This window comes from Oryctolagus cuniculus, chromosome 12 (genome assembly GCF_964237555.1).
Source record: "Oryctolagus cuniculus chromosome 12, mOryCun1.1, whole genome shotgun sequence".
Taxonomy (NCBI): domain Eukaryota; kingdom Metazoa; phylum Chordata; class Mammalia; order Lagomorpha; family Leporidae; genus Oryctolagus; species Oryctolagus cuniculus.
In genome coordinates this window covers 116,378,834-116,450,922 of record NC_091443.1, presented here as the reverse complement: position 1 = coordinate 116,450,922, position 72,089 = coordinate 116,378,834, and the positions used below count along the sequence as shown (strand labels likewise).

Sequence of the window (72,089 nt, the reverse complement as noted above, 5' to 3'; positions counted from 1 at the left end):
GCCATCTGGGGAGTAAACCAACAGTTGGAAGACCTCTCCCTCTCTCTCTCTCCCTCACCTCTCCATGTAACTCTAACTTTCAAATAAATAAATCTTTAAAAAAATAAAAATAAAAAAAAAGCTGTATCAACTCTGACAAAAGAATTACTTGTGATTTAAAAAAAAGTTACATGTCAATAGTTATCTTGCATATAAGTGATCTCAGCTCTTCAATTAAAAGACACAGACTGGCTGAATGGATTAAAAACAAAATCCATCTATTTACTGCCTACAAGAAACACATGTTACTAAAGATGCATGCAAATTGAAAGGATGAAAAAAGATATTCCATGTTAACAGAAACCAAAAAATAACTGGTGTAGCCATCTTAATATCAGACAAAATAGATTTTAACACCAAAACTACTAAAAGAGAAAAAGACAATATATAATGATTAAAGAATCAATTCAACAGGAAGATGTGACTATTCTAAATGTATATGCATGTAGTTACAGGGCACTTGGGTATCTAAAAGAAATGTTAATGGTGATAGATACATGACCTTTTCATAAACTTCATATGAAAAGTAAAGAGTAACTCACTCTGTTGCTGGTTAAGAACATTCTGGTCTCTGAAGGGAGGAGAGTACTTCCACTTTGACTATGGCCTTGTCTAAGTAAGGTCAGAGTGCTTCCATAGCCTTGGCAGCGCATAACAAGAGTCTTGGGTGATCACTAATGTCATAAACATTGTATTGTGACCCAGCATAAGGTTTTTCTACATACAGTAATCCATGTGCATTTCAACAGCAAGTATGTTTTCTTGTTCAACTATACTGTGAGGTTCTCTCAATAGGTTCCTATCTTCTATAGCCCGCCTGATATTTTGCAAGCTTTTTTGGAAATTTCTATCAATTACTAAGATACTTCACCAGTCTACTTCTCCCTTTGATTTTGTCATTTTTTCAATTAATGTTGCTCTTTTGTTACATACTTGCATATCTACAATTATAAAGTTATTCAGGTTGATTACCTTCTTTATTACCCTTAAATGTCCCTACTTATCTGTAGTAACATTTTTTTAGTGCTTATTCTGTCCTTACTACAATAGCCAGCTCTTTTGTTATTTTACATATAGCCATTTTCATGATTTAACTTTCAATGTATCTCCAGACCACAATATACTGTTAGAGATTGTTTTTCATAAGTTAATCCTATAATCTGTGAGTTTTTAATTTTTTGTTTAAATTTATAAATAATATGCTATCACAATGTAATGTTTGATAAATAAAGGCTTTGTGGAACTATCAGGCCAAGTACCATAATAATTACTTCATAAAATTGCTATTTCTGTATGGTAACACATTTAAAATCCAGCCATAACAATGTAACTAGGATCTCCATAATCTAAAACACACACCAGAATTTATTGACCAATGTGTTCTAACCCTCAACACTCTGATATACACTATTCTATTCTATGATTTTAACTACCTTGGAGTCAATAGATATGTGAACTCTGTAATATTTGTTTCCTTTACATTCACCATATTGTCACTTTGACAGAAACACCTTGTTTCAATGCTACATGGTTTACTTTTCCGTACGTTTTCTGTCCATTCATCCATGGAGGGGCACATTGGTAGTATTTCTATCTTGGCAATTTTGAAAAATGCATAAAGAACATGGGAGTTGAGACATATTTTCAGTTTGGTCAAACATATAACCAGAAGGTGGTTTACTAAATGTTATGGTAGCTTTTGTAAATTTTGCTTTTTCATCTTTTACTTATTAGACAGACACAGACACAAACATCTATATCCCACATACACTGACATACACTGATTCAATCCCAAAATGCCTTCGATAGCAAGAGGTAGACCCAGTTGAAGGTACAAACCAGGAACTCAATCCAGGTATCTCAATTGTGTGGTGGGAATCCAATCCAAGCCATCAGACATACCTCACAGGAAACTGGGATCAGGAACCATAGATAGGCACAGAATCTAGGCTTTCCTAGAGATCTGCATAACTTATCTTTAAATTCAAAAGGAATCAGTTGACTTTTCCAAACATCTGTTGTTAAAGAGACTACTCATTCTTCATTATCTGTGCTTGACACCTTATCAGTTGCCCATAAGTTAAAGACTTGCTCTCTATTCTGTTATATTGACTAATGTATCTGCTTCAGTTCCAGTGATATGCCATTTTGACTACCATAAGTTTTGATTACCATAACTGCCTCTCCTACTGTGTGTAACTCTGCCTTACAAGTCAATAAATCTTTTTTAAAAATGCTTAAAAGGGCACAGGGATGGTGGGGAGAACATGGAGTAAATAAGGCTGCTCCAAATTATCTGGAGAAGCAGCTGTGCAGTTAAACTTGTCTAGGGAGGGAAGATGTCCTAAATTCTGCTTCCTATTATCATGCTTTGTACTAAAATTTACATGTATTCAACACTGTAAGGTGGAGAAAGTACTGACTCAAAAATCTGGGGGACAGGCCAGGGATGTGGTTCAGTGGGTTAATGCCTTGGCCTGAAGTGCCAGCATCCCATATGGACACAGGTTCTAGTTCCACCTGCTTCTCTTCCAATCTAATTCTCTGCTATGGCCTGGGATAGCAGTAAAAGATGGCCCAAGTCCTTGGGCCCCTGCAGCCATATGGTATACTCAGAAGAATCTCCCAGCTCTGGATTGGCACAGCTCTGACCATTGCAGCCATTTGGGGAGTGAAACAGTAGATGGAGGACCTCTCTGTCTCTACCTCTCTCTGTAGCTGTCTTTCAAATAAATAAATCTTAAAAAATATTCTTCTACTCAACAGCGTGCATATTGGTTATCATATACTGCCACTACTGAGACAATAGGAAGGTTACTAGCAAACTTCTGGCTAATCGAGGAAGTACCAAGCCATTTTTCATAACCTAAATTTGCAATAAAACAAAAACACCTTGAGGCCAGCCTTGTGGCATAACATGCTAAGATGACCTTCAATGATGACAACCCAAATGTGTGCTGGTTTGAATCTCAACTGCTACACTTCTGATCCAGCTCCCTCCTAGTGCATCTGGGAAGGCAGAAGATGGCCCAAGTCGTTGGGCTCCTGCATCCACGTGGGAGCCCCAGAAGGTCCAGGCTCCTAGCTTCAGCCAGAATGCTAGAGCCATTAGGGGCATGAACAGCAGATGGATGATCTATCTCCTCCCTCTGTAGCCCTTTCAAATAAAAAAATCTTTTTATAAAAGGGTTTGCCATAAGAATCTGGCACTGTCACAGAGCAGGTTAAGCTATCACTGACAATGCCAACATGCAGTGATGATGATTATATTGGCCAGTGCACAGTAGAGTGGAGGGAGGAATAGAAGTGGGCTGGGAAGTGAGTTAGATGGAAAAGCAGAACCCATGAAGTCACAGATGGGTAGGAATCTACATACATGAGGTAGCACACGGAGTACTTTATCTACTGCTGGTTAAATACATGATTTTCCATTCTTTGTGAGCAAGCCCAGAAGAACTGCTTCAAACTGATTTACCTGTGTAGAATGTTGAGGTGGGTGTGGAGTCTTTTGGAGAAATGTGACCATATATGATTAGTACAAGACTCTAAGGCTGAGATGGGGCACAAGACAGGTAACTAGCACAAGGCAGGGGAGATAACATGATGAAGGCAACTTTCCCAGCTTCTCAGGACATCATTCGATGGCCTGCCATGGAAGCCAATTCAGATTTATCTACCTTATCAGTTCCAATCAAAGGGTTCACACCCTGGGACTGCCTCATGCAGGCAAACTATTCATTATGATGAAAAGCGGCAGTTACCCTGCAGATGCTGTGCTAAGCCTCCATGATCACTCTGAGCAATTAAAAATTTTGTGCATTGGAGGGGAATTGAACCCAGACTCCTGAATGGGAGGTGAGAACTTGATTGCTAAATCAGTAGTGCCCTTGTGGCGTGGTATGTCAAATCAGATATACTGTGGAAAGGGCTCTGGAAAGATAATTTTAAAGTAGGATCATACAGGTCTCTTTACTGGACATAGCAAATGAATAGAAACGACATGCAGTGTCACAGCTTGCTTAGGAAACATGTTATGCAATGCTGTTCACTTATGGTACTCAAATAAAGCCATCTGACTTCAAAGAGCAAAATTTTGAAACAGATGTTTTAGAACTAGAAAATGGCCCTCAATTTTAAAATCATAGAACAAGTAAAAAGGGGAACTCAGACACTATTTGTAAGAATATAAACACAGCTACTGTGGATTACCAGAAAGAATAGAAGTTGGGATAAATAAATAGAAGTTGAGAGTGGTTCATTATACTATGAAATGTTGGTTAGTGAAAGGGGGTGAAAGGTACATTGCAAGTCACTGGAGTACTTACCATTTTATTTTATAAATTTGATATTAAAAATTTACTTCCAGAGGCCAGCATTATAGTGCAGTGGGTTAAAGCTCTGGCCTGAAGTGCTGGCATCCCTTATAGGCACTGGTTCTAGGCCCAGCTGCTCCTCTTCTGATCCAGCTCTCTGTTATGACCTGGGATAGCAGTTGAAAATGGTCCAAGTCCTTGGGACCCTGCACTCATGTGGGAGACCCAGAAGAAACTCCTGGCTACATAACAGCCCAGCTCCAGCTGTTGCAGACATCTGGGGAGTGAACCAGCAGATGGAAGATCTGTCTCTACCTCTTTCTGTAACTGTCTTTCAAATAAATAAAATAAACCTTTAAAAAGAAATTTATTTCCTTATTAATGGTGATGTATTCTTGCCTTCCCACTTTCTGGTATGTACTAGATTCTTCCTAAGAACAACAACCAGTTATTTCCTTAGCAAGTATCAAAGTATGCAGAGCTTGGGGCTGGCACTGTGGTACAGCAAGTTCAGCAGATGCCTGCAGTGCTACGATCTCCTATGAGGCCTGTTTGAGTTCCAGCTGCTGCACTTCTGATCCAGCTCTGTTAATCCTCATGGGATGGCAGCAAATGGCTCAATTACTTGGATCCCTGAATACATGTGCATGACTGGGATGAAAATCCTGGTTTTGCCCTGGTCCAGCCATGGTCTGTGTGACTATTTTGGGAGTAAACCAGCAGATGGTTCATCTCTCTTCTCTGTCTGTCATTCTATCTATAAGTGGGACTTTCAAATAAATCTTTAAAAGAAAAAAAAAAAGATGTACAACCAGTATGATTCTGGGTGTTCCAAGTTGCTCCAGAAGAGCTGGGTGATGATTGAACTTTTCCTCTTGAGTCACTGAAAAAAGCGAAGGATTTAATAGCCTTGAATTTCAAAGATTTCTTACCTGAATCATACCCTGGATGGTCACTAAAGGAGGCAATGTAAGGTTTATTGGTCAACTGAACCACTTGGGGAAGTACACTATTCTTGGGGTGATGCAGTGCCTGCATATGAACTCGGCACCTGAATAGATGGAGAGTGGTGAAACTGTCAGGGAACTCTCTGGTATGTTGATTTTTAGCATATGTGGTTCTGATACAAAAATGAGGCATCCACTTCTGAATTAGGAGTTAGAAGAGCAAGTTTGAAGTTTGGATAGCAACGAGGGAGCAAATGTAGATGTGGTTGAGGTAGATATAATTGAAAGTGTGCTATTGGGGCTGGTGCTGAGGCGCAGTGGGTTAACGCCCTAGCCTGAAGCACTGGCATCCCATATGGGCACTGGTTCAAGACCCAGCTACTCCACTTCTGCTCCAGTTCTCTTCTATAGCCTGGGATAGCAGTATAAGATGGCCCAAGTCCTTGGGCACCTGTACCCATGTGGGATACCCAAAAGAAGCTCCGGGCTCCTGGCTTTGGATTGGTGCAGATCTGGCCAATGTAACCAATTGGAGAATGAACCATCAGATGAAGGACCTCTCTCTCTCTGCCTCTCCTCCATGTATAACTCTGATTTTCAAATAAATCAATCTTTGGGGGAAAAAAAGTGTGCTACTGGACACGGTGTCTGTCTTCATGTTGAGTAGAGAGCACAAACAGCCTAAGCTCTAAATGATAGTTATTTCCCTTGGGCTCAAGTTAAACCACTCAGCCTTGACCAAGCTTAATTCTCAGTAAGAGCATAACTCACTGGAATCACTTATCTTTCAAAAGGTCATAATGGGGGCTGGCACTGCGTTGTAGTAGGTGAAGTATCCACCTTCATTACCTGTAACCCATAAGGGTGCCAGTTCAAGTCACAGCAGCTCCACTTCCAATGTAGCTTCCTGCTGATGGCCTGGGAAATCAGAAGATGGGCCAAGTGATTGGTCCCCTGGCATCCATGTTGGAGACATGGATGGAACTCCAGGTCCCAATTTCAGCCTGACTCAGCCCTGGCCCTGGCTGTTATAGTTATTTGGGGAGTGAAATGGAAGGTGAAAAGACCTCCTTCTCTGTGTCTCCTTCTAGTTTTAACTGCCTTTTAAATAAATATTTTTAAAAAGCATAGCAGTTGTATTTAAGCATAAAATATACACATGGTAGTATCTGATAAATAGTAGAGATGTAAAATCAATGTTTTAGTTGAGTGAGCTGCAATTTACACTAGTGTATTCTCTTCACAGCAGGGCTCAGAGATGATTGAATCTGACATGCATACAAGACCCCATCCCTAGAAGGGGCACCTCAGTGTCTTTTCTAAAACTCCCTGCTCACAGGTTGTATGTGGATGACTCCCACTGTGGGAGGATTACAGTCCTAACTTGATGCAGTCTCCACAGCTATCAAATCCTTGCATATTTAGGCTTTTATCACTTCTTGGCCTTTTAGCTAAGATCAAGTATAATACTTGGGCATCTTTTTGAGCAAGTACAGCTTTTGAAAACACAGAAGAGACATTAAAATGAAGTTATGCCGGCGCCACAGCTCACTAGGCTAATCCTCCGCCTTGCGGCGCCGGCACACCAGGTTCTAGTCCCAGTCAGGGCGCCGGATTCTGTCCCAGTTGCCCCTCTTCCAGGCCAGCTCTCTGCTGTGGCCAGGGAGTGCAGTGGAGGATGGCCCAAGGCCTTGGGCCCTGCACCCCATGGGAGACCAGGATAAGTACCTGGCTCCTGCCATCGGATCAGCGAGGTGCGCCGGCCACAGCGCGCCAGCCGTGGTGGCCATTGGAGGGTGAACTAATGGCAAAGGAAGACCTTTCTCTCTGTCTCTCTCTCACTGTCCACTCTGCCTGTCAAAAAAATAAATTAAAAAAAATGAAGTTATAATATCAACAAAAAAGCACCATTCAATGAAAATAAGTTACACAGGATAAGAGGACTTAATTATCTGTAAATACTCTCAGAACATCCTCCAGAATCACTCCATGAAGTGAGTGAACCCTTACTGGGTAACACAAAGATTCTTGATAATAAGTCTTGACATATACCTGAGTATGCCCATAGCTTCAGTGAAATACAGAAGCTACTTACAAGAATAGCCATCGCAATGTGCTAAATGTACCATGATCTATTGAAATATAGGTACATAGTAGGCCTTGTCCAGGAAGTCAAACACAAAATGTGTGCCCTGTACTGTATAGTTGAAAGGCAGAATTAAATAGAGAGGGTGAGACAGAGACATCTTCCATATGCAGTTTCACTCCCCAAATGGCTGTAATAATTAGGGCTGGATCAGGACTAAGCCAAGTGTAGATATAGGAAACCGAGGACTTGAAACATAATCTGCTGCTTTTCCAGAGGCATTAGCAAGGAAATGGATCGTAAGTAGATATGCCAGAACATTGGCCCAAGTGGTCTCCAGTTTTAAAGACTTTGCCAGGCGGCACTGTGCCATAGTGGGTAAACTGTTCCACTTCCATTCCAGCTCTCTGCTATGGCCTGGGAAAGCAGTCAAAGTTGTCCCAAGTCCATGGGCCCTTATATCCATGTGGGAGACCTGGAAGAAGATTTTGGCTCCTGGCTTTGAACGAGCACAGCTCCAGTTGTTGCAGCAAATTGGGGAGTGAACCACTTGTTCAATTCACATTTTTAATATAGACTATATTTTTTACAGTGCTGCCAATATATACAAGGAATATTTTGTCTTGAGATGTAAAATCCCAAATGAATTTGACAGTAAATAGCAGAGAACTGGCTCACTACCTAATACTAAAAGGCAAAATTACAGAGAGAAGGAAATACAGAGAGAATCTTCCATACACTGGTTCACCACTCAAATGGCCACAATAGCAGGGGTTGGGATAGATCAAAGCCTCCACATGTGTGAAGGGGAACAAGGACATGGGAGATCCTTTGCTGCTTTTCCAGGTGCACTAGAAGGGAACTGGATTGCAAGTGCATTGGTTAGCAATTAATCCTCTTCACCAATGTGGAACTGGACTGGCCCAGTAACAAGGGAAGGTCCATCATGGCAGTGAGGAAAAACAACAAAATCAAGCTACAAGATGATCTATCAGTGGTGCTTTCAAAAAGCTGAGAAGGGCGCTGTGAACAGAGCTACTGATGTTGATCTAAACTAACACTAATAAAGCCACAAGAGTAAGGATGGGTTCTTACTGCATGTTTAGCTGATATCAGCTAACATGTTAGATGGGGCCAATTTGTCTCTAAAGAAAGCTACCACTTCAAATGAGAAATATTAACTAGATATGATGCTTGGTATTATGCTTTGTACTAGAACCTATCTACTTCTGAACTTCATCACACAAGATCACCCACTGGGTTTGTGAAAAAGGAGGCACCTATAACACGTGGCAGGAGGAAGAAATATGCTCTTGTGAATATGCCTCCTCCTATGCTGCCAGTTCTGGTCAGTATGGAGGGTCACTTCTGCCAACATGGGGAGATGCCAAGCCATACTCTTCCATAACCTAAATGTACTCTAAAGACAAACTCTTGAGGTCATCCTTGTGGCATACCAGGCTGAGATGCCACATTCAGTGCTGTTGTTTGGGGAGTGAATCAGCAGATGGATGATCACTGTCTTGCCTCCCTTCTCCATAGCCTTTCAAATAAATAATTTTTTTACAAAAAAGTTTTGGCTTAGGGGGCTGGCACTGGAGCACAACAGGTTAACCTACGACCTACATTGCCAACATGATATCTGTGCTGGATAATGTCCCAGCTGCTCCATTTCCCATCCAGCTCTTTGCTATGGAATGGGAAAGCAGTGGAGTATGCCTCATGTCCTTGAGTCCCTGCAGCTCTGTGCAAAGACCTGGAAGAAGTTCCAGGCTCCTGGCTTCAGATAGGCCCAGCTCTGGTGGTTGTGGCCATTTGGAAAGAGAACCACCAGAGGGAAGACCCCCCCCCCCCAACTTTCTCTGTAACTCTGCCTTTCAAAAAAATAAATCAATTTTTAAAAAAAATTTCCCAAAAGAACATGAATAGCCAACCAGTAAGAGGAAGGTCACAAGCACCACTGACCACTCAGGAACTTGAACACAGCTGAATACGTACCTGTCAGTCCCAATTTCAAACTGTAATAACACTTACCTTTAACTTCTTGGGGAGCCCTGGAGTTAAGAAATAGATGTCCTGCTCCTTTCTCTGGGATATGAAATAAATACTTCTTTCCTACACCACCCCATTGATTGGTTACTGTGTGCCAGGCAAGCATGTACAGGTTAGGGGATTCCATAGCAACCCAAGTCCTTAGGCCTCTGCAGCAAAGTGGGAGACCCAAAAGAAGCTGCTGGCTCCTGGCCAGATCAACTCTGGCAATTGCAGCCACTTGGGAAATCAAATACCATTTCAGAAATCGAATACCATGTTTCACTGTGTTCCCAGGCCATAGCAGAGAGCTGGATCAGAGGTGAAGCAGCCCAGACTCAAACCGGAGCCCATATTGGATACTGGCACTACATGCAGTAGCCCAACTAAGCCACAGTGCCAGCCCTAGCAATTTTTCAACTATTTCTGGTTAAGGTCTGGGGTGCTCCTTTTCTGATCCAGTCTGCTGCTACTGCACCAGAGAAATCAGTGGAAGATGGCCCAAGTACTTGGATCCCTGATGCTCATGTAAGAGACCTGGATGGAGTTCCATTCTCCTGGCTTTGGCCTAGTCCAGGCCAGCTGTTTGACATTTGGGGAGCTCTCTAACCCTACTTGTTCTAAAGTAAAATACTGTTGCATGAGGAAAAAGTAAAGATATGGAACAAATAACTGAAAAGAATTGCATCTGTTTCTCCTACATGGAGGCAGGGGATCAAGCACATTTGTCAACTTCCATGGCCTTCACAGTTGCAATAGCAAAAAGCTAGATCCGAAGCTGCTTAACTGGAATGCAAACCAGTACTCTGGTATTGAATGCCATCTTTTATTCCTACTGAATTTCTCCAAAATTCCAAGTTCAATTGAGTTGTCCTACTTCAGTAAGTTTATTTACATAAATTTATTAAGAATCCACTCTCAAAAATTCTTGAGAGCATTGGCATATCTTCTGAAGTCAGGAGTTTGCAATCTTGCAGTGAATAACATTGCCATTAATTAGTAGACATTAAACCTTCAAGGACTTGGGTACTGCATGTAAAAAAATTCTAAGCCTACAGATGCTGAATGGTAGAATGTCCTGAAATTTTCCCAGGAAAACAAAATAAGAAAATCTTGTGATATATGGTGACCAGATGCTCTGCCTGTCTTGTGGAGAGGCATCCCACTATGAAATTTTCCCATGTACCTATCTCCTACCATTTACATAGCTAATGTTTCCTCAGCCATTGCCATGTCCAGTAAACTCTCTAAAAAACACTCCATTTTTTTCAATTCACCCAAAACTCAACTCTTCATATTTCTAGTTTCCTTCCCCCATACTACACACTTGTCAGGCCCTCACGAAACACCTTCACAGATGGAAAACTCACTACCCTCCATTTGCACATGATGTATTACAGAGTGGCTGCTAATTTAGGATATTCCCCTAAAATCCTTTCTAAAATGCCAGTTGGGATTAAAAATGCCTTTAACATTCAGAAATAATTTGTTTTACCCATGTGAAATTGTCCTGAACATTGGACTGTTGCAGAAAAAAACCTTAAGTTGATTGTTGGCAGTGGAGAACATTTTAACAATTTATTACACGTTGTACTAATGCCATCTGACCCATCTTATTCTGGTAAACAGAAAGTGATTGGCCAACCAAAAAGACAGGACCACAATAGCTAACAAATATCTTCCTATGTGGGGCTATTGGGGGGCAGGACTAATTGGGTGCGCAATCCCATAAGATCAAGCTATCTAGGCAGAATTAAGGAACTTGTGTGCATGGGCAGTTCCAAAGGAAGCCAACTATGACCCTCAGGATGCTCAGTGAGTAATATGAACATTGCAAGAAGAATCTGTGAGTTACACAAAGAAAATCTACCTACTTCTACCCAGCAGAAGGAGCTTTGCACGTAGCACAGCATGACTTATATTAATGCTGTACTGAATGTAAACAATATCCAACATACATTTCCCCTTAAATATGACATCACACAATGACATGTGCTGTGCTTTTACAACATGAATGCATTTTTTACTTGTAAATGTAATATCCATTCACAAAATGATTTAATATTAAAAATAACAAAGATGGAACTCATAACACAAATATGAAAAGGAACATGCTATTTATACTGCTCCCTAAACTGGAAGAAATTCAAATGTCCAAAGGTGAAAAGATATATTCATCCAACACAAAATTACTTCAGATTATATTAGAACAGATTACAAACAGCAGAGATAAAAAAAACCTCACTATATAAGATTTCCAATAACACTAAACTTTTATAAAGATTTATTTATTTACTTACTTACTTACTTGAGAAATAGTTACCAACAGAGGGGGAGAGAGAGAGCTCTTCCATCTGCTGGCTCACTCCCCAGTGGCTACAAGGCCAGAGCTGAGACCTTCCGAAACCAGAAGCCAGGAGCTTCTTCTGGGTTTCCTTCATGGGTACAGGGGCCCAAGGACTTGATCCACCTTCTACTACTTTTCCAGGACAACAACAGGAAGCTGGATTGTTAGTGGAGCAACAGGGACTCAAACCAGCACCCATATGGGATGCAGGCATTGCAGGAGGATGCTTAAAATACTATGCCACAGTGCCGGCCCCAACACTAATTATAATGTGTCCAAGTGAATCCCTATCATAGCCTGATATTCACAGAAGTGTTAAATATAAAGAGTACGGGCTGATGGATGGGAGACATCTCTCTCTCTCTCACTCTCTGCCTTTGCTCTTGGTAACTTTCAAGTTACAGACAAGTAAATAGATAAATCTATTAATAATTTCAAGAGAAGGCTTTAATCTATACAGAGAGTAAAAATATGACTGCAAAGTGCCTGTATTTTTGAGAGCAGAATAACTAAAGGAACATTATTATGACAATACTCTTACCACTGCTGGTCACAAGCTCTCCCAACTCTCTGGTGACATCATTGGGTGAGCTACCAGGGAGGTCAATTCAGACATTATCCACCTCAACTTAGCATCAGTTCAAGTCACAGGAGTTGCATTTTGAGACAGCCTCATGCAGGACAGCCACATAAATCATGACATTACCGCTGAGTTGGAACAGCAACCATGAAATTGCTGTGCTAAGCCTTCATGATTGGCTGGGGGCAATTAAAAATATTGGAGGGGAATTGAAGCCAAGCCTCCTGAAAGGGAGGTTAGAATTCTATTGTTAAATCAGTAGTGGGGCTGCTGTTGAGGCATCTGCAGTGCCTGCATCCCGGCTGCTCCTCTTCCAGTCCAGCTCTGCTATGGCCTGGGGAGCAGTAGAGGATGTCCCTAGTGCTTGGGCCCCTGCACTCATGTGGGAGATCGAGAGGAATCTCCTGGCTCCTGGCAAGGATTGGCTTAGCTCCAGCCATTGAGGCACAGCTCTGGCTTTGCAGGCATCTGGTGAGTGAATCAGCAGATGAAGAGCCTCTCTCCCTCTCTTTCTCTCTGCCTCTCTATAACTCTACCTTTAAAATAAACAAACAAACACTTCTGCCCTTGAGGTTTGGTATGTCAATTAAGCATAATGTGGAAAAGGCTCAGGAAGCCCTTTGGATCTCTTTACTGGACATAGCAAATGAATAGAAAAGACATGCAGTGTAATGACTTGCTTAGGGAACATATTATCCAACACTATTCACTTACAGCATTCAAACAAAATTAACTGATTCCAGTGAGTAAAATTCTAAAACAACTGTTGTAAAACCAGAAAATGTTCCTCTATATAAACATATCAGAGAACATGAATGAGGGGAACTCATCCACTACTTGTGGAAATACAAATTAATGCAGCCACTGTGGAAAACATTATGGATATTTCCTAGAAAAATAGACAGCAATATATCCAAAAAATGTGAAGGTATTGTATCACAGATACCTAATTAAACAGGTTTATAGTAACATTGTTCCAAATAGCCAAAATATGGAATCAACAAAGGATGAGTTGGTAAAGACAATGTGGCACTTATACACAAAGGAATACTTTTCAGCTATAAGAATAAGAACCTATGGACCCAAGGCTGTAGGGTGGTGGGGTAAAGCCACTGCTCGCAATGCTGGCATTCCATATGACCCCCTGTTAAGTTATTACCTGAACCACACTATGGAGGTCACTAAAGGAGGAAAGGTCAAGGTACTTCAATTAGAATGTGGGAAGATGTTAGAATGTTGCTCCTCTGTAAAAATTACAGCTCATTGCCTCTTTAGTCCTTTGTCAAACACTTTGACATTCACACTTTACTTTTTTAATGCTTTGATCACAATTAACCTGAACAATAAAGCATAATATAAAGCTAATCTCCTTTGGTGCCAAGGAAAGTCAGAGACAATAAAAAACTAACTTTCAAGCTTTCCTGTTTTTTCTCACTCTATCTCTTTCCTTCCTTTCACCCACACCACACCCTTCCACCTTCTTGCAACATCAGCATTTACTCTCCACCCTGAAGATCAATCAAAGATCTTCTTGATGTCTTCAAATCAACTAGAGATACACTAGGCTGATGCTATGGTACAGTGGGTTAATGCTTTGCCTGAAATGCCAGCATCCCAGTTCTAGTCCAGCTGCTCTGCTCCCAATCCAGCTCTCTGCTGTGGCCTGGGAAGGCAGCAGAAGATGGCCCAAGCACTTGGGAACCTGCACCTAAATGGGAGACCCACAAGAAGCTCCTGGCTTCAGATTTGCCCAGCTCAAGCTATTGTGACCATTTGGGGAGTGAACCAGTGGATGGAAGACCTTTCTCTCTGTCTCCCTGTCTCTGTCTGTAACTCAGTCTCTCAAATAAATAAAATCTTCAAAAAAAAAAAAAAAACTGCAGATACAACAATACCTGTATGGGAAGAGTCACTAAGCATGCAGTGTAGAAAGTTATTAGTTCAGCTTTTTACCGGCTTCTGTTAAGAGTTGATGGATGGAAAACTGTCATTGTAAACTAGTAGTGAATAGGTGGTGCACCCAATGAGTTAAGCACTGTACATCAGTTGTGCTTGAAAGAAGTTGCTGATAAGGAAGTTTGAGAGACAGCATTTGTGGCTCTAATATAAAAATGAAGCACCCACTTCTGAATTAGGAATTTATTTAGAAGTGCAAATTTGAACTTGGGAAAGCTATCCAGGAGCAAATGCAGATGAGGCTGAGTTAGTGTGTGCTACAGGATATGGCATAATTGAAAACATGCTTCAGGATATGGGGTAGATCTTGTTGATGTAGATGGCCCAAGTGAATGAGTCCTTTCACCCATGTAGGAGACCTGAAATTAGCTCCTGGCCCTGGCTCCTGGCTTCGAATCAGCTCAGCTCTGGCCATGGTGACCATTTGGAGAGTGAACCAGTAGATGGAAGACCTTTCTCTCTGCTTCCACATCTCTCTGTACTCTGTCTTTCAAATAAATAAATCTTAAAAACTGTCTCTTTATGGATCAGCTCTGTGGTGCAGCAGGTTACAAGGCTGGTTGCAATGCAGCCATCCCATATGGGTCACAGTTTGAGTCCTTGCTGATGGCCTGAGAAAACCGTAGAAGATGGCCCAAGTGCTTGGCCCCCTGCACCCAAGTGGGAAACTCAGAAGAAGCTCCTATCCCTGGTCTTAAAATTGGCTCAGCTCTGGTCATTGTGGCCATTTGGAGAGTGAACCAGCAGGTCGATCTCTCTCTCTCTTTCTCTATGTCTGTTTCTATCTCTCCTTATAAATTTGTCTTTCAAATAAGTAAAATATTAAGAAAATCCTTCAAATAAATATTTTAAATATTTTAAAAACCATACCAGTTGTGTTTAAGTTGTGTTTAAGTCTCTGGTTGATACATAGTGGGGATACAAAATTAATGTTCTAGTTGAATGAGTTGCACCTTACTCTAATGTATTTTCTTATCAACCAGGGTGACACTTGATTGAATCTGACATACATCCAAGGTCCTTTCCTCAGACTGACCATCTCCATGTCTTTCCCAAGACTCCCTGCTCACAGGCTGAATGTAGATGTTTCCCACTGCGGGGGGATTACAGTACTATCTTGTTGCAGTCTCCACACATAACAAATTCCTTTCAGTACTTAAGCATCTTCTTGAAGAAGTACACCCCCTTGAAAGGCACAGTAGGGAGGGGGCATTAAAATGAAAAGCTACAGCTACAGTTACAATCATGGACAGAGATCAGCTTGAAATTATTTTTCCCTAGCAGACTCTTGAGTCTTGGGAAAAGAAAGATTTTGGGGCCTCTACTGTGGAACAGCGGGGTTAACACCCTGGCCTGAAGTGCCAGCATCCTATATGGGCACTGTTTCGAGGTCGAGATGCTCTACTTTCAATCCAGCTCTCTGCTATGGCCTGGGAAGGCAGTAGAAGATGGCCCAAGTTCTTGGGCCCCTGTACCTGCATGGGAGACCTGAAAGAAGTTCCTAGCTTCTGGCTTCAGATCTGCACAGCTGCAGCCATTGCGGCCAGTTGGGGAGTGAACCATAGGATGGAAGACCTCTCTCTCTCTTCTCTGCCCCACTTCTCTTTGTGTAACTTTGACTTCCAAATAAATAAATACATAAATCTTAAAGAAAAAGAAATATTTTGTCTTGAGATATAAAATTATAATGTATTTCCCTGCAAACAATGGAGAACTGGCTCACAACCTGATACTTTCTTGAGCTAAAGGCTTTCTGCTCTCTCCCCCCCTCTCCTTTCAAATATAAATAAATAAGTAAAGCTAGCACCAATAATATGTATTCATTTTTTTGTTCTGGAGGCTGAAAGTCTGAGGTCAGAGTGTCAGCAAGGCCACATTTTCTCTAATGATGGGGAAGAATACCTCCTTGCATCTTCCTTGCTTTTGGTAGCTGCCCGCAGTCCTTGGCATTCATTGGCTAGAAGCTGTATGTCCCAAATCTCTACCTCTGTTGTCATGATGTTTTCCTTTCTGTGTGTCTTCAGGTGACCTTCTTATGAAAATACCACACCTTGAATTTAGGGCCCATCTTGATCTGGGATGATCTTAGTTTAGCTAGTTAGACCTGCAAAGATTCTATTTCCAAATAAAATCACATTCTGAGATTTGAAGTTGACATGAATTTGAGTGAAATAATATTCAACCCAATACAGTCTAATATGCTTCTTTTTCACTTCATTTAAGGAAACTTTTAAAACTACTTTTGCTGTTTACAAAGAAAATAGAGTATCTCATTAAATTTTGAGCTTCCAGTTATTGGATATAGTTAAACAAAAGCTCAAAACCTTTTAAGAGTAGACTTGAGTAGATACACATGAATTGCTGAACTTGACATTAACTGAGAATTAGAAATTAGGTCATAGGTCCCTCTTCAGCTTTCCATTAGCCTACTAAATCATGTTTCACCACCTAGATATTCACCTGTGACCTTATAAAATATAATGAATCCCCTGGGTATTGGCAGTATATTTGGCCTGGGTCAGAGGACTATGCAACTTATTGCTGAAAACAGTTGCTCCACCAGCCCAATGATTTCTTTCTCTTGTCTGGAAATGTAGGGGCTGCATAAGGGGTCTGGGTAACGTTAAACCATATAAGGACTCTTTGCCAAATGGGAAGTGGCTTGGGAGTTTCCCTCACCCAAGGACAGCAGGCTACTATAGTTCTCTGGTATCACATTCCCATACAAGATCTTCTGAGCATTGTCCAGGTCCTGTTGCTCCTCCTGGCTGAAGCCCACAGTCAAAACCTGTAACAGCACATGTCTCCAAAAGACATCAGCTCTGAGTCAAAAAAAAAAGAGAGCTACTTTCATTTCTGCGTCTACTATGCTTCCCACATGAGAAGCTAGTTTTTGTGTGCTATATGTCAACAGAAAAGTGAGAATAAAAACACATTACCTGTATATTAACTTTGTAATTACAAAATTTACTATACTCTAGTTACTCATATTATAAGGGCCTGAAAGCCCAGCAAGAACAAGATGAGTAAAATTCTGATTCTGTAAGGAAATCACAATGTAATCTGTAGGCATGTATATACATATCTAATTGAAAAGTGTTAGCTCAAGTGAGACAGATGTTCAAAGTAGATCAGGGTAACAAGGTTTTTAAAAATAAATTTGGGAGCCGGTGCCGCGGTTCACTAGGCTAATCCTTGACCTTGTGGCGCCGGCACACCGGGTTCTAGTCCCGGTCAGGGCGCAGGATTCTGTCCCGGTTGCCCCTTTTCCAGGCCAGCTCTCTGCTGTGGCCAGGGAGTGCAGTGGAGGATGGCCCAAATGCTTGGGCCCTGCACCCCAGGGAGACCAGGATAAGCACCTGGCTCCTGTCTATGGAACAGCGCGGTGCGCCAGCCGCAGCACGGTGGCCGTGGCAGCCATTGGAGGGTGAACCAACGCAAAAGGAAGACCTTTCTCTCTGTCTCTCTCACTGTCCACTCTGCCTGTCAATTAATTAATTAATTAATTAAAAATAAATTTGGGGAGGATGACATTGTAGCATTTTAAGTAAGGTCACTACCTATGATGCCAGCATATAATATGGACACCTATAACCTAATCCCAATTTAATTCCTCCTGAATATTCTCTTTTTAATGGTAGATTTAAAGGATTTTTTTTTTATCATTCCTTTGGATAATGCTGACTGTGAAAAATTTACCTAAATAATACCTGGGGTTTTGGTGGCAGGACCTCAGATTTGCCTTTTCATCTTCAATGTCAAAATAGATCACTTACTCTTTTGGGTTGTTTATTTATTTATTTATTTATTTATTTTGACAGGCAGAGTGGATACTGAAGAGAGAGACAAAGAGAAAGGTCTTCCTTTGCCATTGGTTCACCCATGGGGTGCAGGGCCCAAGCACTTGGGCCATCCTCCACTGCACTCCCTGGCCACAGCAGAGAGCTGGCCTGGAAGAGGGGCAACCGGGACAGAATCCGGAGCCCCAACCGGGACCAGAACCCGGTGTGCCGGTGCCGCAAGGCGGAGGATTAGCCTATTGAGCCACGGCACTGGCCTCTTTTGGGTCTTAACCTAATTGATATCTATCTTCCCTTTTCAAAACAGGAAGAGAAAAATTAGATAGGAAGATGAGCAGTCGGAACAAAAACAGGAACCCATATCAGAGGTAGGCACCACATCACCAGCCCCCAGATTTGCATTTAAGACAAACTCTGGAAGGAGAATGGAGAGAAAGAAAGGAAGAATTGGATAAGAAATCAGAAAGAAATATCATCACTAACCATTAAACATAGAGTATTAAGAATAGAGAACACAAGAGATAGGAAGCACAAACACAATTCAGCACCAATGGGTTGTGTGGAGGGTTAAAATGAGTTCAAGTCCATGATGTGTGCATGAAAGACTGCATGGACATGGCACAAGAAATTGAAATTGGGGAAAAAAATCAACAAGAATATGATGGAAAGAAGTGAGACTGAACTTGGACACATTGTGTTTGAATTTTCTGTTGTTAATTGTGTTGGGATCAGCAACTGGCAACTAGAAATACAATGTAGAGCTCAGTAGAGACCAAAGCAGCAGAATTTCAGTGAATAGAGTGAATGAAATATCCTAAAGAAAAAGATCAAAGAATGCAGAAAAGGAGAGAGAAGGGGATCTGAAGAAACCTTGTACCTACTGGAATAGGAAGGGAAGAACATAATAAGAAAAGGACAGGAGAGAAGGAATATTGATGTTTATACCGGGGATAATAAAAATCTCAATGTTAAAAAAAATCTCTGCCTCTTGGGTCCAGTAGTGTGGTGCATCAGGTGAATGCTCAGGCCTGAAGCACCAGCATCACATATGGGTGCCAGTTCTAGACCCAGCTGCTCCACTTCTGATCCAGCTCTCTGCTATGGCCTGGAAAAGCAGTAGAAGATGGCCCAAGTCCTTGGGCCCCTGCACCTGCATGGGAGATCTGGAAGAAGCTCCTGGCTCTTGCTTAGGATGGGCCCAGCTCGGGCAGTTGTGCCCAATTGGGGAGTGAACCAATGGATGGAAGACCTCTTTCTCTCTGCCTCTCCTCTCTCTGTGTTACTCTTTCAAATAAATAAATAAATCTTAAAAAAAAATCTGCCTCTCCAGTGTAACACTCACTTTCAAATAAATAATAAATAAATCTTTTTTAAAAAAGGAAATTATGGCATATGTACTCCACATAATATTAACAGAGATTAAAAAATAAAATCCTGTTATTTGCAACAAAATCCATGAAACTGGAAAACATCACACTTAACCATATGTTCTCCCTGATCTGTGATAACTAGTAGAGCACCTAAAGGTAATTATAGAATTGAAATTGACAATTTGAGAAGAAATAACTTTGAACAGCCTTTCTCAACTATTGAACAGTTTTTTCATATTATTTGTTTAACTCTTTAATTAATATAGTTAATCATGTGTATAAAGTTAATTGCAAATAGATCTTAGTAAAAAATAAGAATGGGAATAGGAGAGGGAGGAAGAAGAGGTGTGAGAGTGTGGTGGGAGGGTGAGCATGGTGGGAAGAATCACTATGTTCTTAACATCATAATTATGAAATGCATGAAGTTTGCATTCCTTAAATATAAAGTTGCTGAGAAAAAAGATATAAGCTTAAGGAGCATTCCAGAAAAATTTTAATTTTGATTATTTCGGTAAAGGATATTAGGCAGTAATATTTAAAATGAAAGAATGAATTATGTGTTTTTAATCTTATTTATTTTTAATGATTAACTAACTTCTTTTGAAAGACATAGTTTTGAGAGACTGAAGACAGAAATAGATCTGCCATCAGTTGCCCCGCTCCCTAAATGGGTGTAACAGCTAGAGCTGAACCAGACTGAAATCAGGAGCCAGAAGCTTCGTCTGGTCTCACACATAGGTGAAACCCAGTGCAGGTGCCCAAGCACTTGGACTATGTCGCTCCCCGTCTTCGTGGAGGAGCAACACAGGACCCTGCGCTGTTCTTTCGTCTGCTCGGCCCTCCCCGGGTTTGCTGCTGGTTCTTCCCGGGTTGGGTACTATCCCTTCCACCTCTGTGGAAGGGCAGTTCCCCCTGGCCACATTCCCCACTTCCGCAGGGGAGCGGCACTCCGCCGGCCGGCTCTCTCGGGGGCTGCACAGGTGTTCCTTCAGCTAGATGTTCCCCATAGATGTTCCCTATAGATGTTCCTGGTGAATGCCGTCTCTCTCCTCCTTTATAGTCCTCCTCCGCCAATCCTAACTCGGCTGCCCACACGCCGAGCACGCCGCTCTCCTCCAATCAGGAGCAGCTCCTGCAGCTTGTCAAGTTGGTGAGAGGCAGCTGGGTAGAAGCTGTTTACTCCTCTCCCAGCGCCATATTGTGGGAGAGCAGATGCATAGAATAAGTCTTAATTCCAGTAACAGTCTAGTCCGAGTTGCTCCCCACAGATCCCCCTTTCTTTTTATTTTTTGGCGTTGATACGCGCCTGTCTTCGGTGTCCCGCGGCACACACTCTGCTCTACTTGATAGAGTTGCCACAGGCTCTTACAAGTCCTATCAATCAGGCAAACCAAATCCGGGTCCTCTCTTGGCCATGTTGTGAGGAGGTTTTTAGGCGCTGATGCGTGCCTGTGTTCGGTGCCCTGCAGCGCATGCTCTGCTCTGCCTGCAGGGGCTTACAAGCCCTATCAGGCAAACTGAATCCAAGCCTTCTCATTGCCTTTTTGTGGGGAGGCCTTACTGATGTTAATTCGTGCCTGTCTTCGGTGACCTGCGGCGCATAAGCTGCTAGCCGCCGCAGGTGCTCATCGTGCTCATCGCCTCACTTAATCAGGCAGACCGAATCCAAGCTCTCACATTGCAGTGTTGTAGGGAGGCCTTTCTATTTCTCTATTTCTCTATCTCCGGGCATTCCTATTTCTCCCATTTTACTTCTATCTTCCAGCATTCCTATTTCTCTCATCTTACTTCTAAACTTCTGTTTCTCTTATCCCCGCAGCTTCCCGCTGCCCGCCCCGAGGCTGCTTCTCGGCGGCTTCCCGGCTGAGCCACTTCAGCCCGCGCCTCTCTCATCTGCGCAGCTTCCCGGCTTTGCGCGGCTTGGCTTCGCGCGCTCTGCGGTCTCCACGCCCTTCGCGTCTGCACCACGGCCTCACGCCAGCCCCGTTCCCTATCTATTCACGCCCCGTGCTCTCTCTGCACGCGGCGGCTTCCGCGAGTAACACAGCGTAGCTTACGTGTCCGCCACTAGCATTCAATCTAAGTTCCCCGGGCTAGCCTGGCGAATTCAACCCAGCATACGTCTCCGCCCCACGGTTTGGCTTCCTGTCCTTTGCTCCCCGGGCTAATCAGACGGATCCCAATCTGGCTTACGTTTCAGCTTCTGGTTTCAACCTTTCGCCCCCTATTCCCGGGCTAACTTGAGAATCCCAAAATGGCTTCCGTTTCCGCCTTGGCCTGCCCCCCGCGGCTTCAATTTCCCTAACATTTTCTCTACCCGGTATGTTTCCCCAAGCTTTCCTCCAACAATACTCCTCCCTCATTTCTCCTGGCCTCTCCCCACAGTCCGCATCCGAGTCTGTTTGTTCTAGCTTTCACTTTCGCTTTCGACCTTAGAGATTTCTCCCAGCTTCCCCTCGTAGTCCGTATCTGAGTCTACGCCTAGGCTTTCAATAGCTTCTTCCGGCACCCTTTTCGTCCGGCTTTTCCCTAGGCTGTTTGCTAGTCTCTCTCTCCGATATTTTCCCAGTTCTTCCCGTTTCTTCCCTCCTAAGTTTGCTATCCATTCTAGGTTTCCTATCCGAGCTAGGTTTCCTATCCGAGTCACGGCACCATTATGTCGCTCCCCCTCTTCATGGAGGAACGACACTAAACCCTGCCTAGGCTTCATATCCGAGTCACGGCACCATTATGTCGCTCCCCGTCTTCGTGGAGGAGCAACACAGGACCCTGCGCTGTTCTTTCGTCTGCTCGGCCCTCCCTGGGTTTGCTGCTGGTTCTTCCCGGGTTGGGTACTATCCCTTCCACCTCCGTGGAAGGGCAGTTCCCCCTGGCCACATTCCCCACTTCCACAGGGGAGCGGCACACCGCCGGCCGGCTCTCTCGGGGGCTGCACAGGTGTTCCTTCAGCTAGATGTTCCCCATAGATATTCCCTATAGATGTTCCTGGTGAATGCCGTCTCTCTCCTCCTTTATAGTCCTCCTCCGCCAATCCTAACTCGGCTGCCCACACGCTGAGCACGCCGCTCTCCTCCAATCAGGAGCAGCTCCTGCAGCTTGTCAAGTTGGTGAGAGGCAGCTGGGTAGAAGCTGTTTACTCCTCTCCCAGCGCCATATTGTGGGAGAGCAGATGCATAGAATAAGTCTTAATTCCAGTAACAGTCTAGTCCGAGTTGCTCCCCACAGACTAACTTCTTTTTTTTTTTTTTTTTTTTTTTTTGACAGGCAGAGTGGACAGTGAGAGAGAGAGACAGAGAGAAAGGTCTTCCTTTTGCCGTTGGTTCACCCTCCAAGGGCCGCCAATGGTGTGCTGCAGCTGGCGCACTGCGCTGATCCAATGGCAGGAGCCAGGTGCTTCTCCTGGTCTCCTATGGGGTGCAGGGCCCAAGCACTTGGGCCATCCTCCACTGCACTCCCTGGCCACAACAGAGAGCTGGCCTGGAAGAGGGGCAACCGGGACAGAATCTGGTGCCCCAACTGGGACTAGAACCCGGTGTGCCGGTGCCACAAGGTGGAGGATTAACCTAGTGAGCCATGGCGCCGGTGGACTAACTTCTGCTGCTTGCACAGGTATGCTAAACAGGGAGCTGGATTGGAAATGGAGCAACCAGGAAACAAACCAAAATCCTTAAGGGATGCTGGCATCCTAGGCAGCTGTTTAACCCACTATACCACAATGTCACAATGTCAGCCCCAGGTTTTCATTTTAGATTTGAGCAGCTTGAGGTGCCATTTGGATGGCTATAAGGAAACACTCAACAGGGAGTAAATATAGTGGTCTACATGCTGTGCAAGAAGCCCAAGCTGGAGATACAGATGTGTCAGATGATATAGGGTCAACCTGTCAAGGTGAATTGCAGAATGCAATCAATAGGACACCAGTAAAAAGAGAAGAAACTTTCAGTGATGTCATGATACAAACAGGTTAACTTCCAGGAGAAGGCGTGCAGCAGTTTCTATCATGGCAAGGGAAAAGAGTCATTTAGCCTAATGCCCTGGTCCCACAGCAGCATTTCCAGCTGTGCTTTCAGGGCTGGCTCCTAATTTTAGATTTTGCAAATCTAGACACTAGAAGTCAGTGTTGACAACTCTAGAATGTAGGCTTCTCAACTCAAGTGAGAGGCCAGGACTACATTCCTGGTTCTCACCTATGACCCTGTCTCAGCCCTGCCTGCTGTGGGTGTTTGGAGTGTAAATCAGTTGACTGAAAGTCACGGTCTCTCTCTCAGTGCCAGTGTTGTGGCATAGTATGCTATATGTCCACTTATGGTGCCACCATCACATACGGGCACCAGTTTGTGTTCTGCATGTTTTTCTTCTTCTTCTCCTTCTTAGTAGAGTTACAGAGAGGGAGAAACAGAGAAGTCTTCCACCCACTGGTTCACTCTCAAAATGGTCACAAAGAACTGGAGCTGGGGCACCAGCTGTAGCGGCCATTTCGGGGGTGAAGCAACGGAAGGAAAACTTTTCTCTCTGTCTCTCACTGTCTAACTCTCCCTGTCAAAAAAATAAAATAAAATAAAATAAACTACAATGTGAAAGAAGCTGAGGAATAAATAACTTACTGGCAATAAATTCATTTTTGTTTGTCTCAGGTACATGTAGATGTCTCCAGGATCTTATCTGAAAGAGAAGAGAAATTATTCAGAGAGAGTGGTGAGACAAATAGTCTAGATTCTTCCTAAAGTCTACTGTGCTAGCAATATCATGAAGGAAATGCATATAGACAAATGGGCATATAAGCTGGGCAACAAAAATAAACTACCCTCCCTATGGGGGAATATAGGCTTTACACATGGGAAGAGCAGAAAAGACCCTGAAAGAGCACACACAACTCTACCAATCAGTCAGGTTAATATTTTTGTTGGGCTAATTAAAATATTAATTTGTTACCAATTCTGTAAAAAACATCAATGCCAGGGCCATCACTGTGGAGTAGTGGGTAAAGCTTCCTGCTGCAGTGTGGGCATCTCATATGGGCACCAATTCCAGTACACCTGCTCCACTTCTGATCTAGCTCTCTTCTATGGACTGGGAAAGCAATGGATGAAAACCCAAGTCCTGGGGCCAGCACCGTGGCACACTGGGTTAATCCTCTGCCTGTGGGACCGGCATCCCACATGGGCACTGGTTCTAGTCCCGGTTGCTTCTCTTCCAGTACAGCTCTCTGCTATGGCCTGGGAGGGCAGTGGATGGCCCAGGTACTTGGGTCCCTGCACCCATGTGGGAGACCAGAAAGGGTCACCTGGCTCCTGTCTTCAGATTGGCAGAGTTCCAGCTATGGTGGCCATTTGCGGGGTGAATCAATGGAAGGAAGACCTTTCTCTTTGTCTTTGTCTCTCTCTCTCATGGTCTATAACTCTACCTGTCAAATAAAAAAAAAAAAAAAAAGAAGAGAAGACCCAAATCCTTGGGTCCCTTGCACCAACATGGGAGACTTGGAAAAATCTCCAGGCTCCTGGCTTCAGATTGGCCCAGCCTCAGCCAATGAGGCCATTTGGGGAGTGATCAGCAGATGGAAAACCATCTCTCTTTCTGTCTCTGTCTCTCTGTAACAGCCTCTCAAATACATAAATAAATCATAAAAAAATCAATGTCACTGCCTAACTAATTTATAGTATTCATCAGGATTGTCCAATTAATTAGCAGTACACCAAAAAGAAACCTGCTTTCATTAGTATCTATATTACACAGAAAATTACTCAGGCCATACTAACTGTTTCCCTTACAACATCTCTTGCTTTTATGTAACTAAACTTTCATTAAAGTATGCAGCTTAAAAATTAGTTTTTGGCCACAATCTTATGTATAGGAAAAATTGACATAATATATCCATAACAGCTTTCTTTAACTGTTCTATGACAAGCCTCTCTGTATACAAACCTTGATATAATTCTTCTCCACAGGGACCCCTGACATTTTCCAGTTCACTTTTGTTCTAGCCCATGAGACAACAGTATATATGATACCAACATAATTTGAAAAGTATTTTACCTTTGGGAGTTTCCTTTCTTGTGCAGTAATCATATGGAAAATCCTGAGACTTTCCTGTTGGACACATAGGGCCTAGGTCACAGGCTGCACAAACCAGACATTGGAAGAGTAGGCATCATGATACACTAGGTTAAGCTACTTCTCTGGACATACCACATATATATCAGAGTGCTTGGTGTGTGTCCTGGCTATTCCACACCTCCAAACCAACTTACTGTAAGTATTTTTTTAAAGTTATTTTTTGAAAGTTTTAGTTATTGATTTGAAATGCATAGTTACAGAGACACAGAGACAGAGAGAGGTCTTCCATCTGCTGGTTCACTCCCCAGGTGGCTGCAATGGCTAGAGCTACACTGATCCAAAACCAGGAGCCAGGAGCTTCTTCCAGGTCTCCCACACAGGTGCAAGGGCCAAAGGACTTGGACCATCTTCTACTTTCTCAGGCCATAACAGAGAGCTGGATTGCAATTGGGCAGCCAGAACTCAAAATGATGCCCATATGGATTGCTGGCACTGCAGGTGGTGACTTTACCCACACCACAGCACTGGCCCCAAGTGTTCTTTTGAGTCAACAGATCATGGCTCAAAAACTTGGATTTCTGCCATCTGCATGGAAACCAACATGGAGTCCCTACCTCCTGGCTTTCATAGATAGAACCCTGGCTGTTGTGGGCTTTTGCAGAGTGATCAGGCAGCCTTGGTTGGCAATGTTCAGATTTTTAAATATTTCACTTTTCTAGATTTTTGAGTCAGTATTCTGAGTCCTATTGCTTCTTTATTACCAAGAATTCCAAGACCTAACTCAGTATGGGTGCTATGTATAGCATAATGTGAGAGTTAAGATGAGATGAGAGAACTCCCAACATTGTATCTAGGTAGCATACCTTAGAAATAGTGGCAGTCTGTAAAAGTTGCAAATCTACCTACCAGAGTGGTGGGACAGTTAAGGGATTTTAATAATTTCCCAAAATTTAATAAAAGGAAAAATGGTAACATGGTAAGGGCTGGCTTCCCATGATTCCTAACCATCTTCATCTTTCTGCACTACACACCCTCACCCATCACCCTCATCCATCCATGATCCATGCCCACCCTGCAATGGCTTGCCTGGGCCGCAGCTCGGTGCCCAGCCACGCCTGTGGGAGGGAGCTCCAATAGGAGAATAGCAGCTGTAGGCACCTGATCGCAGCTGGGGGAGGGGACATGGATAGCAGAGCACCACCACTCCAGTGGGCCCTGTGGGTGCTTGCCTGGGCCAAGGGTAGAGACTAAGCCCCGACCTCCCTGTCCCCAGTTTGGGGCCAACCAGAGTACACCTGTGAAATGCATGTCAGTAGAGAAGAATTGTGGTTACCAGCGAGTGAGGGGGAGAAATGGTGGATTAAGGACAAAGGGGATACATTGGTCATGGGGTACAAAGTTTCCAGTGGACAGGAGAAACAAGTCTACAGCTATACTGCAAAGCATGGAACTACAATGCTGTATTTCAAGTTAAGAGAGGCTTTTGAAAGTACTCACCATACAGTGTAGGAAGTGATGAATGAATTATTCTGATTAGACAATTCCAGAATTAACACTCATCGGATGATCACATTGTACCCCACAGATATCTACAGCTATTTCTCAGTTGAATAGTTTAAAAAGGCAAAGATTACCAGGCTACACTAAAAAAGCTAGGAACAATACAATGTGTATTAATATAAAGAGAAATGTTTAATGATTTCACAGTAAGACAAAAATGAATCTTAAAGATTTGTTAAATTGAAAGGCAGAGTTAGAGAGAAGAGATATAGATCTTCCATCTACTGGTTCACTCTCCAGATGGCTGCAACACAGAGCTGTGCCAATTCAAAGCCAGGAGGCAGGGGCTTATTCTGGGTGTCACATGTGGGTGCAGGTGTCCAAGTACTTGGGTCATCTTCTGTTGCATTTCCAGGTACATTAGCCAGGAGCTGGATGGGAAATGGTGCAGCTGGGACTTGAACCTGGGCCTGTATGGGATGCCAGTGCTGTAAGCTGCAGTTTATCTTTGTTTAACACAGCAGTGGCCCCCAAAAAAAAAAAAAAAAAAAAAAAAAGGGATACAAAGAGTTCAAAAGCTGAATGATGAAAACAATACATATAGAAGGGGCTGGGGCCATGGCTTAGAGGGTAAAGCCATCCACCTGCAGTGTTGGAATTCCACAAGGGCACCACTTCAAGTCCCACCTCCAGTGCCGGCATCCCATATGGGCACCGGTTTGAATCCCGATCGCTCCACTTCCAATCTAGCTCTGTTGTGCCCTGGAAAAGCAATAGAAGATGGCCCAAGTCTTTGGGCCCCTGCACCTATGTGGGGGACCTGGAAGAAGCTCCTGGCTCTGGATCGGCAGAGCTCTAGCTGTTGCAGCCAACTGGGGAGTGAACCATTGGATAGAAGACCTCTCTCTCTCTCTCTCTGCCTCTCTTTCTCTCTGTGTGTAACTGACTTTTAAATAGAAAAATAAATTCTTAAAAAAACAAATGTGTAACTGTTCATATAGATAGGCTCAAAGGGATCACATAAATAAGATCAAGTGTATACTAATAACAATAGAATTAAAAAGGAGAGAATGATCCAACATGGGAAGCAGGCCACACAGCAGACTTATAGAATGACAAATGCCCTAAACAGCACATTGACATCAGAATCAGCTTTAAGTCCTTTGGATCTAGCTAAAAATCCCATGAGAGCATTTTAGGCATGGAAAGCCAAGAACTGTAGCAAAAAAAAAAAAAAATCTACATAAATGATCTCTGTGAGTGAGACCCCAGTGGAAAGAAGAGGACATCAAAGGAGGTACCTTTTTCAGAAGGCTAGAGAGAACTTTACACTTTTTTTTATGGCCCTGTCTACATACTAACAGAGTTTGTGGACTCAAAAGGCTTCCATAGCCTTGGCAGCTCATGACAAGAGTCTCAGGTGATCATTGACACCATAAATAAGTGTCAATTGTTAAATCAACAATAGGAGTCACTGTGTACTTACTCCCTATGTAGGACCTCTGTCCTTAAAGAGTTGTGCTATGAGAATTAACAGTAAAACTCATCTTCAAAAGTACTTTAGACATTGTGTGTCTCTGCAAACTGTTGAAATCTTTACTTAGTATAGAGTTGGCCTTCTGTATATAAATATAATTAAAAATGAATCTTTATGAAGAATGGGATAGCAGAGGGAGTAGAAGGTTGGGACAGGAGTGAGGATGGGAGGGTGGGAAGGGGGGAAGAACTGCTATATTCCTAAAGCTGTACCTATGAAATGTGTATTCATTAAATGAAAGCTTTCTAAAAGAAAAAGAGCCAAGAATGAGCCAAGTATCTGGAGCCCTGCTATCCATGGTACAAACCTGGCTTGAGTTCTAAGTGCTAGGCCTTAGGCTAGTGGCGTCCAGGTATTGCGGTAGCTGGAGAAAGCCAGTTGATAGGAGATCCCTGTGCTTCTCTCTCCCTTTTGCTCTGTTTCTTAGTTCCTCAAATAAAAAAAATAAAATATTTACAACTCTGGAAACCAAAACCAGAAGGATATTAGAGAATTCTTCAAACTTGTAATAAATAAGAATCATATTCCCAAATGGACAGTGAGTTATTGAAGAAACCACATGGGAAATTCAGAAATAAGATGATTAGAATCAAAGTACACCACAAATTAATGGAAAAATGCAAAGCAAGGCTTGGGAGGAAATAGCTGTAAAGATCTATATTTCATAATAAGATATGAAATCAATTATCTACAATTCTACCTGAAGAAACTAAAAAAAAAAAAAAAAAAAAAAGGCAGAGAAAACTGGAGCCAAAAAAGGCAGAAGAAACAAAGAGTGGAGTAGGGTGGAGAAAGGAATGTGTGGTGCTCCCCACTTTGTGTAGGAAAGACACAGTGCTGTGATTCTGGCACATAGCAAGGGATGCATGCTTCTCCCACCAAGAGCCTACAGCCTCTGCACCGTGATATGAAGCTACCCAGATGTAAATAATCAAGCCCTCTTATTATCCTAGGCTTCCAAGGTAAACATTTTAACATTTTTTATTAACATTTTTAACATTTATTTATTTATTTTAAAGGCAGAGTTACAGAAAGAGAAAACAAAAGAGACCTTCAATCTGTTGGTTCACTTCCCCAGTGGCCACCACTACAGGGATGGGCCAGGCTGAAGCCACAGATAGAAGCTTCATCCTTGTCTCCTACAGGGCTACAGAGACCCAAGGACTTGGGCCATCCTCTCCTGCTTTCCCAGGTGCATTAGCTAGGAGATGGATCAGAATTGGGCCACGAGGAATCAGACCAGTGCCCATTTCAGTTGCTGCTGTCACTGGCAGCAGCTTAACCTGCTATGCCACAATGTCATAAAGATAAGCATTTCTAACTCAGGCCACAATAAAGGAGGAGAAAATAGCTTACAGGAGATGACTAGAAATTTGAAAGGAGTCAATCAAATGGAAATTTAAAAAAGCTGCAGTTCAGAAGATGATTGAAAATGTTATTAGAGGTTGCCCTCATTGTGGCATAAAATGTTAAATAAACCTCCCCCTTCAGTGCTGGCATCACATATGGCCACTGATTCAAATCAAGTCCTGGCTGCTCCACTTCTGATCCAACTCTCTGGGGTGGTCTGGAAAAGCAGTAGAAGATGGCTGAAGCCCTTGGGCCTCTGCACCCATGTGGGAGACCCTGAAGAAGCTGCTGGCTACTGGCTTCGGATTGGCCCAGCTCAGGCCATTATGGCCATTTGGGGAGTGAACCAGTGGATGGAAAACCTCTCTACCCATGCCTCTCTGTAATACTGCTTTTCAAATAAATAAATAAATCATTTTAAAAAATAGAACAATGTTTTAACTAAGACATAAAAAACCCACAAATTTCACCAGTTCATTGACTCTCCTATGATTACTTTTTCTCTTTTGATCTCCATTAGCAGTTTCACAATTCTGTTTTATTTTTCAGAATTCTAGAAATTCATGGTTACCCCATTGATCTTCCATAAGAACCCCATATTTATAATTAATTTTAATGGTCTTATAAATATAAATCTTCCTGGAGAAGAACTAGAACAGTGAATGACAAAGACAAAATCATCACAATTGAAATTTTTAAAGTAATTTAGCAAAGGAGATGCCCACAGGATTTGAAAAAGCACAGCAGTATCTTACAAACCAGTTCATCATTTCAGTCATTGATAGCACTGGAGCAATTTCAAAATTCTTCTAAAGTACCCAAGGAACCCTCCTCCCCTTTTTTAATAACAGCAGCTTGTAATATTTCACCATTGGACTTCTCAATGTTACATAACCCCTGGAAAACTTACATCAATAACATTTCTATATCAATGTAACAACCTAAAATTTATGATATTGCAACTAGATAATACTTTTCATGTAAAGTGAGCCTAATTAGCCATCATCTCTGCAAGTTGAAAACTACATCTTTTGTTGATTTCCAGGGATCCACAAAGAAATCAAGGGCAAAGCAGTTAATTTAGAACTTTGATTTTGAAAAAAATGTCAAAGATATCAAAAATTTAAAAATACTTGGTTAACATAGGATCTCTGATCATTATGAGACAATAATCATTCACTTATATAGAGTCAAATTATGTTTAAATATATTTTACATATTAAGTATATTTAATATTTGATTACTAGAAATATACACTTAAAAGATATTAAAAATCAACTCTTAACATTCAGTTTTCTAAACCCAAAGATAGAAAATACATGAGATTATCTTGACAAAACACAAAATTTCTTTCCCTCATGTAATTAGTTACCAAAAGATAAAGAAAATCCTTTTGTACTGTGCTTCTTCTAGTGGGAAGTTCCCCCAGATAACTTAGAAGTTAAACCTAATGGAAGGGTACCCAAACTTAGACACTGAAATAGTATGTGTGGAGGCTGTAAGCATTCAACCTTATAAAAGAATGAGAACACTTAGAAACAAGTACACCTGAGGCCGGTGCTTTGGCACTGCAGGTAAAGCCACTGCCTGCAGTACTGGCATCCCATAGGGGGTCAGTTTAAGTCCTGACTGCTCTACTTCTGATCCAGCTCTCTGCTATGGCCTGGAAAAGCAGTAGATGGCCCAAGTAGTTGGCCTCTCTGCACTAGTGTTGGAGACCCAAAGGAAGATGTTCCTGGCTCCTGGATTCAGATTGGCATAACTCCAGCCATTGCAGCCTTTTGGGGAGTGAACCAGCAGATGGAAGACCTCTCTCTAACTCTCTCTCTGCCTCTCTGTAACTCTGCCTTTCAAATAAATACATAAATCTTTAACAAAAAAGACAATAACATATCTTAGAAACAAAAGCATAAAAATCCATAGAACAGTTTAAATACATCTAGAAAAGTCAAGTATAGTGGCCAGTGTTGTGGCATGTTGTGTAAAGCCAGCCCCTGTGACACAGGCATCCCATCCTACATGGGCACTTGTCCAGTCCTGATTATTCCATTTCAGATCCAGATCCCTGCTAATGTGCCAAGGAAAATAATGAAAAATGGCCAAGTCCTTGGGCCCCTGCCACCCATGTGTGAAACCCAGAAGAAGCTCCTGGCTCCTGGCCATTGTGGCTCAGGTCCAGCCATTGTGGTCATCTGGGGAATGAACCAGTAGACCAAAGATCTCTGTCTCTTCTCTCTCTTTGTGAACTCTGGCTTACAAATGAAAAAATCTTTAAAAAAAAATTAGGTACTCTTAGTATCCTAGTCTTCTAAGATAAGCATTTCTCTTTAAGACTAATTAATTTCAAAGGTAGAGTTACAGAGAGAGAACAGAGAGAGAGAGAAAGATCTTCCATCTGCTAGTTCATTAGCCAAATGGCCACTACAACCAGAACTGGGCCAGGCAGAAGCCACTGCCAGGAGACTCATCCAGGTCTCCCACATGGGTTCAGGGTCCCAAGGACTTGGGCCATCCTCTCCTGTTTTCCCAGGTGCATTAGCTAGGAGATGAATCAGAAGTGGGCCACGAGGAATCAAACCAGTGCCCATATGGGTTGCTGCCATCACAGGCAGCATCTTAACCCGCTGTACCACAATGTCAGCTGTAAAGACAAGCATTTCTCATGACAGGCCATAACTAAACAATAAAGGAGGAGAAAATAGCTTATAAGAGATGGCTAGTTGTTGGAAAGGAGTCAATCAAATGGAAATTTTAAAAAATTGCAGTTGAGGAGAGGGTTGAAATGTTATTAGAGGGGCCAGGCACTATAGCGTAGTAGTCTAATCCTAGAAAAGCAGTTGGTGGCTCACTTGGTTAACCCTCCACTTTGAGTGCTGGCAACCCATATGGGTGCTGGGTATAGTCCCAGTTGCTCCTCTTCCAGTCCAGCTCTCTTCTGTGGCCCAGGAAGGCAGTGGAGGATGGCCCAAGTGTGTGGACCCCTGCACCCACGTGGGAGACCTGGGAGACAGGGAGGAAACACCTGGCTCCTGGCTTTGGATCCACACAGCACTGGCTGTAGCAGCCATTTGGGGGTGAAGCAATGGAAGGAAGACCTTTCTGTCTCTCACTGTCTAACTCTGTCAAATAAATAAGAAAAATAAAAAACAAGAAGTTGCAGTTGATTAGATGGTTGAAAATGTTATTTAGAGGGCATTGTAGGCTAATCCTAAGCAGTGCAAGGTGTGCTTGAGCATGGGGGATCTGCAAGAAGCTCCTGCCTCCTGTTCTGGATTGGCTCAGCTCCAGCCATTGTGGGTATTTGAAGAGTGAACTAGTAGATGGAAGACATTTCACTCTCTCTCCCTCTCTCTACCTCTCTCAAAATTTTTAAAAGTTATTAGACTGGGGCAGGCACTGTGGCATAGAAGGTCAAGCCTCCACCTCAGTGCCAGCATCTTATATGGGTACCAGCTCAGTTGAATCCCAGCTGCTCCACTTCCAATCCAGCTCTTTACTAATGCACCTGGGCAAAGCAGAGAAATGTGGTACTTGAGCCCCTGAACCTGTATGGGAGACCCAGAAGAAGCTCCTGGCTCCTGCCTACTGGCTCCTGCCTGACCCAAACCCCAGTCATTTGGGTAGTGTCATTGGATGGAAGATCTCTTTCTTTCCCTCTTTCTCTCTTTGTATCTCTTCCTTTCAAATACATAAATGTGTTGTAGAAAGTTATTAGACTTTAAAATCAAATATGAAAAACCTCTTGCACAAATCATTAATATTTATATTTTTGTAAAAAAATTTACTAACTTAATGTAGGGTATAAACCCTAGTTTTATTTATTTGAAAGAATTCCAAAAAAATAAAGACAATGAGAAAGTGATCATCTGGATCACTTCCCAACTGACTGCAACAGCCAGAGCTGGGACAGATTGAAGAAGCCAGAAGCCAGGGAAGTCCATGTGGTTCTCCCACATGTGTGGCAGGGGTCCCAGCACTTGAGCCATCTTCTGCTATCCCAGGCACATTCGCAGGGTGCTGGATTAGAAGTGCAGCAGTCTGGACTCAAAGAAGCACTCTTATGGGATGCAGGTATGATAGACTGCACTTCACCTATGATGCTGGCTGTACCTTGAACATTTTTAATGTCAGGGCTGGAATAGTGATGTTGTGGGGAAGGCCACCACCTGTGATGCTGGCATCCATATGGTCACATGTCACAGCTGCTCTACTTCAGATCAAGCTCCCTGCTAATGGCCAGGGAAGAGCAGAGGAAAATGCACAAGTGTTTAGATCCCTGCCACAGATGTAGGAGACCTGAATGGTGCTCCAGGCTCCTGCCTTCAGTCTGGCCCAGTGCTTGCTTGCTGCAGACGTCTGGGATTGAACCAGTAGATGGAAGATGTCTGTCTCTTTCTACCTCTCTAACTCAGCCTTTCAAATACATAAATAAAACTTTAAAGAATTCTAAATTTTGGTATGTTGATTTAGAATTATTTTTATTGGGGCCAGCACTGTGGCATAGTAGGTTAAACCTCCACCTGCAGTGCTGGCATTTTGTAAGAGCACTGGTTCAAAATGCCCTAGAAAAGCAGTGGAGGATGGCACAAATCCTTTGGCCTCTGCACCCATGTGGGAGACTTGGATGAGGGTCCTAGCTCTTGGCTTCAGATTAGCAAAATCCAGCCATTGCAGCCCTCTGGGGAGTGAATCTGTGGATGGAGGACCTCTCTCTCTCTCTCTCTCTCTCTCTCTGTTATTCTGCTTTGCAAATACTTAAATAAATAAATCTTAAAAAAATATTTCTTATCCTTGATAACTTGATTTTTTTTACTTTGAACTTTTATTTGGCAAAGCAGCACTGCATAAACTGTGCAGTAACAAAGACAGTTTACACAGAATGTTAAATTCATATACATTATTAGCAAATTAAACAAACAAAAAAACCCTAAGCTACAAATCCCCTATCACTTTTAGAGAGAAAGAATGAACTCTGTCAGTTATGTCCAATCTTAACAGCAGTGTCTACAGCACATCACCTGCCATTTTAAGTTTCAGTACTTACAGATGCCTACTTGGAAGGTAACAAAGCAGTTGACTGTATCTACAACATGCTATTCTGTGACACCACCTCAAAAGCTTTAAAAAGAAAGCTCATCTCTACTTTCTTAGTAGCATCTAACAGATATCCAAATACCAAGAATCTTAACTTGTGAATGGTGGTGTTATCTGATACACAGAAGAAATTTGATATATTAACATCAGAACAAAATTAAGTGTCCATGAAAAGGAAAGCCACTCCTCAAAATCAGTCATAAACTAAAATTTTCGATTTTGCAGAAGCCCTATTTTCCTATTTTAAACTGTGGGCATGTGAAAGAAGTAACACACACATTCCTATTCTGCAGCCTTCCTCTGCCAGTCAGGCTCTCTGCCTCTTTGAGGAATAAGAAACCCCTACCAAACCACACATTTTCATGCTGAAAATAACAGTGTGATGAAGTCCAAGTGAGCTGTGATGCTGTTGGTTTCCAAACAGCATCAAAAAGCTTTAGGGCCTGAGATGAACAATCCACTGAAATATCATGGGCTGGTCAAGCTGATGGTCTTAGAGTTCATTCCCTGCACATGTGGAAGAAAAGAGCAGAAAATAAAATCACTCCCACCTAGACCATTGTTTTTATCTGTTAAAGGCACATATACCACCCCTACCAAAGGCTTCATTTTGACACTGCCATCTTGCAGGTAACTTATTGTTTAGTGATAACTTAGCAAGGAATTTTGAACAGCTGTGTATTAACAACTTATGAAAACATTTACCAAAAGACCCAATCCCTTCTATATATTTTAAGCCAAGAGTACATGTATTTAGAAAAATCTATCTTTTACACTTAGCAATTCATTTTTTATTTTTTATGAGCATTTATCATTTATTGGAGAAAAAAAAAGTCATCCTACTGCAGAGTAGTTCTTGGTCTCTCTAGCTGCTACACGGCTTTATCTCTCTGTAGCCACTGTAAGTCAGAGATGCTCTTATCCCTGGCAGGAAAACCTGAGGTTCATTACCTCATGTCAAATTGGATAGGGTCCCCAAATCAGTAATCCATCCCATGATCACCTTGAGGAGATGATCTGGGTTGTGCATGGCACAAGCATCATGAGCCATCAGGGGTGGGATTCCCTTTGTACCCAGTCATCCTCCTCACCTTGCACAGCTTGTAGTTCAGTTTGTATACCACCTCCTGCTCATGTCTGCCACCACATGCCTTCTGCTGTGATGTAGTGATCAGCAAAATGGCCCCTTGGTGTCAAGGATGAGGCAGAAATGCTCACCTGTCTTCTTGATGCTAGCCAATGTTTGCTCCATCTCACATGTATCCATGAATGCAGCAAGGTATGCAACATCAGTTTTTGAACCTGGTTGCTGATTCTGATCAAGCACTGCATACAGTTCTTTACCTCCTCTCCAGTCACTGCATACTTGAGTCCATTTCTCAGGCAGATGATGAGAGGGAGACACCCTTAGGTTGCAAGGACATGATGATGCACAAGGTGCCACAGCAAAGTGCAGAGAAAGCAAAGACCACCAATTCATTTTGAGCACTTATACTTAGATTGCCTGAAAAACTAAAATATTAGATAAGTATGGTTATTCTTAGGTTATGATCTTGCCAAAGAACAACTTTAAAATTGAACTTCATAGAAAGCAAAGAACATTGCATCACTTTCATATATTGTTTGTGCTTAGCTGAAAATTATATTTTGATTTTAACACAAATAAGCACAACAAACTTTTAAACATACTACAGGTACATGTATATAAGGCATAGCATATGTTATGAGACAGAAAAATATAGAAATCGCTGCAACAGTTTTTAAATCTTTTAACTCCATTACCTGACAAATAATCAGGCCCTTATGGCTCACCACGTGGGTTGCCAATTCAACAGAAATGAATGTTGGCAAGAGGAAAAAGCTTATTTCTAGAAGCTGGCATCTTGGGGAAAGATATTTATCTTTTTTTTTTTAAAGATTTTATTCATTTGGGGCCCGGCGCCGGCACCCCATATGGGCACCGGGTTCTAGTCCCAGTTGCTCCTCTTCCAGTCCAACTCTCTGCTGTGGCCCAGGAGGGCAGTGGAGGATGGCCTAAGTGCTTGGGCCCTGCACCAGCATGGGAGACCAGGAGGAGGCACCTGGCTCCTGGCTTCAGATCAGCACAGTGCCAGCTGCAGCAGCCATTTGAGGGGTGAACCAATGGAAGAAAGACCTTTCTCTCTGTCTCTCTCTGTCTATAACTCTACTTGTCAAATAAATAACTAAGTAATATTTTATTCATTCATTTGAGAAACAGAGCCATGGAGAGAGGGAGAGCCAGAGAAAGGTCTTCTACCTGCTGGCCCACCCCCAAAATAGCCAAAATGGCCAGAGCTGGGCTGATTCAAAGCCAGGAGCCAGGAACCTCCCCAGCTGGGTGTTGGGCCCAAGCACCTGGAGCATCCTGCACTGCAGAAAGCCGAATCAGGAGAGAAGCCAACATGCACATGAAATGGTGCCCACAAGGGAAGACAGCACTACAGGTGAAGGCCTAGCTCTCTATGCCACAGCATGGCTCCAAGAGAAAGCTCTTGATGTAAAATGTTCTCTTTCTCCCAAAGAGTTTTTAAAGGACAAGGGTAGCTTCAGGGGGAAGTTAGAAATAATGAGTCACTTTAACCGCTGATATGTAGATGTTCAAGCTTTTTTCTGATGGAGACCTCTTAACCAGGGGAGTCAGCATCAGTTGGTTGGAGGATCCTTGTCAGTGGGGTCAAAAGTCCACCATTATGAGGCCAGCACCATGGCACTGTAGGTTAATCCTCTGCCTGTGGTGCTGGCATACCATATGGGTGCTGGTTCTAGGCCTGGCTGCTCCTCTTCCAATCCAACCCTCTGCTGTGGCCTGGGAGAGCAGTAGAGGATGGCTCAAGTCCTTAGGCCCCTGCACCTGCACGGGAGACCTGACTCCAGATCAGCACAGCTCTGGTAGTTGAATTACTCTGGTAGCTCCAGAGTAATTCAGGTAATTCAGAATATCAGTAAATGGTTTTTGCTATACAAAATGTGAAAAGGAAAAGGGAAGGAAGATGGTTTTATTATGGTTACAACTCCTTTTTAAAACTCCCAAAGAAAAATAAATAAAAGTTCTAATCAATTAAATATAATTACTTCTTGCTTTTAGTAACCTAAGTTAACCCTATTGTTCCACAGCTGAAGCCTGAAAAACTTACTTGAGCATTTAACTTGGAAAGCAACTCTAGTCCCAGTGATGGTACTGGACACTAACATACACAAAGATAATTATATCTTCATTTCAGGTTCAGTTGGCACTCTGCTCAAAAAACACCTTTTATCGTATTAATTCTTGTTCCTCACAGTCAATTTCATCAGAGGCATCTGTGGAAATTTACAACAGGTTGTTAAGAGATCAGGGAGCCAGGAAAGTGAGGGTTTAGTTCAGGTAGGAGAGAGGGGAAAGTCTGGAAACTAGGGCAGTGTCCATACCACTCAGAGAGCAGGCCAAAGCCACATGCAGCAAGCACCTCGAGCTGCTATCCACCACTTATCACCAGCAGCAATGCAGAAGCAGAGAGCGTTCGTTATTTAAGAGAGAGAAGTAAACATGGGTTCATACTGAGCACCAGGAACTAGCCGCATGGAGGAGCATCTAGGCCTGGAAGCCTAGGACGCAGAGCTACAGAAAGCCCCCTCCTGGCAAGAGGTCAAGGGAGAGAAGGGCCGGACACATCATGTCCTAGGAGTTTAACCCACTTCCAAAGGGGAGTGGTTAATTAACCTGATTGGCTGGTTGGCACCCAGGTGTGGCCAGGTAGGGGCATGACATCACACAGGGGCGAGGTGAAGGCGTGGCCTTCCAGCTCACAAACCTAATCAATTTTAACCTGCATGCCTGCCGACTTCAACTCTGACTTTCAAATGAAATAAATATTTTAAAAATCCACTTAACAGCCATCTTCTCTTAAATTTAACACATACACAGGCCATGCAGTATTACAATAGAACACCACTTTCTTCTTAGTAATAGGATTGTAACTGTAGCTGCTTAATCAGCCACAACACAACTCAAGGTGCTTTTGGATGGAAATTAAATTGAACCACTCGTATTTCACCCAATGAGTACTCTTCCAAACCATATCCAAATCTTCCTCACAGAGGGGCTGAGGCAAAAATCTTAGAATCTTGTCTCCCACATGAAGCAGGCAGGCATACAGGTTAAAATAGATTAGGTTTGTGAGCTAGAAGACCACGCCTTTGCCACGCCCTTGGTGGCCACATGCCCCTACCTGATGCCTTTGCCATGCCCCCGTGTGGCCTCATTCCCCTACCTGCCCACACCTGGGTGCCCACAAGCCAATCGGGTTAATTAACCACTCCCCTTTGGAAGTGGGTTAAAAGCCCAGCCATGATGTAGCCCTGCCTGCTCTTCTTCTCTGGCCTCTTGCCAGGACAGGGCTTGCTGTAGCCCTGCACCTCCAGAGCACAAGGCCTTCAGGCCATGTGTTCTAGGCTTCCAGGCCTAATGCTCACTCATGTGGCTGGTTCCTGGTGCTTGGTATGAACCCCTATTCACCTCTCTCCCCTAAATAAAGCTCTCACTCTCCTATGCATCTTTCTCACTAAATAAAAGCTTAAAACGTACCATGCTGCCTCGTTTATCTGTACCCGTATTTAGAATTCTTCTCTAAATATTAGGCAAGAACCCTCTTGGGCTTATTAATATCGAGGATTTAGTAATAAGCCCATGGTGAAATCATATGTCACCCCAAATTCCGGTAGCACATGTGGCACCCCAGATAGCATTTCTAGGGAACTTTAAGGGGCCACAATTTAGTATGGATTTTATGGGGTATTCTCCGATTTCACACAAACCAGTGTTAGAGTTGGATTGCTCTTGCCACCCCAAAAACGCTCCAAGAGACCTTCTCTCATGCAGTTAACAAAGGGTAAGGTTTATTGATGATCCGACATGTCGGGGCCCCCGTCCCAGTACAGGCGAGCGGCCCCAGATAGTCTTGGGTTGGGGTTTTTATACACGTTTAAACAAAGAAAATCAATCATTGCATAGATCAGACAGAGGTATAGAGTAAACAATTGATACAAGTTAAGTGATTTTACAACCAGTTGATTTATGAATACAGGGAGTACAGGATATGGAGTAAGGGCCTGATTAGACCTCAGAGAACCATATGGCCTATACAGAGAGTATCAAAAAGCCTCTTATTGCCAAAAGGGAGGGCCACACAACAAACACAACAAAGTTGCAGGAACTGCCTTGATGATACCTAGGAATGCAGCTGAATGGCGATAAGGGACACATGGTGGGGTCAGGGGTCCAGGAGGCAAAGAGATATATGGTGACTTCTTCTATCTTACTTAGGTGAAACTAAGGTTACGCTCACATTGGGGTAATTTACTGACTAATTAACTTTATAGAGAATGGCTATGCAGAGCAAGTCTAACGAGGTCAGGAAAGTTCACCAGAGGAGGTGGGGGGGGGGAGCGGCTTTTAACTTTTTAACCCTTCACCAGTGCCACAAAAAATGACCTAAGCCAGGTCCAAATTCCATGAACCCAAAGATCAGAGACAGAAATTTCAGTCTCAGAGCTGTTGACTCTGTACACAAATGGAAGCCATTATGCTAATAGGTAGCTAATGCGCAGAAGGAAGAGAAAAGAAAGTCCCGGAGAGAAAGTGCTCTCAGCAGCTGCTGGATGTCCCGAGTCCCAGCCAGCAGGTTAGCTCACAAGCAGCTCTGGGGAGGGAGTACAAGTGGCCATTGCCCTCCTTACCAGTGTGAGAGGGTCAGGCCACTGGAAGAATACACCCAGCTTCTGGATCGCTCACCAATGTGGTTATTGAGTGAACAATCCAGCTCTTGATGCTCGCCGCTTCAATTCACCAAAGATGAGGCCTGGCCAGAGGAAAAGGTTTATTGCAAGAAGGCAGCAACAGCCTTGGGGAAAGAAAAAGAAGTTTCTCTCAATCCAAACACCCAGTACAGAGGATTTTTAAAGAGACAGGGTAATTGGAGGGTGAGGATTCAAATAAAACAATGAGTCTATTCAATTGACAATTATGCAGATTTTCAGGCTTTGTTCTGAGGCACAGCCCACTACCCAGTCAGAGGAGGCCAGGGTGTCACCCCAGGGGCTTTCTGCCTCAGTTGTTGGGGGGGGTGTTCTTTGTCACTTGGGGCAAAAGCCTGACATTCCTAATCATCTCCTTTTTTCAGATGGCTTCTGAAATTCTTATGCAAATATTATTCACTAGATTACAGCAACAGAGGGTGCCTTCATTAAGGTAAACATTTGAAAAGGAAAAATGCATTTATTGTGGTTACAGGATTACCATTCTGTTGGAGGAGGGTATTTGAGGGCTTATAAAGAGGTTTTAAGGAAGGGTGTGCTGGTGTAAGGACTAGATGACCTAATGGGGAGTCCTTTTAACAGTGGGCAAAGACACTTGCTTCTCCCCAGAACCTGTGTATTAGCAAGACAGAAGTGGACTGCCCACTCCTCTGAGTTTCTAGTTTTATCATGAGAATAGAAGGGAAGTTAACAATCCCACCCTTCTAACCTGGTTTTACCACGAGAATTTGCCTATTGGATAGTTCCCAAGGTTTTTTGTTTTAACAAGAGCAGGCTAGACAAGATTATGATTCTGTCCCTCTGATAGATTGTTAGCTGTTATTATTCTGCTCATCCAAACTGCAGTTAAAAAACTCCACTCCATTTTTCAGGTTTCCCTCTCTTGGAGACCCCCTAGTGGCTGCTGTGGCAAGAGGTTTCTCATGTAAATAAATCTGGCTTTGCTCACTGCCTGTCCACATGGAAATTCCTTGTGAGACATGCACCCTAGGCACCTTCCTTCATCACCATTTTCCTCCATTACTTTGGTGTGGTGAAGTCATGGAAGAGTTGACGGTCTCTGGTTTCAGATATCATGGCTTGTTGCTAGATCGATGACAAGGCTTAAGTTCTCTGATTCCTCCTGGTGGTCCTCAAACCTTCCAGCACCTGTGTCCTTCAGCTCTACCTCAGCCTAATGGTAGAACAGAGACCTGGGGCTCCCCTGCTCTCTTAAAAACCTACTGTAAATTTCCACAGATGCCCCTATGAAGTTGACTGTGAGGAGAAGACTTAATAATCACTGGGATTTCTAAGGGTTGGGTGTCTGGGTGTCTACTTCTCACTGTTTCTACACACACGCACACACACACACACACCAGTCATGGACAAAATATTTCCCAGGTGCAAAATTAGGTAATGTTATCAGACTCAGTAACCTCCTTTGCACCAAGCAAACAGGTTTCTCCTGGTGTGCCTTTATTGGAGGGGCAGGGTTTTGTAGTGTAAAGTACTGGGTTGCTTTCCTAGGCCTGCTTCTAAGGCTGCTGCATTCCTTCTGCAGAGCACATGTTTTGTTTCCCATGACTGCTTTCACACACATAGGCTAATTTCTATCTTCCTGTCTAAAAATATTATTAAGAGCATGAAAATATTTTTTTTAATTTATTTGATAGATAGAGTTAGTGAGAAAGACAGAGAAAAAGGTCTTCCTTCTGTTGGTTCACCCCCCAAATGGCCGCTATGGCTGGAGCTATGCCGATCCAAAGCCAGGAGCCAGGTGCTTCCTCCTGGTCTCCCATGTGGGTGCAGGGGCGCAAGCACCTGGACCATCCTCCATTGCCTTCCTGGTCCACAGCAGAGATCTGGACTGGAAGAGGAGCAACCTGGACTAGAACCCAGCACCCATATGGGATGCCGGCAGGTGGAGGATTAGCCAAATGAGCCATGACACCTGCCCCATGAAAACCTTGAATAGAAAAATACCCTTAGAAACAAAAGCTGAAGGAATTGTCTGATTACATGAAAAAAATTAAACACATTAAGAAAAGACAGAAGAATCAAGTATCCTATGACCTTAGGCTTCTAAGATAAACAGTTTTAATGTTAGGTCACAAGAGTCAGAACCAAGGAGGAAGAAATAACTTGCAGGAGATGCCTAGAAATTTGACAAAGAAAATCACCAATTAAGTAGAAACTACTAAAAGGAGAAACAGCATTAAAAATAGATTTCAAAATGAAACAGCAAGATTATTACAAATATGTATGTTACCGGAGGGAAGGCCATGGAAGCTGTGGGGTTCTTGTCTTCACACAAGAAAGAATTCAGGTGTGAGACAGAGGGCAGAGTGCTAAGGCTTTATTGGGGATAGGGCATCCGTCAGTACAGAAGGGACAGAAAGAGCGCCCAGTTGCTCGGACTGGGGAGAGTGAGGTTACATGGTTGAGTGGAAAGAATACACCTGGGCAGGCCAGGTGGGTGGCTCAGCAGAGAGGCAGAGGGCAGAGCTCGCAGTCTGCTTAGACTCCCTAGGTTTTTAAGGGAGTCTGTTTACCCTCCTCCCCCTCTCCTCCAGGACAAAGGATGGAGAGTCCAGGTGGAAGGGTTTGTTGGGTGAAAATTAGCAAATTCCTCCCCAGATTTGCTGGCAAAGTAAGGAGGCTTCCCTTAGGGCATCTGAGGAGGTTTTATTGCCCCATGTAATCAAGTAACCCATTTGGTCCTGAGCAGAGAGAATTCCCCTGGGAGCTTTCCTAGGGGAGGGGGGGAAGGGCTGGTACCCCCAGGGAGGTTATCAGGGTCTGGGGTCTGAGCAGGACTTTGAAGTGCAAGTTGCTGGGCTTCCAGAGTTTCCACAGTAGGTGCTGGTCTTCAGGCCTGCCTCACAAACACATAGGCTAAATTCCTGACTTCCTAACATTTATATGCTTTGAATAACCTTATTGCTTTCGCATAGTGAAAAATCCATAGTTCTGTTTCTTTGAACTTTCATAAATGCTACCAAAGGCAATCTAGATGAGCCCTTGCAAGAGACTTCCTCCCTAGAGACCCCATTTCAAATCCTAAAGGCTCTTCTACAAGCACCTGCCTTGAGTCTTCCTAACCCACTTAAACTGTTCTTCACTCTACCCTTCTCCAGCCTGTTAGGGTCGAAATGCGTCCACCACCCGAGGAACAACTCCAAGAGACACTCTCATGCAAACAGCAGGGGGTTTATTGAACCAGCATGCTGGGGCTCCCTGAACACGCATGAACAGAGAAGCCCTGAGAAGTCAAGGGCCAGGGTTTTTATAGGGTTTTTAGAGACATTTTACATCACAGCAAATCATCTCATTCGGCGGGAAATTCAAAGGACATCTCCTAGATTTGATTGGCACATCCAGTGGCGGGAACGGACCCACTAAGGTGGTTGGATGGCTCTTGGGGTTGATGCCCTTTGAATTGAAGCATAGGGTCTGGGCCGTTGGAGTGTACGTGCCAAACTGCAGGGTCTCACACAAGGTCACACAAGATCACGGGAAGGTTTGTGGCTTATCTAGGAACTCAGGGACAGGGAACTGGTCAGGTGAGACAAGATACAGGAAAGGGGTAGGCAGGGGCTCTGCACAGCTGGGTGGGTGAGGCAAAGGCCACATAGTTTTGGTCCCTTATCTTTACAGCTGCACCTAATTTCAGCTTTGGGGGAAAAAAGTTTAGGGCTGTAATTTTAAACTTAATTTTTCACATCCCACTGTTACTTTTCATCCCTGCTCTTCTCTCAACCCAGCTACTCTCCTCCCCACTTCTCTCATCCCCTCAAACCCTATTCCTGTCCTCACTTCCTTGATTTTTCCTGACTACATTTCATCACCTCAGACACTCCTATTCCCAGAGCCCTGGATTGGGTCATTGATGGTAGTGCTTCTAAAGCTCCCCCTTTTCCCACTGGATATGCAATAATTGAGGGGCATCGTGATGTCACCTCCTCCTCTTCCCTGTATAGGGTCATAGAGGCTGGGCCCCTACCTCAAGGCACTACCTCCCAACAGGCCGAGTTGTTAGCCTTGGTTCAAGCCTTCACCTTAGCCAAAGGAAAGACAGTCAATATACATACAGATTTCCGATATGCCTATAACATTATGCATTCCAATGCCCAGATATGGCAAGCCCGAGGGACCCCTATAATAAATGGCAAGCTGATTAAAACTCTACTTGATGCTGCTCAGCTGCCAACAAAAGCTGCTATTATTCACTGGAAAGGACACCAGAAAGGTAAACAATCCCTATCTGAAGCTAATAACAAGGCTGAACTGACAGCTAACACAATGGCTCCTGGGGAGAGGATCCCATCTTTTCTCTGTAACTTAGCTCCTGTGTATTCAGACCTAGAAATCTCTCAGTTTCAACAACAAGGGGAATCTAGAAAGGACTCATGGTGGTTTCTAGATGAAAAACTAATACTCCCTTCTTCTCTCCAAGTTACCTTTCTAAAGAACCTCCATTCTCTCTATCACTCAAACTCAAACTCTCTTCTTCACTTCCTGAGATCACATATACACCTAACTCCTGCCATAAGAGAAACTCTGCATAACATATCTCAGACTTGTAGCCCCTGTCAAACTGCTAACCCCAATTCTAATATCAGGCCACCCCATTCCCCACTCACCAGGCCCATGGATCACTCCCAGGAGAGGACTGGCAGATTGACTTCACCCATATGCCACCAGTTAGGCAAACACGGTACCTTCTGGTGATGGTGGACACCTTCCTGGGGTGGGTGGAAGCTTCCCCTACTACTAACAAAAGAGCTTCCACCATTTCCACTGTATTATTAAATGATATTAACCCAAGATTTGGATTGCCTGCTTCCATCAGTCAGACAATGCACCAGAGTTTACCTCTAAAATGACTCAAATAGTATCTGCCTCTCTTCATAGCTCATGGCATTTTCAGATTCCCTATTGTCCCCCCTCCTCAGGAAAAAGTAGAATGGATGAATGGAATTTTAGAACAGGCTCTAACTAAACTCTAACTCTCCACCCAGGTTTAGTTGGACTGGGTAAAACTCCTCCCTTTAGCTCTGTTAAGAATCAGATCTCTTCCCCAGAAGCCCTTAATGCTTAGCCCATTTGAAATTCCCTATGGAAGGCCTCTCCTTCCACCTAGCTTCCCTCCCCTACAGAGCTCTGAAGCTATTCCTCCTCCTCTCAATTTCTCTCTTCTTACTGAAATGTGCTCTGACTTATGGATATATGCAGACACACATCTACCCAAACCACACTCTCTGCCTCCTGACTATATCCCTACCTTTCCACCTGGTGACTGGATTTCTCTAAAACAAAATGAGGCTGCTCTAAAACCAAAGTGGAGCAGGCCCTACCAGGTGATATTGACTACCACCACTACAGCCAAACTCAAAGGGCACCCTCCCTGGGTGCATTTTACTTCGTTAAAACTAGTTACATCTCCCTCATATAAGTCCACCCCAACAGGACCCACCTCTCAGCTCGACACGCTAACGTGAGGCATTTACAAGGTAACTCTGCCTCATTTTGGCCATTGTTTCCACCATGGGCCATGGCTCTAGTGTCTCCTTTTGCCCTCATAATCATAGTGCTCCTATTTCTGCCATGCATAATTAACCCATTCCAAAGGTTCTTGCAGGAACAAATAACTGCTATATCTCAAGCCAACTCACAGGAGCAACGCAAGGCTGCTCTTCCTCTTCAATCAATCCTATCCCAAATATAGGTCACTGCTCAAGTCCTGGCTCCATGTCTAAGCCCCCTATCAGCAGGAAGTAGCCAGAGAGAAATCGGCACCCCTCTCCTTATCTATACTCAGAGTCAGGATTGATGGAACAATGACATAAGCCTCAGCCATTCTCCCTCATTGCCCAAAATAGGTAAACACTGGAATGTATTCCTTGCCCTTGAAACTCAACTGGATTTCACACCCTATTGCCTTCATACCCCACCCCTTACAGCCACCTGAAAGACCAGTTGCTCTGAACACCTGAAAGACCAGTTCCAGGAATTCCCCTCTGCCTGCTGGCCCCTACCCAAAATATAAAAAGGCCCAGCCCCTGGGGTTGGGGACTTCTGCCCTGTGCTCCACTAGTGTGCATGTGGGCAGTTGATCACCCACCTCTACAGACTTATTTTCTCTGAATAAATGCAGTCTGTCTGTAAATTTGTACACTGCCCCCTCTCTATTCTGCACCTCTTTCCCTAACATTTTGGTGCCCTGTGTGGGGAAGCAAAAATCTGCAACTCTTTTCCTAACAATTACCAATGCTCAATTTTGAGAAACTCATAGAATTAATTTCCTTCTAATCTAGCCAAAGTAATCTCACACAAAATTATCTGCTACAAATCTGTAACATTCTTATATTACCTAAGTTATTTATTCTGTTTTGTTCCTCTCTCTCCTTGCCAAACACCAGTTTTATTTCAGGTTAGACAAAGATCACTTGCTTTCTTTGTTATTCAAAACACATCTTGAGTACCAAGACACATTCTCATTCTCACGTTTATAGCTTCCTTAACATTTTTCTCTCCCCTATCTATTGGTTCCTTAATTTGCAATTTAAAATGATCCTAAAAAGCCTCTAAAATAAGAACAAAGCATTTTAATGAAACATAAAATTTCAAATTATTTTAAAGTAGTTAAATCCAAAAGTCCATTGTCTTTTACAACTTTTACAAGACCAACAGTACAAAAGTTTGAAAACATTTCTTTTATGTTTTTTATTATTATTATTATATACTTATTATTAACAATTACAGATTTTTTAAGAAACTAAAATATTAGACTAGTATGGTTATAATCTTGAGTCATGTTTTGCCAAAGAACAACTCGAGGAGTTAAATTTTACTTCAAACAGGAATTAATGAACATTGTGTTATGCCACTAACCTGCATCATTTTTTCTTGTCAAAATTGAGCTTTTATGACTTTGAGTATCCAAAAAAGTAAGTATAACTTTTGCTTGACCAGCAAATCCAGGCACAAAACATGTCAGTAACCCTGAAAATATTTTAATTTATATCTATCAACAAAGTTAAAACAACCTATCAGATACTTACTTAGGTCACATGAATCAAAAGATATTTGAGGCCGGCACCACTGCTCACTAGGCTAATCATCCTCCTGCGGCGCCGGCACCCCAGGTTCTAGTCCTGGTCGGAGTGCCGGATTCTGTCCCAGATGCTCCTTTTCCAGTTCAGCTCTCTGCTGTGGCCCTGGAAGTGCAGTGGAGGATGGCCCAAGTGCTTGGGCCCTGCACCCGCATGGGAGACCAAGAGGAAGCGCCTGGCTCCTGGCTTCGGATCTGTGCAGTGCTGGCTGCAGCGGCCACTGTGGGATGAACCAACAGAAAAAGGAAGACCTTTCTCTGTCTCTAACTCTTCCTCTCAAAAAAAAAAAAAGATATTTGGGTTAATTAAATAGTTTTAATTTATGTGAACACTCATTTGCCTATGTCAGTTAAAACAAAGCTCTTAAGGAATTTTTTACCATTCAGACATAATATACAATATACAACATAATATACAATATACAACAAATACACACATATATATAGCATATATCATGAGAAGGAATAATGTCATTTTGAAATCAGACACGACCCCCTAAATTCCACACTGAAATGTGGGCCTTAAGTTTCCCAGAAGTGCTATCTGGGTGCCACATGTGTTACCAGAATTTGGGGTGCCACATGATTTCACCATGAACTTATTAATCCCCAATATTAATAAGCCCAAGAGGGTTCTTGCCTAATATTTAGAGAAGAATTCTAAATACCGGCACAGATTAACGAAGCAGCATGGTATGTTTTAGGCTTTTATTTAGTGCGAGAGGTATCTAGGAAAGTGAGGGTTTAGTTCTGGTAGGAGAGGGAGGAAAGTCTAGAAACCAGGGTAGCATCCATACCAAGCAGGGAACAGACAAAAGCCACGTGCAGCAAGCACCTCAAGCTGCTATTCACTGCTTACCACTGGCAGCAAAGCAGAGGCTGAGAGTTAGGTAAATATGGTTCATACTGAGCACCAGGAACCAGCCACATGGAGGAGCATCTAGGCCAGGAAGCCTAAAGCACATGGCCTGAGGGCACATGTCCTGGAGGCACAGGGCTACAGCAAGCCCGTCCTGGCAGGAGACCAGGCAAGAAAAGAAGGCCCAGACACACTGTGTCCCAGGCTTTTAACCCACTTCCAAAGGGGAGTGGTTAATTAACCTGATTGGCTGGTTGGCACCCAGGTGTGGCTAGGTAGGGGGATGAGGTCACACAGGGGTGTGGTGAAGGTATCAGGTAGGGGCATGACATCACACAGGGGCATGGCGAAGACATGGTCTTCCAGTTCACTAGTCAATTTTAGCCTGTATGCCTGCCTACTTCATCGCCCCTTTATAAAATATTTAACTCCTTTTGAAAATTATCGACATAACAGAATTCTTTCAATAATTTAATTAACCATAATTTTTTTCTCAATTGGGACTGGCAGGAATAAAATCTTAACATAAGCATTTAGTTTGGAAAATAACTCTAGTCCCAGTAAAAGAGTTGAACATCTACACATGAAAAGAAAATTGTATCTTCAGTTCAGATTCAGTTAGCACCTTAATAAAGAAATATTTTGTAGTGCATTATTTTTCTGATTCTTGTTCCCTGCTTTCAATTGCACCAGGGGCTTCTGTGGGAGTTACAACTGGCTTTAAAGGACCAACGGGACCTCATGGGCCTCCTCATTCTTTAGAATGCAATGCAAACAAATCCATGCATTATCACAATTTTTCTTAGTTATGAGGCCAGAAATATTGGCTGTCCTTATCAGCTCAGAGGGATTTGGATGGAATTAACATCTGATTACCTGTATTTTACCCAAGATAAACAAATTTTTACTCAGTGACTCTTCCAAACAAAATTTCCCTTGTGGAGGGACTGACTGATCAAAGAGTCTTAAAATATCATCTCCCCAGGGCCGGTGCTGTGGCGTACTAGGCTAAAGCCTCTGCCTGAGGTGCCAACCTCCCATCTTAGAGCTGGTGTCCCTTACGGGTGCCAGTTCTGTTCCCGGCTGCTCCTCTTCTGCTGCAGCTCTCTGCTATGGCCTGAGAAAGCAGTAGAAGATGGACCAAGTAGTTGGCCTCTGTGCCCATGTGGGAGACCTGGAAGAAGCTCCTAGCTTCAGATCAGCCCATCTCTGGCTGTTGCAACCATTTGAGAAGTGAACCAGTGGATGTAAGACCTTTCTCTTTGTCTCTCCCTCTCTCTGTCTATAACCCTACCTCTCAAATAAATAAATAAAAATCTTTAAAAAAAAAATCTACCACCAGTTGGTACTGGAACAAATGACCTAAGCCAGGTCCAAATGGCATGAAGCCCAAATGTCAGAGGAAGAGGATTCCCAGTGGATATCATGTTTAAGCAGTCTTGGAGCCTCAACTCCCCAGCAAACACCATTTCTTTGTGTCAACAGATATTCGGAGGAAGCTAATGCCAAGGCAGGGATAAAAGGGAGAGTCCCCCAGAAAGGATGCTTGGCCTCAGCTGGGGCTGTCTCTGAAATCCCTGCCCAAGGTCTGCTCATAACCAGCAGCCACAGTTGAGAGCTGACACAGGGAGACAGCCTCACCCCCCTAGGAAGAGCTGTGCTAAGAGGACTGGGTTGTGGACTTGGTGACCTGCTTTCTAACTGAGGGGAATTCTGTGATCCAGGAGGAGAAAGAAGGGACAGGGGTCCCAAAACTCACAGCTTCTCCCCCCAATGCTGTGTATGAAGTCTGGATTCTCCCTGAGGACCCATGAATCCTAACCACACAATTTGGAAAAATACAGAGCTCTAGGGCTAAGCCAGTCACCACATTCAGGAATGAAACAAGATATCCAGGGTCCCATGCCAGCTGCCAGCCCAGCTGCCATCCTGCAAGAGGGAGGCACCTGGCCCCCACACACTCACCTCATTCCAGATTCTGAGCTGCCCAGGCATCCTTCCAAGGGCTCTTGTACTGAGAGAAGTGCACAGAGAGGCAAGGACTGAGCATCGTGGCACCTGCATGAGCAGCAGACTGGAGAAGCTGTTTAGCAGCATACAGAAAAAGACCTCGCCTCGCTCTTCATTATTGCTCCTGTGCGTCTGATTGGACAGCTTGCTGAGCCAGTGAGCAGGCAGCAATCAGATGATGCAGCCAATCAGAGTCACAGCTGCCAGATTTCCCCAAGGGGTTGGGGGGAGGGGTGCAGTTCATCCAGGTTGTGGCTGGTGGGGGAAGTGAGGGTTGAGTGTTGGGCTCAGGTCTGGTGGTGCTCATGGGGGCCTAGCTATCCTAAGAGCCAGGGCTGCTGTCACCTTCCTGCTGACCCAACCATACAAGATTGGAGACACTCCATCCACTGTGATCCTGCTGGGATCTTAGGACCTGGAGCTTCCAATAACCTCCTTTACAAGGGATGCAATTCACTCACAATTTACTGAATGCGGAGCTTTTCATCCTCTTCATGTTGTTGGCTTAATTGTCTTTTAGGTTTTTCATTTTGGTTTTTTCAATGATTAGAAAATATTTGTTGGCTCCGCGGCTCACTAGGCCTGCGGCACTGGTACTCCGGGTTCTAGTCCTGGTTGGGGCACCGGTTCTGTCCTGGTTGCTCCTCTTCCAGTCCAGCTCTCTGCTGTGGCCCGGGAAGGCAGTGGAGGATGGCCCAAGTGCTTGGGCCGTACACCCACATGGGAGACCAGGAGGAGGCACCTGGCTCCTGGCTTCAGATCTGCTGCTCCCTTGCCTGCAAAGGAACAACACTGTTCGCAGCTTATCGGTCTTCAGCAGACTTTTAATGAGAAAATAACAGTGACAGAGAAAGAATGAAGGGAAGAGAGTGGACAGGAAAGCCCCCTCCTTCCTCAGCACACAGCTTATATACAAAATCTGGCCAATTGCAAGTGGGCTCAAGTCCATGCACGGAACACTCCAATCCGCTGTCTGTTCACGCAGTGTGCACGCATCCTTGGGCCAATCAGATGAGGTGTCACGCAGCAGGCAGGCTCACTGCGTGGTCCTCGGCGCCATCTTGTTGTTTACGAGGCAGGCTCAGTGCCTCTGGAAAGTCCTGACCGTGGGAAAGCATTGCCCTAACCGAAACTAGCAACATCCACCTTGTGATAAAGACACAGCAACAGCTATCAGACTGACCTTGACGTGGGGGCTCCATGGCTGCGCATCCCATGGAGCCCCACAGGATCAGTGCAGCACACCGGCCGTGGCAGCCATTTGGGGGGTGAACCAACAGAAGGAAGACATTCTCTCTGTCTCTCTCTCACTAAATCTGCCTGTAAAAAGGAAGGAAGGAAGGAAGGAAGGAAGGAAGGAAGGAAGGAAGGAAGGAAGGAAGGAAGGAAGGATCTAAAAGTATTCTTTTTAAATTTTTTTTGACAGGCAGAGTGGACAGTGAGAGAGAGAAAAAAGTCTTCCTTTGCCGTTCTTTCTTCACCTTCCACTGCAGTTTAGTTCACAGTGCAAATATGGAATAGGAAATAATCCGCAAGAACATGAACATAAAACTCACTTGCTGGGACTGGCATTGTGGTACAGCACATTAAACTATCACTTATGATGCCTGCATCTCCTATCAGAGTGCCAACTTGAATCCTAGCTGTGTTCTTTCTGATCCAATCTCCTAACCTGTGTCTAGGAATTAGCAGATAATGGCCTGATTACTTGACTCCTTGCCACCCACATGAAATACTCAGATGGGGTTCCTGACTCCTGGCTTCAGTCTGGCCCAGGCCCAACTGTTGAAGCCATTTAGGGGAGAGAACCAGTGAATGGAAATCTCTCTCTCTCTCTTTATTCCTCCCCTATGTATGTGTATCTCCCTTCTCACTCTGCCTTTCAGCAAAATAAATAAAATATCTCCCTTCAGGATCAAGCATCTGGGGGATACTACACTTTAGAAAGAAATGGATTGACTTGTTCAGAGTACTCAAAGCAGTTTCTTTATATCCCAGTTCTTTCTCTGTACATATTTATGTTTTTATAGTACTGATTATGGCACCAGTGTGAGTTTTCATTCATTTTCTCATATCTAGTGTGTGACCTATTAAAAAGCAGCCTTCCTGATTGTGTGTCTTTTTGCTGCTCCATCCCAAATACTTAGAACAGTGTCTAGTGCCTGACATGTGAAGATCATTTGTTGAATGAACAAACTGAACTATTTACTAAATGTTAATGAAGGAGCTTATGTTCAATCAGTCCATTTATAAAATAAAGCTCAGCCGACTATGAAATGTTTATATTGTACATAAAATATATATGAATTTGCAATCTGCCTTTGAACTCGGTCATAAGCATCAGCATCCTGGTCTCCTTAATTTGTTGTAGGCAGTAAGAAGACTTCTGTTTGCTCTGTTTAAAGATCCCCATGGTTCTCAGTGTTCAGAGAGCTTTTCTGCTGGTGACCTTCCATGTCCACCTGGTTTCTCTTTGTACCAAGCCTGGACTTGAGGATTGTGATTGTGGCTATGGATCCCAGCTCAAAACTCAAAATGTACCCACTGAAATATTTTCTGATTTCTTTTTTGATTTCCTCTTCAAGCCAATGGCTGTTTGACACTGTGTGGATTGACATCCACATATGTGTGACTTTTCCCATTTTTCTGGAGTTGATTTCTATTTTAATTCCATTGGTGTGGGGAGCAACTCGGACTATACTGTTACTGGAATTAAGACTTATTCTATGCATCTGCTCTCCCACAATATGGCGCTGGGAGAGAAGAAAACAGCTTCTACACAGCTGCCTCCAGTTCAGCCAATAAACTGTAGGACTTGCTCCTGATTGGAGGAGAGCAGCGTACTCGGTGTGTGGGCAGCCGAGTTGGGATTGGCAGAGGAGGACTATAAAGGAGGAGAGAGACGGCATGCACCAGGAACATCTAAGGGGAACACCTGTGCAGCCCCCGAGAGAGCCGGCCGGCGGTGTGCCGCTCCCCTGCGGAAGTGGGGAAAGTGGCCAGGGGGAACCGCCCTTCCACGGAGGTGGAAGGGACAGTAGCCAACCCGGGAAGAACCAGCAGCAAACCCGGGGAGGGCCGAGCAGACGAAAGAACAGTGCAGGGTTTAGTATCGTTCCTCCACGAAGAGGGGGAGTGACATAATGGTGCCGTGACTCGGATAGGAAACCTAGGAGGGAAAAACCGGGAAGAAGTGGGAAAATACCGGAGAGAGAGACTAGCAAAGAGCCTAGGGGACCTCCTCGCAGCTTTTCCTCTAAGCAAGGGAAACGAGGGGGGAGGAAAATTCATGCATTCGTAAGAGCAGTCGTAGAGACGTCCCCCTGGTTTCTACAGCAGTGGAGGCAGGTGGGACGGAAATTACGCGAGGCTGGGGAATCGATAGAAGTGCTGAAGCTGTGGCAGCTCGTTGATCAGGTGCTTCAGGACCCCACGGAAGGGATCGAGTTGTTGCTTAATGAGGGGAGTGAATTGCAGGAGGAATTATGGCAGGGTAGCCAGGTGAGCAGCTATTGTAACGAACAAATGAGAAGAAAATCAAAGAAGGATTTAGAGAGCCAGGAAGCTTATGGGGGGGAGAAGGAAGCTGAGGAGGGAACCTCGCCCCCGAGAGAGATGCCAAGAATATATCCTGGCCATACAAGGCTGGCAAATTCAACCATAAAGGATGAATCACCACCCCGGTATCGCCCATTGGTACTACCAAAGTTTCCTCCTGTAAAGAAAAGCCCCTTTTTTCCACATGAGATTGAAGAAGAGTGGGAGGAAGAAGGAGTGATGGAGGGAGTAGGTATGCAGGAGGAGATAGAAAGGCCAAGAACCAAAAACAAGCAAAGGGGAGCTGTTTATAGAAAACCTGCTTGGGAGCAGTACCAGGAACCAGGCCAGGTGTTTCCTGTACTTCAGGATCAACAGGGAAACAGGGGTTGGACGCCTCTTGACCATAAATTACTTAAAGAGTTGCAACAATCAGTACAATTGTATGGGCCCCATGCAAGTTTCACTCAGGCAATCCTTGATAACATTGGGCAGCAAGGCCTAATACCCGAGGATTGGAGAAACTTAGTACAGGCGGTGTTAGGCGGGGGTGACTTCCTCTTATGGTTAGCTGCTTATAAAGAATTTGCGCGAGAATATTCAAAGCAGAACTATCAAGCAGGGAATCAAGCATGGGATGAGGAAATGTTAAATGGAGAAGGGCGATTTGCCAATCCCGATGAGCAGGCCCGATTACCAACAGCTGTCCTCTTACAAGTGAGAGAGATAGCAAGAAGAGCCTGGAAGGTGATACCCAGAAAAGGAGAAGTAAGACACAGCCTAAGATAGTACAGGGCCCTACCGAACCTTACGCTGACTTCGTGAACAGATTAATGGAAGCAGCAGGAAACATTTTTGAAACTGTGGAAGAAGCAATGCCCTTAGTCAGAAGATTGGCGTATGAACAGGCCAATAAAACATGTCGTGAAGCTCTTAGACCATGGCAGCATAAAGACATCCCTACCTTTTTGAAAATCTGTAGGGATGTCATGGATGATGTAGCTTCTGGATCACATGCTGCAGTAGCAGTAACCCGACAATTTAGACAGAACATGAGGGGACGAATATGCTTTAGATGTGGTCGAGAAGGGCATCTAATGAGGGAATGTAGGGCCAAATTTCCAGCCCGAGATCGGCAGGGCATAGAGAACTCGAGAAGACCAGGCCTTTGCCCACGCTGTAGAAGAGGGAATCATTGGGTCAGTGAATGTTACTTTAAAATGAATAGCGCAGGCAATCCCCTGAGGATGCCAAGTGAGCCGGGCCCCATAAGAAGATCAGGTGTATATGGACAACAGCAAAAAAACGGAATGTGGGCCCCTGCACCCCGGGGCCAAAACAATCGGTGGGTGCCACGGTCCCAACAATACAAAAACCAAATATTTACCGCGCAGAGTTACGAGCCACCGAATATTCGGTACTAACACCTCAAATGGGGCCACAAGCCATAGAGGTGAGGGCAGAAACAATTTCAGCGGAGCATAACGGACTTGGAATAATTGTAGGAAAAGAAACAAATGCTTTAAGAGGCCTAATGGTCATCACCGGAGTCATTCAATTACCTTTTGATAAGTTAAAAGTGCTAATACAATCTACAAAGGGTATTATACAAATCAATCCAGAAGAACCTGTGGCTCAAATGCTGATTATGACTGGAGCGCAGGATGTTCATGGACCCCAAGGGGAGAAATTTGCAGCCTTGTCCCTGTCTTTAGCAGATCACCTCTGTGGACCTTAACCATTAGAGGAAAGTCGATTCAGGGCCTGCTAGACACAGGTGCAGATGTAAGTATAATTTCGGAAAATGATTGGCCGAAGTCATGGCCCCTTCAGCCAGGAGATAATACTTTAGTAGGCCTAGGTGCGGCCATGACACCATCAAGACGTGCTCAGGTGCTTCATTGGCAGGATCAAGAAGGGAACAAGGGAAATGTGCAACCTTATGTTAGTGCACTCCCCATCACATTATGGGGAAGAGACATTTTAGAACAATTGGGACTGACGTTAACAAATGAGGACCAATTGGAGAGTTCTACAGGACAGCGTATTATGTATAAAAAGGGATATCAGGAGAGAGGATTAGGCTCCAGAGAAGGCAGAAGGGACCTAGCCCAGCCCAAAGGCGATTTTAAAAGACAGGACACGGGTTTTTCGTGGGGGCCACTGAGATGCAGCCGCTGCCATTGTCATGGCTGGACAACAAGCCAAAGTGGATACCACAGTGGCCCCTTACCCAGGAAAAGTTGGCTGCGGTAAATGATATAGTGTCACAACAATTAGAGGCAGGCCATTTGCAACCATCAACCTCCCCATGGAATACGCCAATATTCGTGATAAAGAAAAAATCAGGGAAATACAGGTTGTTGCATGATTTACGGGCTGTTAATCAGCAGATGCAACCCATGGGGGCATTACAACCCAGACTCCCGGTTCCTACTATGATCCCAAAGCATTGGCCACTAATAGTACTCGATCTGAAGGACTGCTTTTTTAGCATACCTCTACATGAACAAGACATTCAGAGGTTTGCTTTCACTGTACCTTCCATTAATCATCAAGGTCCCGACAAAAGATATGAATGGAAGGTGCTTCCCCAAGGAATGACTAACAGTCCTGCCATATGCCAGCTATATGTTGACCAGGCAGTAGAGCCGGTTCGACAACAGTGCCCAAAAGTACAAATTTTACACTACATGGATGACTTGTTAATAATGGCTGAAAGTGAAAGTCACCTAATGGAAGCATATAAGCTGCTGCTATTATATTTGGAAAAGGTTGGGTTACAAGTAGCGCCAGAGAAGATACAAAAAGGGGAAGTAGTACAGTACTTAGGGCTTAAAGTAACTTCTGAAAAGGTAACCCCATTAGAATTTGAAATTGCAATAGATGGGTTACAGACCCTTAATGACTTCCAAAAATTATGTGGCAATTTAAATTGGTTGAGGCCCTATTGTAAATTAACTACCGAAGATATGATGCCATTATTCAATATTTTAGAAGGAGATGCCCAGCTTGATTCCCCTCGTAGATTGACAATAGAAGCCCGCTTGGCGTTACAGAAAATTGAAAAACAAATTAAAGCAATGCAGATGGAAAGATGTGATCCACAACAAGCCCTAGAAATATTAATTTTTATGGAACAGCTGTATCCCTTCGCAGTCATTTGGCAAGGAGGACCCTTGTTGTTTGTATACCCACATTCACATGCACCACGTGTACTATACACCCAAGGCATTGCAGTGGCTGATTTAATATTAATATTTACAGCAATAAAAAATGGCGGGGAAGACTCCAAAGCGATGTGTAGTTCCCTTTGCTCAAGAGGCAGTAGAAGCCTTTACAAGGGAATGCTGGCAATGGGCATACATAGTTCTCATTCTACAAATAGAGATTGACAATCACTACCCTCGCCATCCATTTGTTAACTTCTGCACACAGGTTTCAATAAAACGGGTGCAGAAGGTGCGAAGGGATCCAATTCAAGGGGCAGTTACCGTATTTACGGATGGAGCTAAAGGCGGAACAGGAGCAGCTATATTTAACAATCAATGATATTTTGTTTTAACAGCATCCCCTTCTCCACAACATGCAGAATTAGCTATTATTGCAACAGTATTACGCAGAGAGAGTGCACCCATGAATATTTTGTCTGATAGTGCATATGTGGTGAATGCAGTTCAGATGCTCGCTACACAGTGCCTTATTCTTAAATCCTCCTCAGTCTATTCTTATCTAAGTGAAATTCAGGGGTTATTAAATCAAAGAGAGCATGCTATTTACATAGGCCACAGAAGAGCTCATTCTAATTTACCTGGCCCACTTACTCGAGGAAACATGATGGCACATCATTATTCAAGATTCTTGCTTGCATGCACCGCTTTGGAACAAGCTAAAGAATATCACTCTAAATGGCAATGTTAACACCCCCACTTTAAGTTTTAAATTTAATATTCCCCGCAAGCAAGCAGAAGATATTATTAGATCCTGTGAAAAGTGCGTTGTTACCATAGTTCCAAAGATTCCTGCGGGAGCCAATCCCCGTGGCCTTAAACCAGGACATATCTGGCAGATGGACGTTACACATATCCCCTCTTTTGGGCGACAAAGCTGTGTTCATGTCACTGTAGATACATATTCAGGTGTAGTTATGGCCACAGCCATGAATAAAGAAGGAGTACAACAAGTAATCCAACACTGCTTGCAGGCTTTTGCAGCCTGGGGAGTTCCTCATGTGATCAAAACGGATAATGGCCCAGCGTATACATCAAATCATTTTGCTGCATTTTTGAAAGAATTCAGAATCTCCCATATTACCGGTATTCCATACAATCCACAAGGGCAAGCTGTGGTAGAACACGCTCACTTATATTTAAAAAATTTAATAATTAAACAAAAAGGGGGAATAGGGGAAATGGCCACATCCAACAAGGATGCCTTGGCCCTAGCTCTTTATACAATTAATTTTTTGAACAAGAAAAAGAACGGTAAAACACCTGCAGAAATGCATGCTCAATCAGCTGATAAGGAATCAATACAGTGGGTAATGTGGAAGGATTTACAGGACAACCAATGGAAAGGCCCGTTCCCCTTACTCAGAAGAGTATGAGGCGCCGTTTGTTTTTTTCCACAGGGTGCAGCACAACCAATATGGACCCCTGAGAGAAGAATTCGGTTGGTAAACCTACCAGCAGAAGATCTAGAAGAAAAAAACTCCATTTGAGGAAGAAAACAATGAATAACCAATCCCTGGGATCTTTGGAATATGGGACATTTTTCAACGAACTCTGAAGTAGCACGACAAACAAGACAGTCAATAGCATGAAGATCACGCTGAACTTTACACAGGCGTGTATCAACGCCAAAAAAAAAATAAAAAGAAAGGGGGATCTGTGGGGAGCAACTCGGACTATACTGTTACTGGAATTAAGACTTATTCTATGCATCTGCTCTCCCACAATATGGCGCTGGGAGAGAAGAAAACAGCTTCTACACAGCTGCCTCCAGTTCAGCCAATAAACTGTAGGACTTGCTCCTGATTGGAGGAGAGCAGCGTACTCGGTGTGTGGGCAGCCGAGTTGGGATTGGCAGAGGAGGACTATAAAGGAGGAGAGAGACGGCATGCACCAGGAACATCTAAGGGGAACACCTGTGCAGCCCCCGAGAGAGCCGGCCGGCGGTGTGCCGCTCCCCTGCGGAAGTGGGGAAAGTGGCCAGGGGGAACCGCCCTTCCACGGAGGTGGAAGGGACAGTAGCCAACCCGGGAAGAACCAGCAGCAAACCCGGGGAGGGCCGAGCAGACGAAAGAACAGCGCAGGGTCCTGTGTCGTTCCTCCACGAAGAGGGGGAGCGACAATTGGAGTTATGAAAGACAATGATATGACTCCAATTTTCTAAATGTTGTTGATGCATATTTTCTGAATTAACAGATGATCCCACCTGGAGGATTTAGACAGCTGTTGAGAAGAACACATGTTCTGCTGCTGTCAGGTAGAATGTTCTCTGTGTAACTGTTAGGAAAAGTTGATTTATAATATTGTTCAAATCTACTACTCTTTATTGATTTCCCACCTAGGTATTCTACTCTGTGTTGAAAGTGGAATATTGATATGTTCTGTTTGTTCCATTGCTGTTTATCCCTTCAGAGCTGTCAACATTTGCTTATATATTCTGGTGTTCTGAGGTTGGGTACGCATGTTGTTCAACCTCGAAAAGTACACAGAGGAACAACTCAAGAATATCAAGAATAATATGGAAACAAAATGAGGAATTCAAAAAACACATAGAACAATGAAGAAGAATCAATCAAATTTCAAGATGCAGAAAATGGTGAATAAAAAGAAAAAAATCAAATAGAAAAGTTCTACTCCAAGGAAACACAACAGACAAAATCTTTTGTTATGCAGAAATGGGGTTGGACTTGTGTGATCTTCAAGCTCTGATGCATTTCACTGGCACAAATCCATGTCTTCTACTGAGAACATTGTCCCAGGACTTCTTCAGGGAGTGATCCATCCCACCTGTCAGTGCAAGTGGTAAGTGAGGATGGAACTAGCTCCTGCTGCAGGGGCAAGGGTCATGCTTGTTCTTCCTGCTGTGGCATTGTTGGTGCATGAGGAGTTGGGGCTCAGGTGTGCACATTTTATGAGGGAATGCACAGGCCCCAGGATTTAGCCCTGGCTGTGGACACAACATCTCTCTGTTCAGCACAAGGTACACCTGCTTCCACCTAGTGTAAGATGCCCAGGGATGACCAAATTATGTCTCCCTCAAACACAGCCAGGAGGGAGGGAACCCAGGCCACACCCACATTGAACATGGCTTCTATACTCTGTCATCAGTGTCTTTAGTGAGAGAGGATGGCATCTGATTCCTATTTCAAAAAAAAAAAAGACATAGCAACTCAGCAAAATGGAATCAGGGATGTTACTGTTGTGCAAATGGGCAAATATGAGATTATACAAAATTTATAAGTATTAACTGCACTTCTGAGAAAGCATAACATTAACTTTTATGAGATGTGTATTTGGCCACTTTTTTCACATCAACTTTTTTTTTAAAGATCTGTGTTGTTTATTTGAAAGGCAGAGTTAGAGAAAGAGAGGTAGACAGAAAGAGATCTTCATCAGCTGGTTCACTCCCCAAATGTCCACAATGGGCCAAACTGGGCCAATCTGAATCCAGGAGCCAGGAGTTTCTTCCAGGTCCCCCATGTGGGTGAAGGGGCCCAAGTATTTGAGCCATCTTCCTCTGCTTTCCCAGGCACATTAGCAGAGAGTTGGATGGGAAGTGGAGCACCCAGGACTTGAACCGGCACCCTTGTGGGATGCTGACATTGCAGGCCAGGGCTTTAACCTATTATGCCACAGCTCTACCCCCATTTGACCACTTTTAAAATGTACTGTTATTGTGGTCCTGACAAAACAAAATACAGCTGATGAATTTTATCATCTTAAGCATTTCTAAGTGTATGGTTGAGTAGTGTTGAGGATATGCACATTGTTGTGGGACCAATATTCAGAACTGTTTCTCCTTATGAGACTGAAACTCTCTACCCATTGAAGGAAAGTTTTTTTTTTTTATAATTCCACCACCTCTAGTTCCCAGCAATTGCCATTCTACGTGTCATTGCCCAGATTGTGGAGTTTTTAGGAGGTATGGTGATATTTTAGGGTCACATAATTGAGAGGGTAGAGGGAACCCTCCTGGATCTCAGTTTGTCTCTGCAAAGCTGGGTCCTGATTGTACCCAGGCATTCCCAAGGTTTTGGATTGGGCTATGTGGCATATATATGTGAGATTATGGATGTGGCAGGAGGCAGATGGAGGATGAGTCTTTGGAGAGGTCTTTTCTGCTGAGGAATCCCATGAAAGAGGATCACAAGAAATGAAATCAATTTCTTGATGAAAGTCTACAATAGAACCTGGAACTCAGGGTGTCTAAGCTTTCTTTGCTGAAGCCCCACTGGAGAAAGCCATCTGTTCTGTTCTGTCCTGACTTTCCAGGGGCCCAGACTCAAGAAATCCTGGATGTGAATACTTTATAACTGAGATATTAGCTCAGCTCTCACTATTGATACCTCAGATGTCGCTCCCCCTCTTCGCGGAGGAACGACACAGGACCCTGCGCTGTTCTTTCGTCTGCTCGGCCCTCCCCGGGTTTGCTGCTGGTTCTTCCCGGGTTGGCTACTATCCCTTCCACCTCCGTGGAAGGGCAGTTCCCCCTGGCCACATTCCCCACTTCCGCAGGGGAGCGGCACACCGCCGGCCGGCTCTTCTCGGGGGCTGCACAGGTGTTCCCCTTAGATGTTCCCCATAGATGTTCCTGGTGCATGCCGTCTCTCTCCTCCTTTATAGTCCTCCTCCGCCAATCCCAACTCGGCTGCCCACACGCCGAGTACGCTGCTCTCCAATCAGGAGCAAGTCCTACAGTTTATTAGTTGAACTGGAGGCAGCTGTGCGGAAGCTGTTTACTTCTCTCCCAACGCCATGTTGTGGGAGAGCAGATGCATAGAATAAGTCTTAATTTCAGTAACTTAGTCCAGTCCGGATTGCTCCCCACACTCAGACATTTGGGCAGGAAGGACCCCATGGTGACATTGTTGTCCCAAAGAAGGAAACTCTAGGCAAGGTCACCACTCTGACCCCACTTGGGCATTGCAACACTACTTCCCCCTTTGTGGGTATTTTTGGGAGCTTCATGTAGGCTGTCCTGTCCCATCTAGGAACAATTTGTTGGAAGAGTTAAAATCTGGGTCAGCCTGTTAGGTCTACACTCTAGGTCATGGCAGGCAGAATGGGTAGAGGAATTTGTGCTGGCACTCATCTTTTATGTGAATCCCAAGCTAGAGAAATATTCAGACAGAAATCTGTGCTTGACCTTGCTAACAGAAAGTTACCTGGAACAGAAACAGTATTGATAGCCAGATGGGGTTATGATACCTCCAGACCTGGCTTTAGAACCACTGCAGGAAGTTGAAGATGTACTTAACAGAGTCATACACTTCTCCTTGGGTGATGGGCAATTTCACCACACTGACAATGAAGTGCAATGCTGATTCACCTTGAGTGCAAGTGCAGAGGGATCTTCATAACCATGGCCAGTAATGGCCAATGCGACCTCCTGCTCCTGTTCTTTAAAAACAAACAAAAAACCCAGGTGCATAATTTGATGAAGATATAAAGATTTTCAGCTACATGTACAGTGTCAGTGGTAATGTAAAAGGATGCAACCACCACAGAAAACAGTTTGAATGCTCTTCATTACATTGAAAATAAAAATTTTTGTATGATCTGATAATCTCAGTTCTTATTAAATATCTAAAAGCATTGAAAGTTCATATAAATAAAGTATTAGCACTGTTTGCAACAGCATAATTCACTGTAGCCAAGACTTCTAGTGTGGCCTGCACTCACAGTGGAAAGTTATGCAGGCACAGAGAAAAGAAAATCCTGTGCCATGGATGAACAGTGGGCTTATTTTCCTAAGTGAAATTAGCCACAAGTATCAGTCCCCCAAGGACAAATGCTGAAGATTCCAACTTATGAAGTATTTAAAGTAGTCAGAGAGGCCAGTGCTGTAGTGCAGTGGTTTAAAGCCCCACCTGCAGTGTCGGCAATGCCATATGGGTGCCTCTTTGATTCCTGGCTACTCCACTTCTGACCTAGCTCTCTGTTATGGCTGGGAAAGCAGTAGAAGATGGCCCAAGTCCTTGGGCCCCTGCACCTGTGTGGAAGATCTGGAAGAAGCTCCTGACTCCTGGCTTCAGATCAGCTCAGCTCTGGCTGTTTTGGTCATTTGGGGAGTGAACCAGTGGATGGAAGATCACTCTCTGGCTCCACCTCTCTCTGTAACTCTTTCAATTAAATAAAATAAATATTTTTTTTAAAAAATAGAATATGAGAAGCATAAAGTTGAAGGGAAGTTATGGATGGTAGGGAGGGTATGCTATTCAGTAGAAATGGAATTTTTAGATGAAAAAGTCCTAGAGATCTGGTGTGTGTGTGTAGACACATGTACATGTCACTTACCTTAGAGTGACATCTGTGCTTGTGAGATACAGTACTCAAGCCCTCTTCTACCTGACCTTGTATAAGAAAAGGGCTCCCCCTCTTTGTCTTTGGTCACTCTTCAGGTGCTTGTGAGTAGGACTGGTGGCAGGCTATTCCCAAATGTGTGGAGATTCATGATTAGAGTCATCTAGGAATGTTGGGAAAGACTGCAATGTAATATCTCCTCTCTCCCCAGCTTGGTCTCCGTAGTTACCACACCGTATTTCGGTGAGAATACAAGAAGATAACACCAGTCTCTGCTGAGTTTATGACAATGCGATTGCAATTGAATCCTATGAATGGATCCTCCTTTATAAGAAAATGGGCAGCCTCTCATCTTGGCCTGAGACTTCTAAGTGCATCCAACAAATATTAGTTCCAGTTTTATTTATTTTCTTTTATTTGTTTAAAGATTTATTGATTTATTGGAAAGTCAGAGTTACACAGAAAGAAGAGAGGCAGAGAGAGAGAGAGAGAGAGAGAGAGAGGTCTTCCATCTGATGGTTCACTCCCCAATTGGCTGCGACAGTCAGAACTGCACCAATCTGAAGCCAGGAGCCAGGAGCTTCTTTCGGGTCTCCCACATGGGTGCAGGGGCTCAGGACTTGGGCCATCTTCTACTGCTTTCCCAGGCCATGGCAGAGAGCTGGACTGGAAGAGGAGCAACTGGGACAGAATCCAGCACCCAAACCAGGACTAGAACCTGGGGTGCCAGCGCCACAGGTGGAAGATTAACCAAGTGAGCTGTGGTGCTGGCCTCCCAGGCAGGTTTGTAAAGATGTTCAAATGTGACTGTGGAGAATAAGATTTCTGCCAAAGCAAAGACATTTTCTTCCTACTACACAGCGTGTGGCTACAGGGACTAAGTATAGTTTATGGTCCACTAATAAGAAGAGCGCTGAGCCTTGTGGGAAGGTTGGCTTCCCAAAGACATGCTTATCTAATATGCCTATCTAAACTTGTTCCAGAGAAACCTTAGAATTAGATGAGCACATGGATGAGCTGTACAATATGCGGTTGTCATCTTTTTTTTTTTTTTTTTGACAGGCAGAGTTAGTGAGAGACACAGAGAAAGGTCTTCCTTCCATTGGTTCACCCCCCAAATGGCTGCTGCGGCCAGTGCTGTGCAGATCGAAGCCAGGAGCCAGGTGCTTCCTCCTGGTCTCCCATGGGTGCAGGGCCCAAGCACTTGAGCCATCCTCCACTGCCTTCCTGGGCCACAGCAGAGAGCTGGACTGGAAGAGAAGCAACCAGGACAGAATCTGGTGCCACAACCTGGACTAGGACCCATGGTGCCAGCACTGCAGGCGGAGTATTAGGCTAGTGAGCCATGATGCCGGCCGCGGTTGTAATCCTTATCAATAAAGAAAATGCACTGGGTTAGTCTGGCAGCACTTTGCAGAGGAACAGTTCCCATGTCCTGTCTCTCCTTTCACTTGCACACCCCAACATCTGGTGCCCGAACAAGGACCATGGCACAACATGCAAGGGGTGGCTCACCACACCTGGCAATGATACAGAAACATTGCTCATCTCTTCAGGATCCTGGTGAGTCATTAAGATGGGGAATTCCCTGTACCTGGTGCAATGGAAACATAAAGCTGGGCTGCATTATCTCCTTTAGAAAGAGAGACACTCTTTACCAGAAAAGGCAATTGGGTGCTTGCTCTAAAAAATTAGTAGTTGCTACCCTTGGTACCCTGATGAAGGCACTTTAGAAGTAACTGATTGTTGGGGCCAGCACTGTGGTGTAGCGGGTAAAGCCACCACCTGCAGTGCTGGCATCCTGTATGGGCACTGGTTGAAGCCCTGGTTGCTCCACTTCCAATCCAGCTCTCTGCTGTGACCTCTATGGTAGTAAGAAGATGGCCCAAGTCCTTGGGCCCCTGCACCCATGTGGGAGACCTGGAAGAAGTTCCTGACTCCTGGCTTCAGATCAGCACAGCTCTGGCCAATGTGGCCAACTGGGGAGTGAATCAGAGGATGGAAGACCTTTTTTCTCTCTCACCTCTCCTTCTCTCTCTGTGTAACTCTGATTTGAAATAAATAAATAAATCTAAACAAAAAAGTAACTGAGAGAAAGTTGGTCAAAAATAACATCAGAAGCCTTGAGCTCCTGTTCTGTTTTTGCATGTGTGATATCTCTGCTGGGATGCCATTAGTAAGGTTACAATTCCCTTGGCCACTGTCCCTGACCAGGAAGGTCGGTCAATGGGCTTGTCCCCACTGCCTCACAGAGACCTCTGCACTCTCAGCACCTGCTGTTGTGGTGGTGATATCTGAGTCCCCTTCAGGTGTGTCAGCGATACTAGGTACGCTTCCGCAAGCCAAGGAGCAAGGGGAATCACCAGCGTTATTTGTCCTGTAGCTTGACCCAAATATGCAGCTCCCTGGCATGAACATCTTCCTTATAATGTTTACAGAGGGCTAAAAAAGGGCTTAGTGGAGTACAAGAAACAGAGTTCTTGTACAGTGGGCATACTGGAGGGAATTGGAGAAGGATGTGAGATGGTGCCATGGAACTGGAAAACTTTAGTTAAAATCTTGGTTACTCCAGCCCAGTATACTGTTTGGGCTCAGGAATAGAGACTGGGCTTCTGTACAAGCCACAGATTAGCTAAATAACAATGTCCCTACCAATTTTGAGCAGTTGCTAAGAGAGGGAGTGTATTCAGATCTTGGTCGACAAGTTGCTTATCCTTGAAGGAAGGCTTATGTAACAATTTCTAACATTAATTAAAAGCATGGAAAAAGATTCTTGATGTTAAAGACCTGTCCACTTCCTTTTCTACAGTCCATCAAGGGCTGACTGAGGGCTATATGTCCTTTGTGGATAGGCTAGAAAAAGCTATTGGACATCAGGTAGATAATCAGGAAGTGGCAAAATATTACTAAAACAAATGGCTTATGAAAATGCAAATCAGAATTTAAAAATGTTTTAAAAGCTGTTGTCTACAAAACCTGAAACTCCAATGGCAGAAATGATTAAATTCCTTCAAACAGTACAGACTGAGACTTACAAAACTAATTTACTGGCTGCTGCCCTTAAACATCCTGATAAAACAAAATACTTTGGCTGTGGGAAGCAAGGTCATTTTATTATTTCTTTTTCTTTCACTTTTTAAAAAAGATTTATTTATTTACTTGAAAGGCAGAGTTAGAGAGTCAGAGGTGGAGAGAGAGAGGGGGAGAGGGCTTCCATTGGCTGGTTCACTCCCTAGATGGTTGCAATGGCTGCAGCTGTGCTGATCCAAATCAAGGAGCCAGGAGCTTCTTCTGAGTCTCCCAAGTGGGTGCAGGGGCCCAAGGACTTGGGCCATCCTCTACTGCTTTCCCAGGCCATAGCAGAGAGCTGGATTGGAAGTGGGGCAGCTGACACTTGAACCAGCACCCTTATGGGATGCTGGCACTCCAGGCAGCAGCTTTAACTGTTATGCTACAGCACCAGCCCCATCAAAGTCATTGTAAAAGAAACTTCCTGTCACTGACAAAATCAGTTATTCAACCTTCAAAAAAAGTGTCCAGGGTCTGGAGCTGTGGAATAGAGATCAGCTCTCTGCTGATCATTTTAAGAGTAGTTAATTTTGAAATTATTTCAAACTTACAGAAATACCATGAGTGAGTCCCATTCATTGAGAATGCCTAGTTATTATCCTTTTAGCACTTTTGCCCCTGACCCAAGATGTTTCTGCTAAGTACAGGGTGGTCCCCTGATAAAAAGCATATGAACCCCAATTTAGGGAACCAAAATAAATTCCTCCCTATAACCCAGTCCACAGAACTATTACATTTTTTTTCAACCATGTTAAAATATCTTTTCTCCCATTGTGATTCAATATTCTTTTTCTGGAATTCTCCTTGACACTTTTCTAATATGAAAACTCTTAATAGGTATCAAGAGCAGAGATGACTCAAGCTGGGTCCCTCCAGTGTTCCTTTCTGAGAAAATGTGGGCCCTGTATTCTCATCAGAAGCTCCCTGTTCTAATGCTGGGCTCTGCTCAGTCTCCCATCTGCACTATGATGGATGCTATCAACTTGGTATTTAGTGAATTTCTGCCAGATTGATTCACATGCAACCTTTTAAGGATTTATTTATTTATTTTGAAGGCAGAATGACAATGAGAGGGAACTATATCTATATCTACATCTACATCTTTTAAAATGATTTATTTATTTATTTGAAAGTCAGAGTTACACAAAGAGAGAAAGAGAGGCAGAGAGAGAGAAACAGGTCTTCCATCTGCTGATTCACTCCTGAATTGGCTACAACAGCCAGAGCTGTATCAATCCAAAGCCAGAAGCCAGGAGCTTCCTCCAGGTCTCCCATGCTGGTGCAGAGGTCCAAGCACTTGGGCCATCTTCTACTGCTTTCCCAGGCCATACCAGAGAGCTGGATCTGGATCTCTCTCTCTCTTTCATCTCTATCTCTATCATCTCTATCTTTATCTCTATCATCTCTATCTCTATCTCTATCTCTATCTCTATCTCTCCCTATCCCTATCTCTATCTATCTCTATCTCTATCTCTATCTCTATCTCTATCTCTATCTCTATCTCTATATCTCTATCTCTATCTCTATCTCTATCTCTATCTCTATCTCTATCTCTATCTCTATCTCTCTCTGTGGTTCATTTCCAAAAGAGTTGCAAGAGTAAGTTCTTCGTCAAGCTGAAACTAGGATGAACGACTGTTTCCCGGTCTTCCACATGGTGGCAGGGCCCAAGGACTTGGACCATGTTCTGAAGCCTTCCCAGGTGCATTCACAATATGCTTGATCAAAAGCAGAGAAGCTGGGATTTGAAGCAGCACCACAGCACTCTGATGTAGAATGCTGGTGTGGCAGGCAGTGGCAAAACTTGCTGAACCACAGCATTCGTATATGCTGTGCTCTATACACTTTTGTATTTCTTTTTGGAATGTGCGGACTTTTATTAAAAATATTCTAATGTTATGCCAGTATCATATTTACTATCAAATTTTCATCCAGTACCTTTGATAGTATTTTTAATCATCAACACTATATGAAATGCTGGTTTTTTTAATTCCCAATATTGTTTCTCCATTTATATTTTGATCTAGCATCAAAGCTAAGGGCTCACTCTTCTGTCCTAGTTAGTGTGTCATTATGTACTATATCACTAGCAGTTCATAGATTCTTATCTTGTTAAAGGTATTATAGTTTGAAATTATGTGTTCTGATGCTCAATTTATTCCAGATCCTAGTGGAATCCTCTTCAACACACCAAATTAGGGCCCCAATATCTACAGTTGGTGTAAGTACCATCCTAGGAGAAAAGATTCACTAATTCTTACCTCTCTTCCCTGAATTACATTTTCCTTAAAGGTGCCATTTCTTTCATCAAATCTTGTTACTATTAATGAAGATTTACAATTCAGCTGTATTTTTCAATGTTTTCTCTGGAGATGTTCTTCAGTACTTAATTAAAAGGCCATTTTACAAACCAAAATCTCATCAAGTCACACTCCTCTTTCAACCATGTGGATGGTTTCCCATGACCTTTGAACAGGGACCATAGGATTTACTGTGGTCTTCAGAAAGACAATGCTATGGGTTGTACCCTCTTAAGTCTTCTCTACCAGCTGTCTGCTTGCTATTCTTTTCTTACATGCTAGGACTTGGAAGGCTCTCAGTTGTATCACAGACTTTACAAATTTCCTCTCAACCCATCAAAATTACTAGAAGTTCCAAATGTGAGGCTAAACTGTTTGTTTGTTTGTTTTTAATAAAAAAATTTTATTATTTCTTTTGAGAGGCAGAGTTACAGACAAAGGGAGAGATAGAGAGAAAAATCTTCTATCCACTGGTTTACTTCCCAGTAGACACAACAGACTGAGCTGGGTTGATCTGAAGCCAGGGGCCAGAAGTCTGGAGCTTCACTCTTCTCCCCCACATGGGTGCAGGAGCCCAGGCATTTGGGCCATCTTTGACTGCTTTCCCAGGCCAAAGCAGAGAGCTGGATTGGAAGAAGAACAGCTGGACCTTGAACTGGCACTACAGGCAGAGGCTTAGCCCACTATGCCACAGTACTGGACCCTAAGTTCTTTTAAAATAAGATGTACAGTATTTGAAAGGCAGAGAAAGAGAGAGAAGGGTGTGGGGAGCAATCCGGACTGGACTGAGTTACTGGAATTAAGACTTATTCTATGCATCTGCTCTCCCACAATGTGGTGCTGGGAGAGAAGTAAACAGCTTCCGCACAGCTGCCTCCAGTTCAACCAATAAACTGTAGAACTTGCTACTGATTGGAGGAGAGCAGCGTACTCGGCGTGTGGGCAGCCGAGTTGGGATTGGCGGAGGAGGACTATAAAGGAGGAGAGAGACGGCATGCACCAGGAACATCTAAGGGGAACATCTAGCTGAAGGAACACCTGTGCAGCCCCCGAGAAAGCCGGCCGGCGGTGTGCCACTCCCCTGCGGAAGTGGGGAATGTGGCCAGGGGGAACTGCCCTTCCACGGAGGTGGAAGGGATAGTAGCCAACCTGGGAAGAACCAGCAGCAAACCCGGGGAGGGCCGAGCAGACGAAAGAACAGCACAGGGTCCTGTGTCGTTCCTCCACGAAGAGGGGGAGCGACATAATGGTGCCGTGACTCGGATATGAAGCCTAGGCAGGGTTTTGTGTCGTTCCTCCACGAAGAGGGGGAGCGACAGAAGGGTTTCAGGGAGAGATAGAGATCTTCCATCTGCTGGTTCATTCCCCAAATAGATGCAGGAACAGGGAGATGGGACATAATGGAGCAGCTGGGACTCAAACCAGTGCTCACAATGAGATGCTGGCATTACAGGTAGTGGCTCCATGTGTCAGCTACTTCATTTCTTCTTTTTTTTTTAACTTTTATTTAATGAATATAAATTTCCAAAGTACGATTTATGGATTACAATGGCTTCCCCCCCATACCGTCCCTCCCACCCACTACCCTCCCCTTTCCCACTCCCTCTCCCCTTCCATTCACATCAAGATTCATTTGAAATTATCTTATTATACAGAAGATCAGCTTCGTATACATTAAGTAAGGATTTCAACAGTTTGCTCCCACACAGAAACATAAAGTGAAAAATAATAGATGATTTTTTTTTAAATGATGATGAAATCAGATCAGACCTATTGTCATGTTTAATCCCAGTGAGAGTCAAGTTGGGAGTTGATAATTTCTTTTTTTTTTTTTTAACAGAGGATCAGTTTAGTATGCATTAAGTAAAGATTTCAACAGTTTGCACCCCCATAGAAACACAAAGTGAAATATATTGTTTGAGTACTCGTTATAGCATTAAATCTCAATACACAGCACATTAAGGACAGAGATCCTACATGAGGAGTAAGTGCACAGTGACTCCTGTTGTTGACTTTACCAATTGACACTCCTGTCTATGGCATCAGTAATCTCCCTATGCTCCAGTCATGAGTTTCCAAGGCTATGGAAGCCCTCTGAGTTCTCCGATTCTTATCTTGTTTAGACAAGGTCATAGTCAAAGTGGAGGTTCTCTCCTCCCTTCAGAGAAAGGTACCTCCTTCTTTGAAGACCTGTTCTTTCCACTGGGATCTCACTCGCAGAGATCTTTTGCCAGAGTGTCTTGGCTTTCCATGCCTGAAATACTCTCATGGGCTTTTCAGCCAGATCCGAATGCCTTTAGGGCTGATTCTGAGGCCAGAGTGCTATTTAGGACATCTGCCATTCTATGAGTCTGCTGAGTATCTCACTTCCCATGTTGGATCACTCTCCCCTTTATTTATTCTATCGGTTAGTGTTAGCAGGTACTAGACTTGTTTATGTGCTCCCTTTGACTCTTAGTCCTTTCATTATGATCAATTGTGAACTGAAATTGATCACTTTGACTAGTGAGATGGCATTGGTACATGCCACCTTGATGGGATTGAATTGGAATCCCCTGGTATGTTTTTAACTCTACCATTTGGGGCAAGTCAGCTTGAGCATGTCCCGAATTGCACATCTCTTCCCTCTCTTATTCCCACTCTTATGTTTAACAGGGATCCCATTTCAGTTAATTTTTAACACTTAAGAATAACTGTGTATTAATTACAGAATTAAACCAGTCATATTACATAGAACAGACAAAAAAACTACTAAGAGGGATAATGTATTAAGTTGTCCATTAGCAGTCAGGGCTATGCTGATCAAGTCACCATTTCCCATAGTGTCCATTTCACTTCAGGAGGTTTCCTTTTTGGTGTTCAGTCAG

The 72,089-nt window shown here is 43.7% G+C and overlaps 1 long non-coding RNA gene across 1 annotated transcript; it reads right to left on the bottom strand.

Annotated features, from left to right (window-relative positions):
- Positions 1-22,126: 22,126 nt before the first annotated feature.
- On the bottom strand, positions 22,127-65,861 carry LOC127486772 (uncharacterized). Its single transcript, XR_007913371.2, has 6 exons — positions 47,865-65,861; positions 40,741-40,904; positions 38,160-38,325; positions 36,223-36,516; positions 28,868-28,990; positions 22,127-24,131 (listed from the first exon to the last, which is right to left on the bottom strand). It is a non-coding gene; the product is annotated as an uncharacterized lncRNA (long non-coding RNA).
- Positions 65,862-72,089: the final 6,228 nt, after the last annotated feature.